The sequence below is a fragment of the Pinus tabuliformis genome, chromosome 4_2, assembly GCF_031772625.1.
Source record: "Pinus tabuliformis cultivar Carrire ecotype Pingquan chromosome 4_2, CPIR1, whole genome shotgun sequence".
Classification (NCBI taxonomy): domain Eukaryota; kingdom Viridiplantae; phylum Streptophyta; class Pinopsida; order Pinales; family Pinaceae; genus Pinus; species Pinus tabuliformis.
Window position 1 is genome coordinate 757,499,474 of NC_142304.1, and position 72,089 is coordinate 757,571,562.

Consider the following 72,089-nt stretch of genomic DNA (forward strand, 5'->3'; position numbering starts at 1 on the left):
TTAGTTTTTTGCTACGCGTCTCCTTTTCCCTTCCGAGACTTGCAGTATTTCTTCAGGTGTCCTTTCTTCCCGCATTTCCAGCACACTATCCCTGATCTGGACTTGGATCTGCCTTTTTTTGACTTACTGCGATATCCTGGGCTCTTTCCTCTTTCCCTTTTTGTTCCCCTAGTCTCTGTAGTCAAAGCATTACCTGATGTCTCACCGGAGCTTTTCCATCGCATTTTCTCACTAAGGATTGCACCGACAACATCATCAAACTTTAAAGTACTAGATCTAGAGACAGAGTTACTAATGGCCATAACTAAACCATTCCAACTCTCTGGAAATGAGCATAGAAATAATAGAGCCCTAAATTCATCATCAAAATTTACCCCTACAGAACTTAATTGACTTGTAACTGTATTAAAATCATTTAAATGGTTTGCAACAGATCCACCTTCTGACATCTTCATATTAAATAAATGCTTCATAAGAAATACCTTATTTGAGGCTGAGGGTTTTTCATATAGTTTGGCCAATGCTGACATTAAACCCTTTGTTGTCGTTTCCTTTGAAATATTAAACGCTACCAACGTCGTTAGGCACAGCCATATTGTTCCAAGTGCCTTTCTATCGAGAATATCCCATTCTGTGTCTATCATACTCGTCGGCTTCTTTGTCTTTCCGCTCAATGGTAGGTACAGATCTCTTTGATACATATAATCTTCCATCTGCATCTTCCACAGTTGGTAGTTTTGGCCGTTGAATTTTTTTACCCTAAACCTACCATCTTCCACCATTGCTAGCACTCGAATCAGGAACCCTTCTCTCTTGCGAGTTTATCAGCCAAATAGACGTTCAGCTCTGATACCAATTGTTATAAAATTATATATTACAGAGCAATGGAACACATAAAATATTGTAGAAATATAAACACAAAAAATGTATAAAATAAGAGAGACACAGATATACGTGGTTCACCCAGTTTGGGCTATGTCCACGAAGAAACAACCAGTCCTTCTTTTATTATATTATCCAGCAAACTGAAGATATACAACCTACAACAAATCCGCTGTAACTCCCTCTTCACTCTCAATCTCCTCCCTTTTCCTCACTTAGAATACAGATATACATATACACAGTACAATTCCCTCATATATAGTGAGGGGTTGCCTTCTAGGGCAAAAAACCCTAAATTAAACATAACTTCTACCATCAGATCATCTGCCTAATGAAAGGCTCATATTGACTAGAAATTACTAGAATTTTACAAGGCAATTTTACATCTATTTTTAGCTTTGGGGGTGTTGCCCTCGAACCACCACTGGCCCCCGGACCCCCCAGCCAAGGGGGGATCAGCCCCCACGAACCCCCGCGGGGAGGGGTGTACAGTCTTCTTGGGGTATACATCTGGCTGAGACCTTTGAATACAAAAGATAATCAGGCTCCACACCCAACACATGTCAGTGGCCCAATCAATCTCATGGAGTGAAGGGTAGGGATTGCTATCATCCACAATCTCTATTACTTCAAAATCCACTAGTACACTCGCGCCTTCGATGTCAATTGTTACCCCTTGTAGCCTCCCCATTGGTATGATTTTTTGTTGATTCTCCATCCTTAACTGGATCAGAGACCACTGGAGCGCAGGTCTCCCCATTATTTTCCATGTTTGTTTTGGCCAAACAGTCGTGTCAAACTCCAGATCCAAGATAACTTGGTCCATTTTGTATTCCCCTATCTGCGCGGTGAGCCTCATCTCACGTCCAGTCCTCGCCTTATGCTTACCAAGCTTTCTGACTATACGTGGTTCGCCAGTAGCGTTGTCCTTGCCAATGCACCAGTTTATTAGTTCCCGCAGTCCCTTGAAAGCCTTACTCTCATGGAGTAGTTTCATGCAGGTCTCTAAGAACGTGGTAATCATTGATAGGTCCATTTCTTCAACAGGTTTCTCCTGACTTCCTGAGGTAGAGACCTCAAAGAAGCTTTTCTTAGCTTCCATAAATGTTTCTTTCACGCGTTCCATATCAAACCTAGTCTCCTTTTCTGGTGCTTTGCACACCCACTTACCTTCTGCAGGCTGCTTCCCTTTATCCTCACCAGTCATTGTTCCACTCCGTAGCATAATGTTTACCTAAGAGTCTTCCTCGCGAGGCTCAGCCCTCATCATTTGTAGGTTCTGAGTCGGCTGCGGAGGCTGTGCCCCATTCTCGCGAATCTTATCTAATAATATAGGGCAATCCTTAGTCGCATCATCAAACTAAGTACAGTAGCGGCATGTCAATAGCATCGAATTTAGGAAGTCTCTCGCGTAGTGTCCTGGTCCTCCACAATTGTAACAAATAAGTTGCCCTCGGCTTCTACTAGGCCCTCCTCCACCTCAGCCTCGGTCGCGCCCCTGATACTCACCTCACGCTCCTCCAGCGCCTTGGTCTGGAGGTCGTGTTTCTGCCTTCACCCTGTATGCAGGTGTCCTATCCATCATTAATTCATAACTATGGCAATTGCATTCGTCATGACCTACTGATTGACAAAAATTGCAGAAGAGCTGTTGTGATGTCTATACGAATTTCTGCAGCAAATGGCAATTGTCGGTCGCATGTTTCCTAGCGACGTATTGATTCCTTGCGCTAGATGTATTGATTTCAATGTAGATGATTTCTAATACTATTTGATTGTTTTCACTAAATGCATTTATTTTAGTGTAGATGGTGATTTCTAATCCTATTTGATTGATTACACTAGATGCATTGATTTTAGTGTAGATGGTGATTTCTAATCTTATTTGATTGCTTGCACTAGATGCATTGATTTCAGTGTAGATGTTGGTTTCTAATCCTTTTTGCTTACTACATTAGATGCATTGATTTGAGTGTAGATGTTGATTTCTAATCCTATTTGATTTCTTGCATTAGATGCATTGATTTCAATGTAGATGTTGTTTTATAATCTTATTTAACTGCTTGCATTAGATGCATTGATTTCAATGTAGATGTTGATTTATGATTTGATGTAATTGGATGTATGATGATACATTAATTTTAAAGTGATTGGATTAACATAGTGCATTGATTTCAATGTAAGCAAAACAAATTATTAACAATGTACATTGATTTTTGTGCTATAATAATTCAGTCTATTAATATTGGAGAGCAAGAGAAACAAGGTATGATGTTCACTACAACAACTCAAAACATAGTTACAAGAACTATTGTCTCAAAACAGGAACTCTATCCCAAAAATCCAAAAAATACATGGAAACACAACCCAAAAATGAAAATTGTGTATGCCAGAACGATGTTTTTTTTAGGGTAAATTTTCAACATTTTTTTAAGTGGAAGTAAAAACCATTTTTTTTTGCAAAATGTATGAAAAAAACACCCTTAAAAAAATAAGTGTTGATTTTCGAATAACAAAAAAAAAACGGGTAACAATTTTGAAATTTTTAGCAATGGAATTAAAGATAAAATATTCAGACTTTGAAAAACTGTAAGATTCCAACAATTCTCGGACATAATGTTAAAGACAAAATATCATGTCTCAAATCTTCATAATTCCAAAAATTTCCATCCATGTTGTTAAAGATAAAATAACTTGACTCTAAAAAACCCTCAAATTGTAATTGTTTTCAACCATAGATTAAAGATAAAATATCATGATATAGAAAAACATTAAAATCTTGACAATTTTTCAACAATGCAATTAAAACCAAAGATTATAACTACAAAAAAACTCAAGTTTTCAAAATATTTCAAGCATGACATTATGGAAAAATTTTATAACAAAAAACTTAAAAAATGAACATGTGAATGAAAGAGTTATTATACCAAGAGTAATTTATTCTTTAAATGCTAAATATATAGCGATTGTAAAATCTTAGCCTAAGACAACCTGATACATTGCAACAAAAATTTAAAAATCAACCATTCAATTGACATGCAGTGTAGGTGAACTCGACCAATTGTAATGAAAACTTAAAAACCAATCATGAAATTAATACATTGTGCGGGCTGACTTGATTCATTATAACAAAAAATTTAAAATCAACTATCAAATTGCACATAATGGGATCAAATTGCTAGACGAGCATTGACACGGACCTTATAGAAAAAAACAAAAATAAAAACCAAAATAAAAAAATGTATAAAGAAATAAAAATGAAAAGTACAAAAAAATAATAATAATAATACAAAAGAAAACAAAAATTAAAATGTTGATAAAAAAAACAATGAAAAAAACACAAAAAATAATACAAAAGAAAAAAATAAACTAAATATTGAAAAATAAATAAAACAAATAAAAAAACACAAAAGATAATACAAAAAAAATCAAATATTGAAAAAAAACAATAAAAAAGAATACAAAAGAAAACAAAAATTCAAATATGGTAAAAAATTAAAAACAATGAAAAAACACAAAAAAATAATACCAAAGATAACAAAATTTATAGAAAAAAATAAAAACAATAGAAAAACACAAAGTTTAAAAAAAATAATAACAAGAAATAAAACACACACACACACACATATATATATTTATATTTATAAATATGACAAAAAAAAATCAATTATATAAAAAAAAAGACAAAACAACTATAAAAATGTCAAAAATAAAATAAAATTAACTTATAACTATAAAAAACTAAACAAAAAAAATTAAATAAATAAAATGATAAAAAAAACACATAATTAAAAAAAAAATCAACAAAATAAAAATAAAAAAAAAAAAAGACATTTTTTTAAATAAAAAAAAAAATACATTACTAAAAGAAATCAAACAACAAAATACAAATAAAAAATGATTTAAAAAAAACAATTAAAAGAAAGATAGAAAAAAAAAACCATTAGAAAAAAAATCCCCACCACCCCTGGACCTGGTTGGTCATGGGCGCAGTCGGGGAGGTGACTATGTGCAACCTGCCTCCCTAAATGCGCTCGCGGCCAACCCCACCCAGGGGTGGCAAGGATATTTTTATTTTTTATTTTTAATTGTTTTGTTTTGATTTTATTTTTTTTAATTTAAATTTTGTAATTTTTTAAAATGTTTTTTAGTAATTTTTTGTTTTAATTATTTTTATTTTATAATTTTTATGATTTTAATATGGTTGTATTTTTATTTTTATTTATTATTTTTTTTCCGCTTAAAATTATCATTATAGATGTGTGTGTGTGTGTTTATTAAATTATATTTATTTTTGAAATATTTTCATTTTTTTAATTATTTATTTTTTGATATTTTTATTTATTTGTAATTTGTAATTTTTTGTTTAATTTTTTTTTAGCAATTTATTTTATTTTTTATTTTTTTTATTTATATTTTATGGGTGCTTTTTTTTTTATATATTTTTTTATTATTCAGTTTTTTGTCATGTTTTTTAATTTTGTTTTATGTTTTATTGCTAACATGAAAATCACAAACATTTAAGAAAAATCCTCACTTAATAAATTAGAAAATTTAAAGTGTAAAAGATAAGCCTTATAAACAAAAAGGGTTGATGTTGCATTAACACTTTTCAAAATCAAGATAAAAATCACGAACATTTAAAAAAAATGTTTATACTTGATACATAAAAAAATTTAAAGTCTCAAAAATAAACTCTTTACAAAAATGTGTTCATGCTCTATCAACACTTTTTAAAATCAGCATGAAAATCACTAACGTTTTTAAAAAAAAAATCATACTTGATACATAAGTAAATTTAAAGTTCCAAAAATATGCTAAAAAAGTATATTCTGAATCAACAATTTTCAAAATTAGGTGAATTTTTGCAACCTCAAAGAAATGGGTGCTAAGTAGTTTTCTCATTTGATCGGTAACTATGTTTCAAGCTAAAGATTTAAATAGTTTACGATTTCAATTGTCCTTTTTATATAATCAATATGAAAAGATGACAAAATTAACGAGGGTGACAATAAAAATAGTAGAAGAAAATAATTTGAGATTGATCACAATGAAGACTATTTGTAATTGACTACATTCTTATTATTCACATTTTCTATCATTCAACACTATTACATTGTCACTTTGCATTCAAAAATTTTATTTCATCATCTTTCATCATTAAAGTTATTACCAATATTTATCATCTCAACAAACTAAGGTAACTAAACAAATTTAAAATTAAAAAGACCAGATTAATCTCAGACATATTTAGCATATTTGAAATCATTATATTAATATTAGATGTATTTACATATTATTGATAAAATTAATCATATCTTCAATAGATTTTCCTTGGGCGTGCATGACTGAAACCAACCTAGATTCATCCTAACTTTGGATCCATCAAGCACCTCAAGAGATCAAATCTCTTGAGGTGCAAACCTTTCCTTAAGCTTTTCACTCAAAAAAGAGGTTTGCACCTCGAGAGATTTGTTTCCTCTCGACGCTTGATAGATCTGGAGTTAAGATGGATCTAGGATGGTATTTATAATTAATTGATTTCCCCGAGAGGCGATTTACAACCTAGTATGAGGGTATATCTCAAGCGTAAACATGTAAGCATTTAACATATCATGTTTAACATTTAACTTTTTTAATATAATGTCCACCTTAATTAATTAATTTAATGTTTGTCTTCTTTAAAAATCAATCTAGTTATTATTATGTTTAAACGCAATATAAATTTAAAATATAAAGAGGTTTAAGAACACTAAAAAATGAGGTATGGTAAATAAATAAAAGTATGAGTAAACGAGAGATATGGTAAATAAATAAAATATAAATAAACTAGAGGCATGGTAAATAAATAAAACTTTTTTTATATTTACACCATAAACCTCTTTATATTTCTGAAAACTATAAAAAAATGTTTTATTTCAGTGAAACTTATAGGCCAAATACAATGGGACAAATTATTATTAATACCATGGGTAAAATACCATATTTATAAAAGAGGTAAGATAAATTAATAAATATAAAAGAGGTATGGTAAATAAATAAAAGCTCTTTTTATATTTACTCCATAAACCTCTTTATATTTAAAGAACACTAAAAATAGAGGTTTTATTTAGGTGAAGCCCATGGGCCAAATTATTATTAATAGCATGCAAAAAAAAACATTATTAACCCTAATAGTAATATTAAAAGATTATTATTATTATTATTATTATTATTAACTTTAGATTAATACAATATTAAATTTGCTATATTATAATATATTATGATATATATTAACTCTAGATATATATGGGAGGGAAGAACACAGACATAGAGTGATAGAGGTGGAGAGATAGGGGGAGTGACAAGGGAGAGATGTAGATAAACTGAAGGAGAGGGGAGATGAGGAATCAAGAGAGAGAGGGGGAGGAGTGAGAGAGGTAGAAAAGGGTAAGAGAGGGAGAGGCGGACACAAAAATGGAGACGGGAGAGAGAGGAGAGAGGGAGGGAGTTAGTGAGAGGATTGGAGGGGAGAGAGAGAGGGAGGTAGGAGAAAAAGGGAGAGAGAGGACTTGAGAGAGAGGAGGAGAGAGGGAGGGATAGAGAGACAGAGTTGGAGGGGGAGAGAGGGAGGCCAGAAGAAACACATAGAGAGTGAGAAGTAGAGAGAGAGGGAGATACAAGGGAGGGAGAGAGAGAGGGTGAATAATGGGGGAAGAGAGAGTGAGGTAGGAGAGAAAGGGAAAGAGAGGAAGGATGAGATATAGGACTTGAGAGAGAGGAGGAGAGAGGGAATGATAGAGAGATGGAGTTAGAGAGAGAGGGAAGAAGAAAGACATAGAGTGAGAAGTGGAGAGAGAGAGGGAGTGACAAGGGAGAGATGGAGGTAGAGTGTGTATGTTTGGGGGTGAGATAAAGAGACAAATAAGGGGAGATGGAAATAATGGGGGAGAGGGAGGGATATATTAACAAAGTTGGAGGGTAAAGACAGAGAGAGAGAGAGAGAGAGGTGGGAGAGAAAGGGAGAGAGAGGAATAAAGAGAGGAAGGATGTGAGAAAGTGGAGAGAGGGACGGAAAGAGATATGGAGTTTGAGGGGGGGAGAGATGGAGGTAAAAAGAAAGACAGAGAGAGAAAGGTGGAGAGAGAGAGAGAGAGTGATAAAGAAGATGGAGAGAAAGGGAGAGAGGATAACAAGAGGGAAGAGAGATAGAAGTGGGGGAGAGGAAGAGAAGGGGAAGAGAGAGAGAGGGAGAGGAGGAGGGAGGGATAGATAGATAGATTGGAGAAAGAGAGTGTATGTTTTAGGGGTGATATAAAGAGACAAAGGGAGAAAGAGATATAAATGGAAGGTGAAGAGAGGGAAGAAGAGAGAGATGGAGAGAGGGACAAAGAGATTGAGAGATATGGAGTGAGAGAGCATGTGTGTTTCGGTGGGTGAGATAGAGAAACAAAGAAGGAGAGATGGAAGGAGGTATAGATATAGATGGAGGGAGGAGAGGGGGAAGAAGATTTCTTGCACTAGGTGTATTAGTTTCAGTGTAGATGGTGATTTCTAATCCTCTTTGATTGCTTGCACTAGATGCATTGATTTAGTGTAGATGTTGATTCTAATGATATTTGATTACTTGCAATAGATGTATTGATTTCAATGTAGATTATTTCTAATTCTATTTGATTGCTTGCACTAAATGCATTGATTTCAGTGTAGATGGTGATTTCTAATCCTATTTGATTGCTTGCACTAGATGCATTGATTTCAGTGTAAATGTTGGTTTTTAATCCTATTTGCTTACTTGCACTAGATGCATTGATTTGAGTGTAGATGTTGATTGCTAATCCTTTTTGATTGCTTGCATTAGATGCATTGATTTCAATGTAGATGTTGTTTTCTAAACTTATTTGATTGCTTGCATTAGATGCACTGATTTCAATGTAGATGTTGATCTCTGATATGATGTAATTGGATGTATGATGGTACATTATTTTTGAAGTGATTGGATTAACAATGTGGATTGATTCCAATGTGAGCACACAAAATTATTGACAATATACATTGATTTTTTTGTTATAGTAATTCAACCTATTAATATTGGAGAGCAAGAGAGACAATATATGATGTCTACTACAATAGCTTGAGCTAAATATTTAAATGGTTTGCGATTTCAATTGCCCTTTTCATATAATCGATATGAAAAGATGACAAAACTAACAACATTGACAATAAGAATAGTAAAAGAAAATAATAAGAATAGTCGAAGAAAATAGTTTGAGATTGATCACAATGAACTATTTGTAATTGACTACATTCTTATTATTCACATTTTCTATCATTCAACACTATTACATTGTCACTTTGCATTCAAAATTTATATTTCATCATTTTTCATGATTAAAGTTATTAACAATATTTATCATGTCAACAAATTGAGGTAATTAAGCAAATTTTAGACATATTTAAAATGATTATATTAATATTAGATGTATTTATTAATCATATCTTCGAAAGGTTTTATTTGGCAGCACACTAGCCTAGATCCATGTTAACTCCAGATATATCAAGCCCCGAGAGAGATCAAATTTCTTCGGTGCAAATCTTTCCTCAAGTTTTGCACTCAAAAAAGAGGTCTGCACCTTGATAACTCCAAATTTATCAAGTTCGGGAGTCTCCAGTGCAAACTTTTCCTCAAGTTTTGCACTCAAAAAAGAGGTTTACATCTTGATAAATTGATTCCTCTCAACATCGAAAATTAAAATAGATCTAAACTGCTTATAATTAACAATTAAAAAAATATTAATATAATTGAAAACCAAAATTAAATAAATAAATAAAAAAATTATAAAATAATTTTATAAATAACTTAAAATAATTAATTACAAATAAAAAATTATTTTAAAAATAAACATACTTGATATTAAATTATGAACATTATAATTTTCAAAATGAATTTGACTACACATTATAGTCATCTACTTTTCCTAATTTTAGTCGGAGTTTAACGAGGTGGAAGAATTGCCCAGACCATCAAAAGTGGCTGGAATCCAGGGAAAAAGATTTCAAAAAATTTAGAGGCAGTTTTGAAGAATTGTCCAGACATCAAAGTGGCTGGAATCTAGGCAAAAAGATTTCAAAAATCCAAAGACAATTTTGAATCGTGACTGGAATCCAGGCAAAAAGATTTCAAAAATCTAGAGACAATTTTGAATCGTGTTATCCGCCTCGTTAGACTAGGCGATTTTAATCAACCGTAATGTTTCATATTTGGTTTTTTCATATCTAAGGAAATACTTTCCGAAAACCTAAAAACGTACTTGGGGCCGGCAAATTCAGGCGTGCTTGCATAATTATTGTTGATGCTGGCTTCTCACGTCACCGCCAAATTCAACCGGCAATATGCATTCAGTGATCGCCGCGGAGGTGGTCCACAGAAAACGCAGCCAATAAAAACCCACCACGCGTAAGTTAGAGTGTGCTGCTTGTCTTTAAAGTTGCAGTGTCTTTCCTCATTCCGAATTCTTTGTCGGGGAAACTTCCATCCTCGCGGTACGTTTTCACTTGTCTCGGAAATTTTAGAGTTGCTGAGATTTTGAATGTACCAGTTCACTTTATTTTTCCCAAAAATGGAGGCATTCATTAGAAGCGCAGGAATATGGTAATATTTATTATAAACATAGTTTAATTAGCAGGAGGAATGGGTCGGAAAAATGTTTTTGTAAATTTTAAAATTTTAGGTATATTAGATATTTTTGTACTGAATCTATTTCCACCGTTTTATATTTCTGCAAAATTTTTGGAAATTTTTACTCGAAATCCAGCAACTTTTGACAGTTCGGTAGACGACTCCTTTATTATATGTTCATATTTCTGATTAAATGTGAAAATATGCAGCTACGGTGTTATATGTATGCAGTGGTATTAGGTTATTATATATAACGTACTGACAGGTACTAACCAGAGATATAATATCCGATGTTAAAGTACCTCACACTCTACAGTATAGATTCTAGTCTATACAACATTCATGCAAGCTGTTTATAACATATTTATTCTTCAATCTGTTTCCACCAACATTAAAAATCGTTTACAATTGCTTTGAATCATGAGGAACATTATAAGCATCATTCAAACGTTTTTCGAGAATAAAGAAATTAGAGTTCACTGTATTCAATTTTTGCGTTTTTCGATTGAGAGACTTGATTTGAATAAGAGACCGTCAAGATCTCTACCTAGAAATTTGATTTAAAGTACGTATGACACCAATCAAAATTTCTGTTAAAGCTATACCGGAATCATTGGCCTCCAAAGACGCTGTTTTTTATTATTTTAACCCTGTGCCGGCCTGAATTTGGCCAGCGCTTGCCTGCATCAGTCCTATGAGAATTCTAGAGTTTTCTGAAAAGAATAAGTTCAAATGTGAAGCAATTACAAAATTTGCGATTCTGCGAAGTATATGTACACTGCCTTCTTACAGACAATTAACAAAATATGTTGAGAGTAACTGTAAAGCGTTTAGCCTTTGCCTGCGTAAATCAAGCTATACAATATTTCGGGACTTTTCAAAAGCAAAACTTTAAATGCAGGAAAATTAGCAAAATATGCAGAGTATAGCGTCTGCCTCCATAAATCAAGATAGTCTCGGGGTTTATTTAAAAGAAAAGAGTCTAATACTTAGCAAATTATTATTTAAACGAAAAGACTCTAAAGAGTCTAACAATTAGCAAATTATTAGAAGTATGCAATTAAAGTGTTTATATTCTTTGTTTTTCCCCTGACCGCATCTGGAACTTTCTGCGCAAATTCGATGTGAAAGATTCTCCATGATAACCTTACGGTGGAAATGGAAGGAATCGTGTGCACATTTATCGTAAAAATTAAGGCTGAAAAAGGCATCCTGAGTAGATGCAATATTCGTTGCATTTTTGTCTGTCAGAGTTCAAGCTGCGAGCCGCGGACGCTTCTGACAAGGAAAGCTGGAGGCTGGAGCTGATGCAGAATAAAAAGGTTATTTATTTTTCTTCGTTTCGATGACTTAAAATGGCAGAAGTGCTCTATTTTCGTTGAAGAAGCCCAGATTTTCGTTATATTAGCCGTATGTTTTCAGTTTTATCTTATCTTACACGTTTCTATTTTATATTATTTTGTACAGTATTGATGAGTTTGAGGATTTTCGTTGATATTTTTCTTAGTTCTTAAACATTTCCATTGTAAATTTTCGGTTGACGTGCAAAGAAAATGAGTCGCTATAAATTTTCGGTCGACGTGCAAAGAAAATGAGTCGCTGATTTAAAAAAATGAATATATGTGCAAAAATAGTCTCCGTGGCAGTTGTCTGTCGCTCGCCTCAATCTTTTATGATCGATAATAATTTTCCCGCGATTCCCTCTCTGTGCGCCCTTCCTGTGTAACTATTAATCACGGCCCTTTCAACCTTGTGCAATGTCGATCAAAGAGCGATTATTTTCCAACATTACATGTAAAGCTTGTTGGAACTACTACACACCTACATGCAGACTCTTAGTGAACTACTACACACCTACATGCAGACTCTTAGTTAGAGCATGTGATTGCATGCAAGATTCCTTTTGCATGTTGGAACTACTACACATCTACATGCGGACTTTTAGTTAGAGCATGGGATTGCATGCAAAATTCCTTTTGCATGATTTACTCCTTGATTTGCTCTTTCTTTAACTCCGCAACTGACTAGTTATCTCCGGAACTTGTTGTAGGTGTTGAGTCTTCTCATTGATCACCACTATAGTCATTACCTTGGGATCTTCACCCAGTAATGCTATATCATGAGCATTGTAACATAATTTTCAATTGAATCATTATTTTCTTCTTTCGATTTTCTTTTAGTGTTTTTGCTCTGCAAAGCTGTGTGTTCAACCTTTACTAGCTAGATTCATCTGTGCAGGTTTTCTAACACATTTACATGGTATCAGAGCTTGGACCCAGGTTAGATTCCCCCAAGTTGCGTTTGACGGGGGTGTTGGAAGAATCACCGCACCTCTATAGAATCTGTAATTTCCACCCTGGGGATCCTAGTTACTGGATTGTAATGTTTACCAACACCTGCGGGTTTTGGTGTAACGGCAAACCTCCACATGGTATCAGAACTTGGACCCAGGTTCGAGTTATGAAATTTACTGTTTTTACTTTTAGTCTTTACTCGCATCTGAAAAGGATTGAAAATCCTCATCAAATCTCTAGCGCAACTGCATTTTCATCAATTGCTTCTTTCAATAATTTGATCGAATTCAAGTTTTAGCTTGAATGAAATGGTCGAGATGGATACATATAATGAAAGCTTCCACTTGTTTCAACGCTGATCTGCAACCGTTTCTACCATGACTGATTGAATCTAATCCCAGGTAATTTCTCAAGAAGTATGTTTGAGATTCTCAACTATAATCCGTGCAAAACTAGATGCAGAGATTCATAAATGACATCTCCGCATGCCTGAAAATTCCTTGAGCCCTCATCTAAAATTCCATTTTTTTTCTTTTTTTTCATGAAAATTACTTAAGCGCTCGTCTAAAATTCCATTCTGCTCAAATGATGTGAGAAATTTTCTAATCGTGTTTTCTTTCTGTAGGGGGTTGAATGAGAGATTTTGGTTTTCGGAGGTGCCAGAATTCAAAATCACAGGAAAATTGCCAGAAAGGTCGGACATAGGCGAGGTCCGTGCCTGACGTCTCAGCACTTCAAAAGCCTCACAGGAAGGTTCTTGCTTGATGCCATATGTCAAATAAAAGGGAAAAACCGGAACAAAATAATGCCAATAGTACAGGATCGTCGAATTTTGAAGCAGGTTCCAGCTCAGGTTTCAACAGGGCTGCAAAGGAAAAAGTAGATATAAACATGGAAAATTCGGAAGATACGAAGAATAATGTTTCGTTTTATAAATTATTTAGCTTAGCAGACACCTTGGATATTACATTGATGAGTATTGGTACTAGTGCATCCGTTGCCACTGGGCTTACACTTCCAGTTATGACCATCTTGGCTGGGAGTCTTCTGAATGCGTTCGGACAGAATACAGGCAACCACAGTTTGGTACACGAAGTATCCAAGGTAAAGCTTATTCCACTTCAGACTTAAAATAACAAAATTGTTTTTTACTTGTTGTTAGACTTTGAGCGTCATAATGCCCGTCGATATCTAGTTCGGCCAAGAAAGAACACAACAAATCTGGAATTGACAGCATTTAAAGAGTGTTAAAAATTGAAGTGTACTTTTATCAGGCTTGGATTTTCATGGTGAAAATGCCGATTATTGTTCACAATGGCCTTACAATGCAACTTAAACTGTTATGTGAAATTAATATTTACTATTTTTTTGACACAGAAGAGCAGTGTACTTGCAACATTGAAGTTAGACAAGTTAGTTAAAAGTATTGCCCAGAAGAACATGGCCCAAGATTGTAACTAGGAAAATGAAATTTGACAATTTAGAAAGCTCCATGTGAACCTCACAATGTCCAAATTGGAATTTTGCCAGTTGCTGTAATGTCAATATCACGTAAAAATCAAACGATTGGCTTGTTCAATGAAAGGCATAGATTTTAGTTTGTTACATGCCACCTGAGTTATAGTGAGTTTGATCTTGTGGCTTAACATCTATAGATGTAAAAACTTAGTTTTGCTCTCAGACACATCATCCATGAGATGATTGATATTTAAGCATCTTGCACTGATTTGGCATGCTTTAATTAGGTGACATTTCGTACTTTCAAAGGCACTTGAAGATCTTGATTAAGAAGTAGCAAATATGGTGCATGGAAATAACTGTTGGCATGTAGTTTTGTTTCAGAGTTTTGCTTTTATTCCACAGTTTTTGCGGGTTGGCGATTCTATTGTACTGGAAAGAACAACATTGGCTTTCGAAAGAAACAACCAAACACTTTATCTGGAAATAAAACCTCCTCAAAGCAGGCCAGGTATTGGTGCAATCCTCTACCAGCTGCTTGTATTAGAGGAAGAATATTGATTCTTTCTAAGTTTTCAAAGGAGTCCAGTTAGCTAAAGAATTGTCTATGGTTGACAGTCAAATGTCATTATTCACACAAACTTTAGGACTGCTATTTAGAGCAAAACTTGTTTGTCGGTCTGAGGATGCCCCTTGTAGAGAGTAAGGTCAGTAGGTCTCATTGCTCTTTTTCAAACATAAAATTGCAAATATTACGTCATGAAATAAGACCAGAGACAGAGATTTTACAATATCGGTCAAGTAACATGAGCAACTAACAATTAAGAATCGAGAATGTTTATAGAGGATACAACTTACAAAATATTTGTTGGCTGCTAAGGTCAATGGATCTAGTCTCTGTATAAAGGAGTGAACTTACATGTCAATTTTCCCTTTGTACTTCTTTCAAATGGTAATTGAAGCTTGAAGGTGTCATGGGCTGAGATCAAAACTGAAGTTTATAATAAAAACTTAAGATGGTAGGTAAGGTCAATCATCAAATTCTAAGTGTGACAGCATAACATGTGTGCTCATAAATTTAATATTAACTTTAATATTGACTGTATAGCATGTCTCCTCATAATTCAATATTTAATTAAATTTTAATGAGAGGAATTGCAGCCAATACATTATACATTAACATAACCACTACGGAACTCCACTCTTGTGACCTTTCTAGCGTCTTGTTTTAAAGATGTTTCTTTTCCTATTTTTATCACAGTCCAAATACTGACAGTCATAAGAAACATTAAATCAATCTGTTTATGCAGTATTGCATATTAAATATGCTATATTGAGCTTGATAAAAACATTTTAAAGATTTTAAATTAGGATATGGGTACTCCGGGTACTGCATAATTTAATTTACTTTATTACATCTACTTCACAGGATGCAATACAAGGCCACTTCATCTCTCATCTTAATTGAATCACCTCTGTAAAGTGGTCATAAGAATGCTTTTTCACAGATTGTAATGACTAAAATGTGCCAAATGATTTATGGGTTTTTGACTGCATTTATTTTGATTTTCTCATCTTGAATGCAAAATTTATTAGTTTAATTCTAATGTTACATTTATTCTTTTTGTTGCTTTGGGTGCTTCAGGTAGCTTTGAATTTTGTGTATCTAGGTGCTTGTACAGCCGTTGCATCCTTCTTTCGTAAGATATTACCTCCTGCCTTAACTTGATTCTTTGGCTTTTTAAGAACATGATTCTAGTTTCAATCCCCAATGTTTGATTCTTGTTATTTTCATTATGTAGTCCTGTTATAACAAATCAGTTAAATGAGTGTGAAAATAAATTTTGCTTTTTTTGGGGGGACTGTGGGCGGATCATGATATTTCATGATCTAACTTAGTACTTTCTGTGTGGCAGAGGTGGCTTTTTGGATGTACACAGGGGAAAGGCAGGCTGCTCGTATTAGGAGTTTCTACTTAAAAACTATTTTAAGGCAGGATATTGCATTTTTCGATTGTGAGACGTCAACAGGAGAGGTTATTGGAAGGATGTCAGGAGACACTGTCCTTATTCAAGAAGCTATGGGTGAAAAGGTAAATTGTAATTGTTATTACATCACTTCTTTTTAAGCAACCCAACTTAAGTAACAATGCACAAGGTTCATGGCTAAAAAATACATTAGACTGATATCCAAATGAAAACAACAGAACTGAGACACACTTATAGTCAAGATACATTTCTCCATCTAGCCATCTATTGCTCAGCGTCTTCACCCTATAAATTACATTACTAGGGCACATTTGGTAAATGCAACCCTGCTAGCCTACATGCTTTTGCTTCATCAATGGATTGTCTTACATAACAAGATTAATCACTTTCTACTTCCTACCCCATGTAATACATAGCTTTTATTTCACATATTGACAACATACTCCATGGAAGGGATATGATGGATAGCGCATCAGATTTCGAAAAATTAAGATTGTCCAGAGCTAAACTCACCCTAAACCCAGCTCATGGATACATCATTGTTTGAAGATTATCTATTGTCGCGTCCCCTGATGATGGACTCACTTGGTAGTCCGAAACGTTGGGTTCACAAAACTCTTCAACAGGTTATTCCTCCTCTATCTAAAACCATCTTCACCTGTATGGATTCCCTATTTAACAACATCAAATCCTACCATGGAAGGGATATGATGGATAGCGCATCAGATTTCGAAAAATTAAGATTGTCCAGAGCTAAACTCACCCTAAACCCAGCTCATGGATACATCATTGTTTGAAGATTATCTATTGTCGCGTCCCCTGATGATGGACTCACTTGGTAGTCCGAAACGTTGGGTTCACAAAACTCTTCAACAAGTTATTCCTCCTCCATCTAAAACCATCTTCACCTGTATGGATTCCCTATTTAACAACATACTCCATTCTGTATAGCAACAATACTATGGTCCATAACTGCCGTCTGGGAAAATTCATCATCCTAATTGCTTAGGGTTAGAAATCTAGATCACAAACTATAATTATGTCCCAACTAATTCATCTCGTCTTGCAAGTTGGTTACAAAGAATTAATTATAACTTTTGAAGGTTAATTGACACGTGGACACATTCAAAGGGTTTGTAAGGATAGACATGCTGACTTGGTACTATGCCACTTAAAAAACTCTATAGGATGCTTAACGAACTATACATATTACAGGCAAAAACAAAATGTATCTATCATGGAAAAACTATAGGACCTTTTTTATGCAATAAAATTGGAGATATAGTATTCATGAGGTTAGCCAAAAAATTTCAAACATTATTCGTCAAAAATATTTAAGAAATTCTATTTTAAATTTTTATGATGGGCATGATGATATGTTCTTTTTTGTTGTTGTCTTTTTTGCTTTTGTTTCGGGTGGGGGAGGGGGTTATGGTATAAACCATTATCATATTTAAGGATGGAATGTTGAAATGGCTTTATTTTTTTATGCTTATAGGTCACATGAGGTGGATTGTAAGATGTTGTCGTTGCTACAACACCCTCCAAAATTTTGCCTACCTTCAAATTTTGGAGCCTCTTCACGATCATGCCATCTTTCATTTCAAATCATCAAGGTCATGCTCGGTCATGTTGTTTAAGTGTTCAAGTCCTCCTTTATGAATCAAGAGTGTTGAGCTACTTGCTTTCACATGCCCATCTCTTGATGTCTTCACAAGTAGACATCTCAAGACAAACTAACCTACTTAACAATGAAAACGTTGCACACTCTTTGTCAGCAGTGATTGCGTAGCTCTTGGTGCCAGTGACTACGTAGTTCCTAGTGATAGTGAGTGATTGTGCAGCTCTTAACCACAGTGATTGCACAGTCCTTAATGATAGTGATTGCACAATTCCTAGAGACCGCGCAATCCTTATGGACAATGCTTGCACATTTCTTCATGATAGTGTTTGTGTAGTTCCTAGAGATAGAGACTGACAATCCTTATGGACAATCATAGTATGAGGGCATCCTCTATAGATAGTGATTGCACACTCTATGTCGATCTTGAGATTGTACTTCTTCAAGTGAGTCAATTCACCCTTGGCTCCTAGTTTCCCGACATGCACTAAGTGCACTCACCAACATTAACTCTAATCACATGTTTGCTCTCCCTGTATAAAGAGTTTAGTCCGAAGCTCATTTTCTTTTGAGCTCTGTGCACTGTTCGAGTATAAGGAGCATTCTCTCACTTGTGGTCGCAAATACCCCATCTTCTGGGTGAGTTTCTCAATTGTCGCATTTGCTTTTGCAAGTGTCAATTTTTCTTTATTTTCCTCTTACATGTGTGGTTTTTGCTTGCTCTATCTTCTGCAAGCGTCTCTTTTGCTTGCTTTCATTCCTACATGTGTCGCTTGTGTTTTCTTTGCGTTTGTTTGCGTCGCTTTCACTCTTACATGTGCTGCTTTCGCTCGTTTTCACACATCTTAAGAGCACCATGGCACACCTTCTAAAGATACCTCCATCGCACTCTCTTGCACTAGTTGGTGCTATTTATCATTAGAACATGTGTTGGACACTTTCTTATGGCATAACGCACCTTTTGGTCACAGTTGATGCTTGTGTCGTAAAGGTACATCTTAAGTGTCACACTTGGAGATAAGTGTCATTTTACTGTCATTTTGTTGTATGCATGTTGGTTTTGGGTATTGTGTATCTTCTTTCTATGTGCACCAATATATATATGTGTGTGATCATGTTCAAGACTTGTTACATGCTCTTACTCTCTTGCTCCACTGATCCCACACTTAGCCAATTTTGGAGTTCCCTTTGTCCTCACAACATGTGCAATCAATGACCAATCCATCAACCATTGGCCACCTTACACTGTGCATTCCTAAGCCACATTGATGAAGTCTTACCTCTTGGAACTATGCACTGCTCAATCATAAAGGACAACCTCCTTCAACTATGCATTAAGCAACCTTAGAGTTCAGTCTTTTCATCTTGCTGCCTACACTTGTCCACTGCATAGTCCTTGATCCATCCTGCCTTGTATTGCACATTGCGTAGTTGCAATGGATAGTGGGATCATCTCTGGACTCCTGCAGTGCTCAACTGTGCAATCCCTTGAGCCTCCCCTTCAAGCGTTACACACTGCGTATAGTCCCCAAGCCTGTCATTCTTGTCTCTTGCAGAGCATAATTGCGCAATGCCTTGATCAAATCTTGCCTCCACTGTGCACTGCGCATTTCTAGTTGATGGTGGGGTCATCCCTCAGTCCCTGCATTTCTCAATTGCGCAATCCCTAGTTTCCCTTCCTTGAGCATTGCGCACTGCGCATTCTTAGTGAGCAAGCCTGTAAATCTTATCCTCTACACTTGCCCATTGTGCAATGTCTTGATGAACCTTCCCTTTATTGCACATTGCACAATCCTAGTGGACAACAAGGTCATTCCTTGGCTCCCTGTAGTGGAAACCTGTGAAATTCCTAGGCCCCTCCTCTCAGTCCTTGTGCAATATCCCATCATAGTTAGCACCTTACATGAACAAGATAGAACAAATGATTTCATGACTGATATTGTCTTGTCATGAGTGAACTTTGTCTATAGGTTCTATCATTCTATCATGGCAGGATGATGCTCAAGGAGGTCATCAAGTGAAGGTTACAAGGACACTTGTGGAGATAAGACCCAAAGGTTCCATCATGCAAGAGTAAAGGAATCTTGGACCATCACAAAGAGATGACAACTCATGTTGACTTAGAAGGTTCCAACACTTATTCAGATCCTTTGGGGGTGAAGATGAAGTACAAACAAGACCTATCATGAAGAAGTTGATGTCATAACAACAAAGATAAGAGTTTGGCATTGATACAATGAAGTCTTATGTCATAGTTGCCAAATTATGGCGTCTGAAAGTGTCATTACAAAAATCTTAATGTTGTCCATGTATTTTGCCACAATTTGTGGAATGTAATTTTGTATTTTCAAAAATGAGAAAATGTAAAATGTGTGGAAGCCCAAGGGTCACACATGGAATTTGAAAAGTCACTAGAAAGTCCTAGAGTCATGTAGAAGCTCAAAGGTCACATAGAAGTTTGAAAAGTCACATGGAAGCTCAAGAGCCATGAGGGAGGTCAAAAGTCACAAGGGTGGAGAGTCACCTCATTTGTTATAAATACACCCTCATAGCTCAAGCAAAAGGACTTGTCACCTGGGCTTCTCAAGCTTAGCATAAGAGAGAAGATCATTCTTTGGAGGAGCAAGTAGTGGCTTAATGTTCCACCAATGTTACTTGGGAGCGGGAGCGGGAGCGGGGAGCGAGAGCGACCATTTTCAGAAGCTCCCGGTTTGGGAGCGAATCCAGGAGCGATTTTTTAAAAATATATATATTTTTTATATTTTTAAATTTTTGATACATATATGTCAACAAAAACATGTAGAATGATGAATTAGACATAAAAAACATAAAAAAACATAGATTGATCATTGAACCATATCACATCAATCATCTAGAAATTATAATCGTCATCAACCATGTCCACAAGTTAGTAAAATACATATTACAACTGCAACATATTGAGTCTTATAAATCATGATTCATCAAATTCAATCTTAAAGTTTCAACTTCAAGCTTTCAGAATTAAAAATTCAATAACATTTATCATCATTGATCACCAAAGTTGTACTTGTAAGCTAAGTTTAACCATTACAAGAAGTAATATTGAAGATATTTCTAAGTCCTAACTTCTAACTGTTAACATGATATGAAATGTTAAAAATTTATAAAATGAAACATGAATAATGAGATGAAATGAAACAACTTTAGTCTTTCACAAAGCATCATATTCATAATTCACAATCATTACCAATGAGTTATAATTGCCAAGGCCCAACTTCAAACTTCAAATTTTCATTGTCACAGTGATATAATGTTTACAAAAAATATCATTATGATATGAAAGAGTCAAGAGTCAAGGACTCAAAACTCAACAGTTATGAAAACTAAAGTCTAATAGAAACTAAAAAAGACAAGTAAACTGTAAATCTACATGTGGCCCTTGCCACGAGAGTCTCCAGGAGTATAAGCAGGTCGTGGTGGTCTTCTAGGAGTCTCCCGCACAGATCGATGACCAGAACTAGAACCTCCACGCGAGGGTGTAGATGGAGGCGGTGACAGCAAAGGAACAAGACTCGGACCTCGAGCACTGCTACTGGATGGTGGAGGTGGAGGTGGAGGTGGCATGGCTGCTGCAGCTGCTTCATTTTCATCCCTTACAAGTTCCTCTTCTAGTTCTTCAATATGTACAATGCCATCCTCCAAATTGTCATCCTCTGGGTGATTGTCCCAAATTTTATATGTGGGATCCTCATTAGCCCGATCACAGTAATGACTCAACAACCTCAAGTTGTAGTGCACATAAACCAAGATTTCTGCTCGGTTTTCATTGAGTCTGTTTCTTTTCACATTATGTATATAGCTGTAGGTGCTCCAACACCTCTTTGCAGAAGAAGAATTTACAACCTGTGAAAGAACTTTTTTTGCCAATTTTGGCAAAAGTCCGTGGCCGCCATATGTTTCCCACCATGTGAGAGATTCAAATTTATCTTTGTCGTCCATTGCATGGAAGTTACCATACAAACCAGTGCCACTGAAGTATCTGCCTATTTCAAGGCACACAGCTGCACATTCCTCCCTGTCAGGTACCAACTTTTCTAATGCTTCCAAATATCCTTTAGTTACCTCTGGATCTAAATGGGGTTTGGTCCTAACCCCACCCCTTGTTGCAGGTTGGCCCAACCAAGATGTAGAGTAGTATTTTGGCGTAAGGATATACGCCAAGCAATGTAGTGGAAGGTTAAGCCTATTCCATCGTTCACACACACAATCATGAATCAGTTTGTACAAGTTGGGATCTCTATTATGAACAATGTCTTTTATTTCCCCCAACATGGTATCCATTTGCTCATACACCTCGCCAATCACTGGTTTGTCTGTATCTGCAAACCGAATCATGTGATAAATTGGCTTGGTGAAATCCAATACCTGCCTCACACTTGTCCAAAACTACCCATCAAGAGCGGCCTCCTCCACCATTTCAAAACCTGCCATGTCAGCTACATTTGTAGCCCTTTCCTTTAACACCTGCCAATGTGGACTTGATACCATGCTAGCTAATGCCTCTCTTACCTTCAAAAGGCGCCTGAAGGTGAGGTAATAGCAACCAAATCTAGTCTTCGCAATCTTCAGCAACTCCAATCTCGAGTGACTGCGGAAAAGGCCATGGGTATTGCTATGATTTGTAATAAATTTTATCATTTGTTTGCCTTTCTTGTACAAATTACCAATCCATTGGTATTGTTCATTTTTGTTTTTGACAATATCATGCAACAGAAGGTTCAATGTGTGAACCAAACATCCATACCAAAATATGTTGGGGTATTTATCCTCAATAATTGCTCCCGCTGCCTTAGAATTAGGAGCATTATCAGTGATGACTTGGATGACATTGTATGGGCCAATACGCTCAATTGTTTCAAGTAATGCTTCTGCAATGTTGATGGCGGTCTTGAACTTGTCTGAGTAATCATGTGCAGCTAGAAAGATGGGACCACTAACAGACACATCAAGAACACTTATCAATGGCTTGCCTTTTACATTTGTCCATCCATCAGATACAATGGACACCCCATGGTCAGTCCAAGAACTTGTCATTTTATTCAAAGAATGTGATATTTTTGCTTTTTCATGATCAAGGCCAACAGTTCTTGCCTTGTCATACCCAGGGCTCTTGTATCCTTTAGGGGCATCATTTATGGCAGAAACCATTTCGTGCCAATAAGATGAGCGAAGAACATTGAATGGTATCCCACATGCATAGAGAAACCTGTAAACTTTTGAATCCACATCATTCCTACACCCCTCATCAAGGAAATCTGATATGGTTCTACGCCTTAAAGATGATGACCCTGTGCCTCCATGTCCATATCCACTGCCTTGGGAGGATGCTGAAGGAGTTCTTTGTGATTGTGAGCTTGGTTCAAAGAAACCCCTTGATTTTTTTGTTCTGTATTGGGCTTCCTCCTCTTCCCTTATGTATTTGGCTCTCTCCGCTGTTGACACCGCTGTACAAGTTTTGATTCCTATTTGTTTCTCTCCATCCCATGGCCTTTTCCCACAGAGGTGTCTTCTAGCACGGGTGTATGAACCTGTGTAATCAGTGTTACAATGGGGGCAATGAAATTTAGTGGTTCAACCCCCTCTCTCTGTTTCAGCCCTGTTGACATATTTCCACAATGGAGTTTGGTCTTGTTTAGTTTTTTGAGGGTCATGTTCACCCTCCTCCAGCTCCTCCTCACCGGGGTTTTCACCCATTTGACTTTCTCCGGCTTCTTCATCCCCCTCTTCAGTTTGAGGCTGGCCCCTCCGTTTCCTACTCTCCAGCACCATAATAACCATAAAAGGGACCAGGAAGAGGAAAATGCCAAGAAATATAGCCAGGTCCATGGTATTTGATGTTTGTAGGGTTTTGATTCTTGAATCTGCAAGTTAATTTAATTTATTGGGATTAATTAATTTAATTTATTAATTTAATTTAAATACATGATTTTTAAACTCAATAAGCTAAATTAAATTAACTAAATTACTACCTAACCAGCTAAACTAACTAAATTACTAAGTTACTTACCTTTGCAGGCTTGCTCCTCGCTCCTTGGCACTTGCTCCTCGCTCCTCAGCACTTGCTCCTCGCTCCTTTGCTCTTGCTCCAGCTCCAAACTCAAGCTCAATGAAGTAACAATGAATATTTTTTTGGTCCATTGGCCTTTTAAAACCAATTATTATTTTTTTTTTTTTTTTTTTTTAAATTTAATTTTTTGGGTCTGCGGAATTTTTTTCCGCCGACCCGCTCCTGGCCCCGCGCGAATCGCTCCCAGAGCGAATTTTTAATGCCCGGGAGCGATCGCTCCCCGATCGTTCCCGGGCGTTAAAAATCGCTCCGGGAGCGCCGGAGCGATCACTCCCTAAATCGCTTCCGAACAGACCAGGGAGCGCAAATTTTTTTGAGGGAGCGCGCTCCCGCCCGCGCACGATTCGGGAGCGGGTTCGGGGGGGGGGGCGCTCTCCCGCAACATAGTGTTCCACTATTGGAGCTAGTGTTGCATCATTGTAATTGTGTATCTTGGAACTTTCACTTAATATTTGAAGCTCTCATAGCTGGCGCAGTTTCATGCATGTATCGTGGATGTTATAAGACTATTCTTTTAACATTTGCGATATATGTTTGTGTTCATACATACTAAAGCTGATGAACTATTTTGTTGCCTTTGGTATACGTCTTGTTGAATGTGCATTGTTACTTGCTTTCGTGATTGTTGTTACTATGTGAACTATTTCGCATGTTAACTAATGATTCTTTCTATGCTTCCATGTGTCTTTACTAGAATAGTACTGTTTCTTTTCTCTTAAAGGCTCACTCTTTCTACTTTGTTCGTGGAAGAACCTTATTTACATTGCAATTGAATGTTTCACAGTGTCAACTTACTTGCTTATCTCAAAGTTTGTGTATAATCTCTTATTTTGATAACTGTAGCCAAGGCAAATCTCTATGAATAATGGTGGTCGGGCTGAATTCCTAGATGGGCCCACTTCTATCCCAAACAGTGTGAGGTCTAGTTGGACTTCATACTAAGGAGACCCCCTACTATTGGCGGCATCCAACACTGTCAACAGATTTGGCACTAGAAGGAGGGCCAGATGACAAGCTGAGCCCATTGAGTCTATTTTGAATCTTCATCTTGAAATGGCTCGTTCCTAAATCATAATCCCGAGACGCTTTTCTAATAGAGCAAATCTTACAATTCCCACAACTAATTTATAACTTGTCTCAATTTATGTTTGATGGTAAGGGTGAACTAACTGTCCTTGGACATGCGATTCAATTTCTTCATTTTTGTCTTTCTAATGGAATACATTGTAAGGATGTCATGGACAAGTTGTTCACCCTCACCCTTGAAGGTCGTGTCAAACTATGGTGTCATACATTACCAACTGCTTCTATTCTTTCATTCAAACAACTTGTTAAGGAGCTTCGTGAAGCTTTTGATAGGTACGATTATCAAGATACATGTAAGAGGATCAATCAACTTAGAATGAAATCCGATGAATCATTAGAAGATTTTGTTGATAGATTTCTTCATCTTTGTTATGAATTTCCCGAAGAGGATGTGGATTGGGATTTTATGGGTGAAAAGTTTCGAGATTTGGTTCAAATCTCTTTGAAGTTGAATTCCCTATTGATGGTGGATCATCTTATAATGATAGTAATATTCAAAACACAAATCAAGCAATTCTGATCCCAAATTTGATTTTGCCAACTTTTCTCAATCACGAGACATGTCAATTCTTATAGGAGGAATTTGCTACCCCTTTTGTTCCTTCTCCTCCTCCTGTTTCATTACCAAATAAAGTGGTCTCTTGTGTCGATGTTGGAGTTGGGAAATCTGAAAATCAAATCGTTGATCCTCTAATCCCACCTTCATTTTCCTCCCATGGTCAAGATCTTATCTCGGAAAACTTTGAATGTTCTAATAGATCCATGGAGCTTGAGGTGAAGACTGATCCCTTGATTCATCCAGGTAATGTTAATGCGCATAATTCAAATCTTGAATCCGATCTGATCGAAAATATTGCTTCTTCTATAGATATATTTCATCCTCTATCATTTACACCTCATGGCCCTTTGTACCTTGATTCACTCAATCAATTTGCTCCACCCGTAATTGCTCCAGATACTTTTGATTCTCAATTTGATGGTTCACATGGTAATCAAGTACAAGGTGGTCACATTTCATAGGTAGAGGAGCAAAAGGATGAAGACACTTTTAATCTCAGTTCTCTTTTTCAATCTCCTCTATGTCAAAATGATGCTACTACATTCCTAGTTGATCAAGAATCTCAAGAACTCGGTAATTAGTCAAGTGAGATCAAATCCCTTAACCAAAATGAAGTCTTAGGAAACCATCACCCCAATGATGATGACTCCATTACTATATAAAGTGATGAATTCCCAAGTACATTGGATGATCTCTTGTTTTCACAAGAAGATTTGGATTCACAAGGTTTTGATCTGGAATCTGATCTAATCATATAAGAGTTTCTCACAGGAATTTCTTCCTTAGATCACCAACCCTTGTGTCGAGATGTATGTAAAGAATCCATTGATATATCAAGTTCTTCCAATTCACATTCTAATGAGTTAGATCTCAACTCCACATAAGGTGGTAAAGTTTCCCACGATGAAGAAGATGATGTGGTGATCATTAAACATCTTTCTTACAATTTGGGTAGTCTATTTGGTGATGTTGACACATTCGATGAAATTGCTGATTCCAACGACTTCCATCTGGTTTATAGTGATCTAACTGAAATAATTGGTGATAGATATCTTCACACAAATGTTGATCTAACAATACTCTCAAAATTTAATCATTCAACATTTGAAAGTTCAAAGACTCATCAAAAAGTCGAGGCACTTCAGTTCCCACTGATGGTTATGCTAGGTTCTCGCAACCCCGATGAGGTCCCCGAACTAGTTTAGATTCAGATCTTCTTGCATAATTCTTTCCTCATTATTGTATCGATGGATGTAAGCTCACTCTTGAATGATTTTAAATGTTTTCCAGTCAATTCTCTTTATCCTCAAGATAGAGTCTCTAATTTGATATAATATTTTTATTTGTTTAATTCTTCTTCATGCAAATCCCTTGTATCTAACCCAGGATTGGAATGCATATCTTTCTCGAATGTACATAGCTTTGAAATCTTCCATCTTGATTGTCGAGATAGAGATCATTATTCACCGAAAGATATATCTCCTGTCAATCCTTTCCATCCTTCTTGTCTATGCTTTAGAGCTAATCATTTTTGCTTTGGTACAATCAATCCTTTTTGAAGTTAGCAAATGTTTGAGTCGTTCGGTAGATCAAAACCCTCATGCTGACATGAATATTGGATTTGATTTGACATATATTTCTAATCTTTCGTCAACCTAGTATCCTAATTGGTTTCCCGAATTTACGATGCCAACAATTGTTCTTAATCCCCAAAGCTCTCATATTGTTGGTCTAGTATGTAATCAAATACAAAGGGAACCAATGGAGAATCGAGAATCTTATATGCCGATTCATCAATTTGATCATAACACTGGTTCTAATGACTGTCGCTCGATTAATGATTTTCCCACTAGTACATCTAATGATAGTTGTTTTACCTCCGTAGATCTTTACGATTCATCATTTCACTGTTTAGATACTTGTCGGATAGTTGAGGCACTTCAACTTTTATTGATGGTTATGTCAGGTCCTCACTATCTTGAAAAGGTTTCTGAACAAGATCAGATTATGTTTTCTTTGAAAAACTCTCTCTATAATTCGATTGCGTTTATTGAAAGCTCATCTTTGCAAGAATTTTGGGTTTTTCAAATTGGTTGTTTTGAATATCGTGATTCAATTGTTGAATAGTTAGAGGAATCTTACTTGGAAAGCTCCGTTGTTAATAATAAGTTTCAATCTTTCTTAATGTTTGCTAAGACTAAAAATATGGACGAATGTACATTCACGAGCAACCTTCAAGGTTTGTATGATCATTGCTCTAATTGACAAGGTAAAGTTGTAGATTGGTTAAAGCACGCTGTTGCATCACACTTTTATGCCTGCAGATGTGACCTTCATCCTTATGTGCAAGTGATTTAGGCAAGTATTTTTATTGTTGCACATTATTTTATATTGTTGTTGATCGCTTATATCCTTCTGCTTGCAGGTCGGTAGCAAATCTCATGGCTTCACTGGGACTTGATTTTACATGATCCTAACCTTCTAGTTTAGATAGATTAGGATTTAGGTTTAGTTCTATTCATTTCTTAGTTACATTCTAGTTATGTTTGAATTACAACACTTCCTACATTCCCTTCCTTGTTTCGGTTTTTTTTTTTCCGCATCTTCTTTACTAATTTTTAATTTGCTTTCGTATTTTTTGTCTTTTATTTCATATCATCTTTTTTTTTCATGTCTTTGTTCGTGTTTCTTTTAGATAACACCATGTATGAAAGCCATCCTTCTTGGCTATATGGTAATGTGGCAAAAGTTGAAAGAGAAATTGTGACAATTGGCAACACTTGGCTTATCTTTGGTCTACTGCTTTATTTGGGCCTAAATATCTTTTAAGGTCAATGACGCACCTAAGAAAAAATAGTTTCATTGTGAACGAAAACTCAAGCAGATCTACGATGCCCGTATCTAGCATAGGATCTTCATTCTTTGAATCAACCATTTGTATTACTTGGTTTCTAACGTGTTAGCTCATTCAAGTAGAGAAGGGAAAGGAGGAAAAACTTAATTGAGCATATTAATTTTAGAGGTGTTATTATGAATCATTGCAAAACTAGGAACAACCTCTCTTGCTCGATAAATAAGTCAGGATCCCTTTTCCGCCCTTGGAAAAATAAATGCCGGTAAAATGCTAATGTGCATAAAGTAATAAAATAAACAAAGGGTGAAAGAAGATAAATGCTTCCTGCGTAGAGAGGTGAAGCAAGCAACTTTGTCGGGGTACTGAACAAGTTCGCTGATAGTGAAACAATGCTTGTGATTTCTTGAATTGACTCGCTGGATTATTGAACAAGCTTGTTGGTAGCGAAGCAACACCAAAGACGATATTAAAACAATGAACATCTTAAACTCACGAAATTTACATACTCCTACCTGCTAATTGAAATCACTGAAGTTTTACAAGTCTTGTAAAACATGTTAAGCCGACAGAAGGAATAGAAGATACTACATCTGTAATCGGGCTAAGGAAGCTAGGATGATCAATAGGATGAGACAATACTTCTAGAAGGATACAACTCATGCTTAATGTTAGACTTAAACAGAGAAGATGGAGTTCTTTTAGTGTGTCGAAAAGTGTTGTCGCTGCTACAACACCCTCCAAAATTTTGCCTACCTTCGTTTTGGAGCCTCCTCATGATCATGCCATCTTTTGTTTCAATTCATCAAGGTCATGCTCAGTAATTTTGTTTAAGTGTTCAAGTCTTCCTTTAGGAATCTTGAGTGTTGAGCTACTTGCTTTCACATGCCCAACTCTTGATGTCTTCACAAGCACACATCTCAAGACAGGCTAAGCATACTTAACAATGACAGTGTTGCACACTCTCTGTCAGCAGTGATTGCACAACTCTTGGTGCCAGTGATTGCGTAGTTCCTAGTGATAGTGACTGCGCAACTCTTAGACACAATGATTGTGCAGTCCTTAATGATAGTGATTGCGCAGTCCCTAGAGACAAAGACTGCACAATCCTTATGGACAATTCCTGCACAGTTCTTGATGACAGTGTTTGTGCAGTTCCTAGAGATAGAAATTGTGCAATCCTTATGGATAGTGACAGTGTGAGGACATCCTCCGCAGATAGTAATTGCATACTCTTTGTCGATAGTGAGAGTGTACTTCTTCAAGTCAGTGAATTCACTCTTGGCTCCAAGTTTCCCGACATGCACTAAGCGCACTCACCAATCTTAACCCTAATCTCATGTCTTCTCTCCATGTATAAAGAGTCCAGTCCAAAGCTCATCTTTATATTCATCTTTCACTTTTGACCTCTGTGCACTGTTGGAGTATAAGGAGCATTCTCTCACTTGTGGTGGTGAGTACCTTATCTTCTAGGTGAGTTTCTCAAATGTTGCTCTTGCTTTTGCTTTCTTTTCCTCTTACATGTATCATTTTTGCTTGCTCTATCTTTTGTAAGTGTTGCTTTTGTTTGATTTCATTCTTACATGTGTCACTTGAGTTTTGTTTGCGTTTGCATGCGTCACTTTCACTCTTGCATGTGTTGCTTTTGCTCATTTTCACGCATCTTAAGAACACTATGGCACACCTTCTACAGGTAGCTCCAGCGCTCTCTCTTGCACTAGTTGATGTTATTTATCATTAGAACATGTGTTGGATACTTTCTTATGGCATACCGCACCTTTTGGTTGTAGTCGGTACTTGTGTCGTGTTGTCAACCAAATTGTACAGGTGAATGCGACAACAACTTAGGGCAGGGGTTGTCACTCTGATCCCCACCCTCTCTATCCTAGTTGTCTCCCTATAGCAGGCTAAGGGGGCTAGTCCCTATGAAATGTGATTATTGAAGACGTATTGGGTATTGACAAGCTTAGGAGACAGAACTAAATGGCCTAGCAACTTGGTTAACTATGATTAGAAAGCTTAATTATTATCACTATTTAATTAGATTATTGAGATACTAGTGCCTTATATAGTCAAATCACTTGCACAATATAAATTATTTCACCAAGTTTTTGGATGAACAGTTGTTGCTTAGGATGCACCAGTGTTGCAGGGGAGCGCCCCCCGATCTCGCTCCCAATTCGCACTCTGGGCGAGAGCGACTTGGGAGCATGTCGGGAGCGCGCTCCCGAAAAGGGAGTGATTTTGGGAGCATGCTCCCTAAAAAAAAACATGCTTCCTACGTTTTTGGGAGCGTTTTGCCTTTTTTGCAAATTTTTTTTTGCAATGATCTTCCAAATGCAATTTTTTTTCAAAGAAACAAATAAGTTTTGAGTGGGGCAACTTAATGATCAAGTTTATGGCCCTAGTATTGATATGCGATTCATGGTAATGTTGAGAGTTGTTTCGACCTCATTGGATTTCATATGGAGAAAGTAGAATTTTAGATTTCTTTCAAAATCCAACAAACTTATCAGTTTTTTAGGATTTCAGGATTGCAATATTTCCATTGAATTTTGTCATGTATTAGGGTATGGAACTCGTATTTAATCAAGAGCACCAATCCCTCTATGCACCTTGATGTTAGTGACATTGGTTATCGAATTCCTCTATCATGACCCTCCTAAAAATGTACGCATCACTCAAACAAAATCTTGACTTGACATGCTATGCTTTTTCTATCTTATGTTAATTCTTAGAGGGTGATATTAATGACAAAGATCCCTATATATATACAAAGGTAATGACAAAGATACCTCTGGATATTAATGCTTAGAGGGTGACATTAATGACAAAGATCTTGATTGCCAACAAGACTAAAAAATTAGACATTTCTCGTGGTGGCAAGAGGCCCAAGCATAAGCAATAGATAATAGATTTACTTGTCTTTTCTAGTTTCTAGTAGTTTTTATAACTATTGACTCTTTCATATTTACTATGATATTTTTTAAACAATATATGACAATTTAAGTTTGAAGTTGGCAATTATAACTCATTAGTAATGAATTATGAATATGATGCTTCATGAAAGTTGAAAGTTGTTTCATTTCATTTTATAACATTTCATTTCATGTTAGATATTATTTGTTGTAATGGTTACACTTAGCTTACAAGTACAACTTTGGTGATCAATGATGATAAATGTTATATATTGAATTTTGAAAGCTTGAAACTTTAAGATTGATGAATCATGAGACTTAATATGTTGTATGTTACTATGTTACTAACTTGTGGACGTGGTTGATGAAGATTATAACTTCTAGATGATTGTTGTTATATGGTTCAATCTATCTTTTCTTTTTTTTTCAAATTTATTTGTGTTTGTTTTATTTTTAGTTGTTTATATTTATATCTAATTCATCATTCTACATGTTTTTGTTGACATGTATGTATCAAAATATAAAAATATATATATATTATATAAAAAACGCTCCCGGACTCGCTCCCAAACTGGGAGCTTCTAAAAATGTCGCTCCTACACCCGTTTTCGCTCCCGCTCCCAAGTAACACTAGGATGCACACTATCCCATATGAAATGCGACACCTAAAACTAAGTGGAATGCAAACTCTTGGTTAATTTTAGATTAGATGACTATCTAAGTGAGTCCTATCTCTCAACTGTTTTGAAGTTAGTCTCAAGTGTAGGTTGTGGAGAGAAACCCAGGGGAAGATAGCAAAGGCTATATTAATGATACCTCCCCTGGAGTTCTAAACACCCAAATGCCTCCAACGCTGCAGAGATTGTGACTCTCACGACTACAAGGTCACCGTGTTAACCACAAGTGAGGATCTAAACTTAGCAAGCTGGGAGAGAAAGGTGGTCCTAACGTCTTTCAACGAAGCTTATTCCTGGAGATAAATTAATTAATGCACTATTAATCCTAGAATGTAAGTGCAGGATGAGTGATTAGCTTTAGGTGAAATTGTTAAATGATTTAAGTACATTATGACAAATTATCTAAATATTCAATTTAGAGTAATGAAGGAAAGTACTTAACAATTTGTAAAGACAATAATCGCCAAAAGCAATGCTTAATGAACTCTTTGAAAAAATTATTCAATGACAAGTAGAGAGCTCAGTCACCAGATTCGGCGAATTTCAACGATTAAATTCGAAATTCGGCGAATTTTAAGCAGAAACGAATATATTCGTTCGAGTTCGCCGAATTTTATGGCGAACTCGAATTTCAAGGCGAATTCGAATTTTTCCCGAACAAAATCGTTTGAAGTTCGATTAAATTCGCCTGATGTTCGATGAAATTCGTTTTTTTTTTCGCGCGTTTTAGGCTTTAGCGCGCGGGTTTTATTGCTCGCCGGTTTCATTGTTGCATTGTTTGGATCCCTAGTTTCCTTCTTTACCTTTCATGTCTAGGGTTCGATTCCTGGTTTTGTACGAGCTCCGATATGAGGAGATCAAGCTACTACATTATATCTTGATATTACCTCACGATCTTGATATTATTTTGTACTTTCCGTTGGATTTCGATTTTTTGAGAGGTAATTCTTTCCCCTTGCCTTTTGATTAGAGTTTTAAGGGGGCCTGGACTTTGGAACCTGCCCTTCTGTTCTAACTCTATTTCGAAATTGTGAGATTTGACAGGCACAATTGGAAATACAACGGTTTTATTGTTTATTTTCTTATGGTGTTTTGGTGCCAACAGTTTCATCTTCCACAGTTTGTGTTGCCTTATGGCCTTTTGTTTTTCATCTCGTGTTTCCTATGTCTTGAAACACTTTCAATTCATGTTCTGCGAAAGCTGGATGATTTATTTGTCGGGCGCTCAATCTGCATGCCTTAATTGATGATTTATTCGTCAATAAAATCTAATTTGTGATAACGATCGTCCCTATTGGGCCACTCGACACTAGTTTAGGCTCATTTTCAGTAGATCAGCAGATTCACGAGTAACCTATTAATTCCCATGTATTCGGGACGCCAAACTGCTTATTTTTTTTTTCTTTTAGAACACAGCTGAGCGGTGTCTGGATGTTCGAGAGCATTTGTAAAAACCGTTTGCTTGGTTTTGATAGTCTAATGGTTTCTTAGTGAAAGAATTTCGTCTTCATGCGAACTCTAATAATTTTCATGATTTTGATTTTCTCATTATTAGGCCTTTTATTAGTTTTCGTTTTCGACTGACAGTATGCAGGCAGTTGGTTTTACTTTGCATATTATTTTGACTGATCACATCAATCCAATTTTTTTAGCCAGGAATAGGTTTGATGGGAAGTTTGGTATTTTTTCAATGGAGCAGGATAAAGTGCGAACATTTTGCCCTTTTCCGATTTGCTCTCACCAAAATCTGGTCACCAAAAATTTATTTGAATTTGACTTTAAATTGATTTTTTATATATATATGTACATTTTTTTTCGAATTTCTATATGTCGAATTTTATCAACAAAATTTTAGTTGCCGAACTTTATTCGAATTTCATGGTCGCTGAACTCGAACTCGAACTCGAACCTGGTGACTAAGGTAGAGAGTGTAAAGCAATTCAAGATTAGCAATCTCACAATGGACAATTGACAATAAATGTAAAATGCACAAGTCCAATGTTCCTCTTAACAATGTCAATGTGCCAATTAGAAAAATGCTAATTCTTCAATAAGATGTCACAAAATTAGCAATTCTTAAGATTACTTGGATGACTTAAAAAAATTTCTTATCAAAATATAGAGATCAATCAAGTGCTTTAAGAGTGAGTTACAGTATTGCAAGATTACAGTTCTTAGATATGATGTTGACTTGCAAAACAATATGTTAGTGCACTTATTACAAAGGTAAATTTACAAGAAATGCTTATTCCACTATGACAATGAAAAGCAATGTAAGCACTTATCCAATAGCCAATTTATTTAGGAAATGATAGCAATGACAAGCAAAAATATTCCTTTAAAGACCAATGTCACAAAAATGCTAGCAATCCTTTATACAATATACTAATGCCTTTCAATGTCAATGAACAAAACTAACTTGACATGTAAGGATGCTTGCAATTAGAAACACTTGGCAACTTATACTCAATGATATTATCCTTTACTTTATGCTTATGCAATTAAAAGAGAAAGAACAGACTTATGAGATCAGCAAGCTTATCTTATGTTAAGAATGCCAATTCAGTCCAAGGATATCAATAATGAGTGCACATTTATCTTGGTAATTAGATGAGATTGCTAACAGTGAAAATTTATGAATACAAGAGTGCAATAGATGGGTGCAAAAGCTAACAATGAAAATGCAGGAGACTAATGATCACAGCAGTAAGAGAAACAACCCAATTTACAACAAGACAATTACCAAGGATGCAATGGATGCAAATAGTGATCGCCCAATGAAATAAAATGACTGTTAATTACCTTTTATGCCACTGTTATGTTTGTGATCAGACATTATAGTGCTTATATCAGACCTCTAATTAGTATAGCGGTCCTCCAAAAAAATCACAAGAGAGGCCAAGTAATGCAAGCCCAACCATGCAAATGATTTCTCAATGAGATAAGATTATTGTTAACTACGTTTATCCCACTGAAAAAATGTAATTTGAGGCTGCAATGAAATAGTGATTAGAAGAGAGGGTAAGGAGGTAAACCACTAGGCCATATGGCCTTGTTGGTGACTAGCTTGACTGCTAGGGATCTTCCACCTGCAACCATCAAAGTTAACTCCTCCACCTGCAACCATCAAAGTTAACTCCACAAAAGACTAGGAAACACTTGCAAACAAAGTGTTGGGAAAAAATACCAATGCTTATGACCGAGATACGACTGTATGAGGGCTAGAAGAGATAGATAAGGGCTAGGATAGGGCAGCAATGAGGTCTTCAAGGCTTGACAAGGCCACGGATGAGGGGATGAAGACCTGCGACAACAAGGAAATGAGGCCTAAAGGCCTGCAACACTCAAAGATGAGCCTCCTAGAGCCTGTCGCAAGTGAATGAGGCCCTCTAGGTCTCACAGCAAGAGGAACTAAGCCTTGGTTCAAGGAATCAAGGCCCAAATGGGCTTGTGGCTGTTAGGAAGAGGATAAATAAGGGTTGTCGAGAGGGTTTAAGGGTTGCGGCTCAAGGAGGAGAAGAGGAAAGGCCACAACAATGGTAAAAGAGGCTTCAGCTAGGCCTTGTAGGCCTCAAAATAATTTCGGTCCCCTGCAAAACAACACAACGTGTTAATAAATGTAAAAATTTTACCATGGACACCTCAAAACTCACCTTGTAGGGCTTGCGACCCTCCTTCTTGGCTGAGCATTGAGATTTTAGGGCCTTAGAAGGCTATATTTAGGCCTTTAGGGCTTGATTCACCTTTCTAACTTGATCAAATTTCACAAATAGGTTGGACGACTCTTCTTAGGGGTGAGAAACCCCTGAAACCATAGCCTTAGGGCTAACTTCTTCAACCAATTCAAATTTCCTTTGATGGCTTGAGAATTCACTTGTACAAATGAAAGAAATAATTCCCAAAAGCCCAATATATACAAAAATCACAAAAATCTGAAAACTCCAAATGCTACAAAAACAAAACTAGGGTTAGATTTAAAATTAATTTGTAAATATTCACGATATTCACAAAATTTAAATATTTGCTCTTATTAGCTGATTAAATCTTTATAGCACAAAATTGTAATTTTTTTTTAGATTTGTAGAATACATAACATGGATGGATAACTTCAAAAAATTACCGGCCAAAACCCTCTTGCAAAATAATTCGTCAAAATGAATGTCCAGAGCTCAAACAAGGTCGGTCCTTCCCCACAGTGTGTGAACTTGGAGTCTAAGGGCTAGTGTACTTGTAGATCTCTATTTAATCTTGAAAATAATTGTTAGATCATGGGGTCAATTAGATCACCTAAGGTAAGGATAATTGTAACAATAGAATGTTCTTATCACTGGAAACTTAAATAAAAATCATGAAATTTTAGCACAATGTAGAGCATGAAAAAATAAAATACTAGAACATACCATAGATCAACAGATGGAAGAACACCATGAACTAAAACTCCAAAGTCTTTCTATTATGAGAAAAATAATTCCAGTAGAGCAAGGCTTAGCACAAGCATTAAAAAGTTACATCATCCAGAGATTACCCAAAGATCAGATGTAAAATAGGAGCTCAATAGTTTCCTTATATAGAGAAAATCCCTCCAAGTGGAAAATAACTGCTAGTTGGTTTGATCCTCATCAAAATAATCTCGTTCGTTGAAAATAACTTGATCTTCTTTTAATCTCCACTATTGATTTTTTATTTTTGAGGAAATGATTGAATTTATACAAAAATTTTTTTTTTTTTGTCTCACAAATATTTTATTATTTTCCATTTGGAGAGAATTTAATTATTTTCTAATTATTTTTGACTCAAAATTAATTAATTTTCTAGCTTAGGATTTTTATTTAATTTTTCCAGAAAAATTAATTAATTGACTCTAGAGGGGATTAATTATTTTTCCACCCTCAAATATTTCAGCCGTGGTGTCTAATTATGATTACCCATGCACTAGAATATTTTTACATCATGATGTTACAATTGAATTCAACCCTTAGAAGGGGAAATACACATTTAGACTAGACCCTCAAAATATTACCCAATTTTACGACACAATATGATTTAGTATGAAACCAAGTGTGCTTATAATAAAATAATTTAACCATGGTGTCTAATTATGAGGGACCATGCACTAGAATTATTCCTAAACACACTTTTACATAGACTCGATAAACACTAGGACTCACCTAAGATATTGCCAACGAATTCCACCCTAGCTTTGGGGTTATAGCTGGAAGAAGCTGGAAGAAGAACTCTGCCGATTATCTGTGTTTACAAACACACATAATTTGGGGAGGTTAAAAAACATCCTAGGATGAAATCCTTTGACAAAAATCATGGGCTTACGTAGGTGCAATTACATGACTCAATGGCCATACTAGCATCATTTACCATAAACTTTGAAAAAATTGGATTTACAATGATATAATCTCAAGCTGAATGATGACATTGATTTGAAATTTTTTTTACTAGCTGCCTTGTACTCCGCTTCTTGGATTGTTGACAAAGTGTGGTCAACATGTCGTAAAGGTACATCTTAAGTGTTGCACTTGGAGATAAGTGTTGCTTTACTATCATTTTGCAGTATGCATGTTGGTTTTGGGTATTGTGTATCTTCTTGCTATGTGCATGGGTGTATATATGTGTGTGATCATGTTCAAGACCCGTTACATGCTCTTACTCTCTTGCTCCATTGATCCCACACTAAGTCAATCTTGGAGTTGCCTCTATCCTCAGAACTTGTGCAACCAATGACCAATCCTTCATCCCTTGGCCACTACGCATTGCGTATTCCTAAGCCACATTAATGAAGTCTTACCTCTTGGAATTGCGCACTGTGCAATCATAGAGGAAAACCTCCTTCAACTATGCATTGAGCAACCTTAGAGTTCAGTGGCTTCATCTGGTTGTCTACTCTTGTCCACTGCACAATCCTTGATCGATCCTGCCTTGTAATGCACATTACACAGTTACAGTGGATAGTGGGATCATCTTTGGACTATTATAGTGCTCAACTGCGCAATTTCCTAAGCCTCCCCTTTAAGCACTGTGCATTATGCAGTTACAGTCCCCAAGCCTGTCATTCTTGTCTCCTGTCATTCTTAGTCCCTACATTGCTCAACTACGCTGTTATCACTCAGGGAAAACCTTGGTTGTAGGGAAAAACCCTAAGGTAACCTCATAAATGCTTTTATGTTGAAGCTGGCCCCTCAACCTAGAGAGGGATTTCTCTGTAAAACTCAACTACCCTATGGTCATTGTAGTAGAAGGTTTTGTGCAATTGAGTTTAGGTGGCCAGATTTAGATCTAGGGATGAAATTGGTTGGGTGATCTTCAAAACCATTGGGCATGGAGTCCAACTATTAAACAAATGAGATCACAACTCCAATGAGCAGGTTGTACAAAGCATGAAAGTTCACAAGTCCTTTGACTGTTTGGGAGATTTAGAAGAAAGATGACTGAAGGAAAACAAAGTTTATAAATGGCTAGAATAACAAATATTAATGACTGATAATTTAAGATAGGAGTGTTACCACTCAGACTAGAAAGGGACCTAAAAGGGGTTCCTAAGAGGGCAACTACTAGGTCAAGGGCAATGGTGGAGGCTTAGCCCACTGTCACCACAACTAAATTTCCATGCTCTTTACGGACTTTCACTGATGGGAGGAGTCTCGGTAGTGTAGAGATCACTTTTTAAAGTAGATGTCAATGGACAGGTGAGAAGTGACCCTGAAAACCCTTTCCCAAGGATGGAGTGATGAATGGAACTTGCTTTCTCTTTAAGTAAGGGACTTGGTCCACCGGGGGTAAGGGGTGAGGATTGGAGGGTTGAGGGAGAAAGAGTAGGCTTATATAGGAGTTTCTCAATCCCTATAATCTGTGGAAACTTGGACTACCAAATGGTCTCTGACAAATAGTCTTTATTAAGAAGTGGGACCACACGGGGCCAAGTGGACCCAACCTAGTTTTGGGGATAGAATGTAACAACCAATGATGTTCCTATCCTGGACAAGGTGAGGGGAAAGGACCAAACAATAATATTTACTTTAAAAGGTTGAATTGATCCTATTAGTGTCTAGCCTTGGGGATGCTTGGGCAAGATTCGGTTCTAGAGCTAGGGCTTGGGATTCCCAGAGATTCCACCGTCAAAATGGCATCAAATTTGGAGGAGATGGAAGGGACCCACCAACGCAGTAGCCGAGAGGAGATCAATTTTTTTCCTTGGGCCAATTGCTAGGAAATTGATGCCCTAGGTGACCCAATGGGGCTAGACTTGGGAAAAGGGGGAAAATTGTAAAAAAGAAGGTTAATATGATCACCCTTTTATGGAACCAGTGCCTAAATCACTTGGGGATATGGAGTCAAGGATGGTAATGAGTAAGAACTTGGATTCTTGATTAAGGAGGCCCAAAAAGTCAACTTCATCCAATGTAGATAGTAAGAAAAGAAAAATGACTTTCAAGCATTTATACTTTAAAACAAATGATGCAAGCTTCTTGAGATAAATAATCTCTAGGAAATTTCATTCATATAACATTGGCCCATACATTTAATAAATAAAACATTGCTCAATTCCACATTACAATAATGCAACAATTGGCCCTAATTTTAGCAGTATGCAGCAAAAAGAACAACAACGATAAAAAGAACTTACAACGTTATAGAGTATATCCAACCAGAAATTCATTTGCATAACAAAGATCCAAGATAAGAGAAATACCCAAATCCATACATCAAAATTCATCCATCTCCAAAAATATCTTCCAAGGAAAAAGTGCGAAAATTCTCTAAGACTAGAGAGATCCCAAGTCAAGTGATGATATGAATGAATGTATATAACATTCGTATATAGCCTCTTAAGGAGTTTGAATTAACCTATGGGCCCCTAATGATAAAATAATGTGCAAATAATAACACCTAATGGTGACAAGCCCACCATACTAGCTCATAATGTAAAAACAAGTCTCACAAGGGGCCAAATAATGATGTATGCATGTCATAGGGCCATCCAAAAGCTCAATAACCTTCTGAAGTGTCATATTGAGGAATAAATTCCTCGGAACATGATCGATAAGGGGGTGGCCCCTTGTTCTCCAAGTAGTAGACTTGTGGTGCTCTTAGTGGGTCTGAGGGCACATAAATGACCCCATGGGTCTCCATATGAATCAGAGATGTCTGTAGATCCTTTGCAATGATCCAGGTGGTAGAATGAATGCTACCATGAGATTGTACAAGTGCTAGGACACTTTCCAAGAGTGTGGGGCTCCTGTGGGGACCTATTGGGCATAGTGTGCCAATCATGTCACCATCATCCCAAAAGCAGATTGCTAGTAGTCTCTGAACATCCATGAAGATCTGTGGAGTGTTGTTTGCTGCTGTGGAGACCCATGGCTATCTATGCACACCCTGCATGTGCCAATGTGGACCTTTGGAGGTCAGGATCCTATATAGGGAAGCCAAACCCCAATGGAAACCACCTGCAATCCTACATAAGATCCAATGTGTCCCCTAGGCTTCCTGTACAATCAGTCATTAGAATAATCAGGTAAACGAGCTAGTAGGAGGCATCAAGGGGTTGCCGGCTGAGGCTCGCCATGGAGAAAAATCTCTCATGGGGATATCACCCACAAGGTGGTGGGTAACAAGGAGCATCATGAAATCCAATCTGATAAACTAAGATTCTCAGACATGGAAGAAAAGAATTATATAACAGAGAAAATACTGACAGGGAGAAGTAACACATGAATTTCGTACTAACTTCTCATTAAACACTGTGAATACATTCAAGATTTGCTCAAATATATTTGGGCCAATGTTGCACGAAGCGGGGATGAAGTGGGGATGTGGAAGCATCATTTTCCAAAAATCTAGGAAGCGAAGCGTCTGCTATATATATATATATTTTTACATTTATACTCAAAACAAACATCCCAAATACCAAATTAGTTGTAGAAGACATGAAAACGTGCATATTTTTGCATAAATCAAGATAGATACAACATCCATTGTACATTAATGATTAATTATTCAAGCATCAACCATTTAGATGCATCAACCATCTAGAATCTAGATTCTTCTCCTCTTGTCTAGCCTTTGCCTCTACCTCGATTGTCTAGGGATATTAGTCAACATTGCCCAATTTTGATCAAACTACCTAATTCAAGACTTAAAATATGGTAGAAAAAGCTTAACATGCTTGATCGATGATTTTGACTTGATTGAAAGGTAATTTTTTGCTAAGGGCGTGCCGCGTGACAAAGGAGTTCAACAATTAACACCACCAACACTAGGGTACATATAGGGCTTGGTGCTCTTGATTAAATGCTAATCGCATACCTTCATATGTGATATAATCTAATGAAATGCCACAATCCCATTGATCCTGAATTCCTGAAAACTGTTAAGTCTGCTGAATTTTGAATAGGATATGAAATTCTATTTTCTCCATATGAAGTCCAATGAGGCTGGAACCACTCTCAAACATCCTGAGTCATTTCATGGTAATGTAAAAAATTTAAGTAAAAGGATGAAAATGAAAAATAAAGGAGAATGTCACTTTTAATTTAAGAAATTAACATTACCATGAGGGAGCATCTGCTATATTTATATTTTTTTTGCCTTCATTCCTCACCCTAACCCAAGGTGGACCCACCCCCAACAAGCAAATTCACCTAAAATTAAAAAAAAAATTGAAAAAAAAAACGATTTTCTAAACGCTTTTCAGGAAGCGTACGGGAAGTGTATGCTTCCTCCTTCGAAGCACCACACTTTCGACGCCCGAAGCGCCGTACGAAGCGCGCTTCCGAAAATTCCAGGAAGCGGCAAAAAAAATCAGAAGCGCGCTTTCGGCGAAGCTTCCTAGGCGCTTCCGGCAAAGCTTCCTAGACGCTTCCACACGGGACGCGCTTCCGGGCTTGGAACCGGGGGGGCGCTTCGTGCAACATTGATTTGGGCTACAAGTTTTTTTCCAGTAAAAGCCAATCTCGTTTCAATATTCATAAACTGTTTATATAGTGTTTACATAACAGTTTCCAAAATAATAGTCATCACATAATTACAGAAATTAAGATATTTTAAATATCTTTCAAGTTCATGTATGCAAAGATAAACTTCAAAATATTCTGTCTTTCCTAGAATAACTTTAGGAAAATATGCTTGTATTTAGGCAAAAATAAATATCTGGTCAACTGCCTCCCTTGAAAGTAGAACATGTCCCTAAACTGTAGTTTAGCATGTCTGCTAGCATAACAGGTCCCTTTGCAATAATCCATAAAAACTGCTCCTTTGTTTTTCTCGTTCTTCTTCAATTCTGTTGGTAAATCTTTAGCCTTAAAATCTGGAAATTGGTTCATTAATGGTGATCCTATACCTTGAAATTTGGAGTAGCTGAAGAGTTTTTCACAAAAATATTTTGACTATCCATTCAAATTACCAACCCCTCCTTTATTGTGATTCAACAGCTGCCGACTCATATGCCTTCAACTCTCTATATGGTCTTATTGGAGAAGTTTCAACCTTATTGCTTCACCGATACTCCTCAGCCCCTTGCGCTTTGCTCCTTTGGCATTTGTTTTGTTATATGACTAGGCCAGTGATTATCAGCTTAATGCCATATCAGAGCCCCTTTATAACGTAACTTAATGCGAAGTTCTGATTTTGTCCTTGCTCCTTTTGCTTTAGCCGTTCTCGCATGTCTTCACCATAGGACTGAGGGCTGTGACCTACTGCTTAGCCTTGAGGTGCTAGGGCATTTTGTTCGCTGTCAGAGCCCCCTTATCGGAAGTTTTTCAAGTGCTAATTGTTACAAAGTGCTGATATGCTCTGGACCTCCGATATGCGATCTTCGATATGATGTCATCACTCCATGTGGCACCTCATGAGTGATGCCATATGTCACCCTGATTTGTCCCCTTAGGCCCCCTCAAAACGCCAAAATTCCCTGCCATGTGTCCTTCCATACTGACACATCATGTTAGTTAGATGGCACTATAGCTTTATCAAAACCAATCATATGCTGCCATGTGTCCCGCTATAGGAGAGAAGAAAAAGGCCCGTCCACCTTTGGTTTTGCGATGAAATACTTTGATACCCTTTTTTTGCATTCCCTGGCGGTTTTAACACTGTCGACACATTTGCATATCGTAACTTCTTAAGGTTATCATCTTAAGAAGTTCTGATTCGTTGATTCGCCGATGTGCCAATGTGCCCTGGACCTCCGATATGCGATCGTCGATATGCTTTGGACCTCCAATATGTGATCGTCGATGTGCCCCGGACCTCCGATATGCGATCGCCGATGTGCCCTGGACCTTCGATATTTTTTCCTTTCAAAGGATTGAAACCCTTAAACTTCAATAGACCATATCTTTTGATCCAAGAGTCCATTTTTGGGCTTCCACATACTGTTGGAAAGCTTGTTCAGAGCACTTTCCAATCGAAAGAGTTTGATGTAGGCTTTGAGTCCTTCTGATGTTTGGAAGATGACTGCAAACTTCTCTGCTTATTTACTTGGATTTCCAAAAAATGTTGACAACCCTGCTATCAAGAAATTTTCTCTATTTATTACAATTTTAAATACTGACACTACAACTGACAGCATTTTCCAAAAAAATATTTAAAAATGTGAATTTTTTATTGTGATAACATGCACAATCCCTGGTTTCCCTTCCTTAAGCACCATGCACTGCACATTCTCAATGAGCAAGCCTGTCAATCTTATCCTTTGCACTTGCCCATTGCACAATGTCTTGATGAACCTTCCCTTTATTGTGCATTTCACAATTCCAGTGGGCAACAGGGTCATTCCTTGGATCCATGCAGTGGCAAGCTGCGCAATTCCTAGGCGCTTCCTCTCAGTCCTTGCACAATATCCCATCATAGTCAGCACCTTGCATGAATAGGATAGAACAGTCGATTTCAGGGCTGATATTTTCTTATCATGAGTGAACTTCGTTTGTAGGTGCTATCATTTTATCATGCCAAGATGATGTTAAAGGAGGTCATCAAGTGAAGATTATGAGAAGGACACTTGTGGAGATGAGACCCAAAGGTGCTATTCCACTGGAGTAAAGAAATCTTGGCCCAAGACAAAGAGATGGAAACTCATGTTGACTTAGAAGGTTCCAACACTTATCCAGACCCTTTGGGGGGTGAAGATGAGGTACAAGCAAGACCTTTCATGAAGAAGTTGAAGTCATAGCAACAAAGAGAAGAGCTTAGCATTTCTACAATGAAGTCTTATGTCATAGTCGCCAAATTATGGCTTCTCAAAGTGTCATTACAAAAGTCTTATGTTGTCCATGTATTTTGCCACAATTTATGGAATGTAATATTGTATTTTCAAAAATGAGAAAATGTAAAATGTGTGGAAGCCCAAGCGTCACACAATGACACTTAATGCTGACGACTGATGATCTGATCCTTTGAAGAAAAAATAGGTACATTTGCTTCCTCGGAACTTTGACAGAAAGTGTACAACAAGAGGGAAACCTCATGAAAACCCTTTTATATTATACAACTTTGCAAATAATACTACAGTACAAAACTACTAGTTTCAACCAAGCGTTTATTGCCCAATACAACATTCAAAAGAGTTGTGCCATAGCCCAAAGCTTTCCCGCACGATACAATAGACCCGCAGCTCATACATAGACTACTTATTACTGCTCAATCTAGTAGGGGTCCTAGGAGGGGTTCCAAAGGGACTACTACTAGACCAACTGACAACAAAGGGACAAAGACCCACTGTCACCTTAGTCAATGCTCCCTGCAATTTACAAACTTTCACCAATGGGAGGAGTCTCGGTATGAAGGAAATCACAAGAAGGGATAAGTCAATGATAGGATATGTAGTGATTCCCAAGGGCCATTCACAGGAGAGGCTCAAATAAGGGCTTTCTTATTTTAGAAGCAAGGTAAAGGGCTCTCTTAGAAAGGCTAATTTGGGAAAGTCAAGACCTAAGTAAAGATTGATCAATATGATGGCTATGCCTAAATCAAGGCTTCCGAAGGAGAGGAGAATGATCTCTATTGTAGCTTTGTAAGATATTTTGTCATATAAAGAATGGGACCACAAATAGGCCAAGGATATCTGTACAAGACCTAGGGTTTAGGGTGATCTGCGACCAAATGCCAAGGTGAAATAAGGGGAAGAGGAGGAACCAATAATAGATGAACTTCTTTCGCGTTTTCAAGAACAATAGATCCCTTGAAATGCCGCTAACCTAAGGACACCTAGACCAAAACAATATTGGAACTAGGGCTTGATGTTTCTCTAAAACCAACTGTGGGATTCTCTTCAAAATTGGAGGGCTATTAGAGGAGACAACAATGTAGTTCTCCACTAAATCACACCTCAAATGGATGGTTCTAAAGAAAATTGATTGATGCCCTAGCTAGGCTGTCTAGGGTTAGGGAAAAAGTCGTGGAAAGGAAAAGAGGAATTTAAGGCGATCATCAAGGATTGAGACCAGTGCCTAGCCAATTGTAGAGAATGGAGTCAAAGTGAATTTGATCTTGGGATTTTTGCTCTATCAAGGAGTCCTCCTATAACTTCGCTAGCCTTAGAGAGGCAACAATTAGGTCACAAGAGGAATCTATACTTCACTTTCACAAAATTGATGGAGTTTCAAGGTGAAAGGTATACAACCCACCCCTAGGAATAATTTGTTCTTCTTTCCAAGATGAGTAACATATGCAACGAGCCAAGATTACAAGTATTTGATGATTTCACATTTATTATTAGGGCACAAGTAAAATCAAAGCATAACGTTCCATACACTAGACGTCAATCATCAATAAACTCGAATGAAAAGAGCACTTACATGAAAAGAAGAGTATATCCATCCATCACATTTGCAAACATGAATGTCCAAGACAAGATAACAATTATCCAAACATCAAAATGCATCAATAGAGCTCCATTTCACCCATCAATTGCAGGTCCAAAATCTTGTAGAGAGAAGAAACCCAATCCAAGTGATGATGAATGAATGAGAGTGCTTCTCTCATATTTATACAATCCTCTAAGGAGTTTGAATGAACTAATTTAGCCTAATGATGCCCCTAGAATAGTATAATGTGCAAAATAATAATAATAATTACTGACAAGCCCACTAAATTTCTCGAACAATGAATTATAAGCCTCTAAAGGGGGCTGAAATGATAGAATAATAGCTAATGAGGCCGTTGGAAGGCCTAATCAAGCCCCTCATGTGCCATGATGAATAGGAGGGCTCCAACAATAGTGATAATGGTGGTGGCCCATTAATCTCCAAGCAAATGACCTGTGGTGCTCCCATGTGGTTGTGTGGGGTTACAAAAAAATGTCCTCATGGGTCTCCAATTAAATTGAACAAACCTGTGCTCCATCTATAAGGGCAAGAATGATGATGCAAGCCCTCCCTTGTCTCCCTAGAAGAGACACAACCTCATCTGGGACCCTAGATCAACAATCGAATGTGTGGTGCAAGTACGTAGTCGACTAGGCAAGGTGGTCCAGGTGCATCATCATCATCAAACAACTAGGACATGATCAAGAAATAGGTGGTGCTGAAGGATCTCATGGTGTGGCTATTTTCTCTCTGTTGTGGTGGAGGTCCATGTCTCTCAATGCTCACCTTACAAGTGCCATCAAGACCCGTTGGAGGGCTTAAATCCCGTATAGGGATACCAAACTCCAAGACAAAGACCAATATGCAATCCTGTATCAGATCCAATGTGTCTCCTCACCTTTTAGTACAACAATTCATCAGTGCAATTGAGCAAATGAGCTTACAAATTATGGAACCAAGTGGGCAATTCATAGTGGCATGGCCTTCCATAATGGGCTTTAGAATATACAAGTCTCTCTAGGCTCAAGAAGGAGGTTAATGATGTTGGGTGTGGAGCCTAATTATCTTCTTGATAGTTCAAAGGTTTTTTGTTTTAGTCGTGTTGGATCCTTGTTCCTAATAGGGTGGCAATGCCACTTGTTAAATCACCATTAGGGGGGGTAATGATGACTTTTATGAGCCCCCCCCAGCTGGGGTTCGGGGGCAGTGCCCTCGAAGCTAAAAATAGATGAAAAATTGCCTTGTAAAATATTGTAATTTCGTAGTCAATCTGGGCCGTTCATTAGGCAGATAATCTGATGGTAGAAACTATGTTTATTTAGAGTTTTTTCCCCTAGAAGGCAACCCTCAGTTTATATGAGGGAATTGTATTGCGACTGTGCATTGTGATTTTTAGCGAGAAAGAAAGAGTAGATTGTGTGAGAGCGAAGAGTATTTTACAACGAATCTGCTGTAGGTTGTATCTCTTCATTTTGTTGGATGATATAAAAGGAAGGGCTAGTTGTTTCTCCATGGACTTTGCCCAAATTGGATGAACCACGTATATCTGTCTCTCTTGTTTTCTGCGTTTATGTTTTTGTGTTTCCACAATATTTTATGTGTTTCATTGCTCCGTTAATTAATTTCTAACAAATCAAGGACCATATTAGGTGGTTCCAACATCTAAGGGAGTGAAAGGTCAATGGTACATCCGTAAGATGACAAGTGTCATATGAAATAATGATGGAACAGATTGGGGTAGCAGGGGAAGGCTCCAAGCCACATGCCTTGGTACAAGGGTAGCTATAATGAGGAAGCCCACACATGGGGTTATAGATGTAGGAGGGAGAAATCGTTGTACATGAGTTACCCCAACCTTTGTTTTTCCACCTTTCTTTATATGCCTTTTGCTTTTTATTTATTTTTTTCCTTTTTATAATTGCTTGGGGCTCTAGGGAATGAGAGCATGATGTGAATGATATAGCAAGGGATACCCCCTTAAGGTTGGGAAGTTCATCGCCCACTAAGGGTTGGGACAATCATGGGTTTCTTAATGATGCATGGGGTTCACATAAGGGGCCCAAGGAACCAGGGTTATGGCCATAATGATGGGGTAGAGATAATGTTTGGCACAATGTTGCACGAAGCGGGGACGTTTTTTGGAAGCGGGGCACGGAAGCGTCATTTTCCAAAAATCTAGGAAGCGAAGCGTCTGCTATATATATATATATATATTTATATATTTTTTTACATTTATACTCAAAACAAACATCCCAAATACCAAATTAGTTGTAGAAGACATGAAAACATGCATATTTTTGCATAAATCAAGATAGATATAACATCCATTGCACATTAATGATTAATTATTCGAGCATCAACCATTTAGATGCATCAACCATCTAGAATCTAGATTCTTCTCCTCTTGTCTAGCCTTTGCCTCTACCTCGATTGTCTAGGGATATTCGTCAACATTGCCCAATTTTGATCAAACTACCTAATTCAAGACTTAAACTATGGTAGAAAAAGCTTAACATGCTTGATCAATGATTTTGACTTGATTGAAAGGTAATTTTTTGCTAAGGGCGTGCCGCGTGACAAAGGAGTTCAACAATTAACACCACCAACACTAGGGTACATATAGGGCTTGGTGCTCTTGATTAAATGCTAATCGCATACCTTCATACTTGATATAGTCTAATGAAATGCCACAATCCCATTGATTCTGAATTCCTGAAAAATGTTAAGTCTGCTGAATTTTGAATAGGATATGAAATTCTATTTTCTCCATATGAAGTCCAATGAGGCTGGAACCACTCTCAAACATCTTGAGTCATTTCATGGTAATGTTAAAAATTTAAGTAAAAGGATGAAAATGAAAAATAAAGGAGAATGTCACTTTTACTTTAAGAATTTAACATTACCATGATGGAGCATCTGCTATATTTATATTTTTTTTTGCCTTCATTCCTCACCCTAACCCAAGGTGGACCCACCCCCAACAATCAAATTCACCTAAAATTAAAAAAAATTGAAAAAAAAACGATTTTCTAAACGCTTTTCCGGAAGCGTACGCTTCCTCCTCCGAAGCGCCACGCTTCCGATGCCCGAAGCACCGTACGAACAACGCTTCAGAGGTCTGGAAGCAAGCTTCCCAGCCATGCTTCCGAAAAGTCCAGGAAGCGGCAAAAAAAATCGGAAGCGCTCTTCCGAATTTGGAAGCGCGCTTCCGGTGAAGCTTCCTAGGCGCTTCCGCACGGGACGTGCTTTCGGGCTTGGAACCGGGGGGGCGGGCGCTTCGTGCAACATTGGTTTGGCATATGCGCACGTTTTAAATTTTTATGTCCTGACCACCTTTTGCATTTTATGGTACATTTCTTGTTGTAAGTGGAAAAATTATGCTTTTAACTTTTGTTTTAGCTGCATCAACCTTCGGGGCATTATTCTAGGCCCGACCCAAATTGTGGATAAGGGGAGGGGGATGCTAACTCTTTGTCGACCCAATGGACAAATGTGGACCTAGATGGGAAATATGTGAAAATGGGTTAGAATGAGCAGAGGGGAGTGATGTATGTGGTGTCGAAAAGTGAGACCACGCAACCAAATTTGGGATTTCCCATGTAGTGCCCCTCTTAAAGCTAGTGGCCAATAAAAGAGATCCCACGGGACTAGGATATAAGGTTAACCACCAAGTTGGACAAGGGGACAAGAGTACAAACCAAGCCCATTCTTTCCGCTGAATCCCCCCACTAATTCATGCCGAGAGGTGTCTATGATAAGTAAGCAAAAGTACCCAATTACATAATGAAAATTCATACCTTCGAGGTTGGAAGGCCCACCTTCAATAATAGGAACATAACAAATGGGTGAGGGCACATAATGGTTGGCTCAAGTGTCGGAGATGGTGGCACATCGAGCTATCTGGTGGTTGCAAGGGGTTGTTGGCTGAAGATAATCTAGGACTATGGGTTTCACCCGCTGGTAGTGGGTAATGTCTGGCTCCAACTAGGACATGATCTTTCAGTAGATTGCACAAACGTACTCGAACGGGGAGGTCATGAGATCACCAACAATCTCTTGGGATTGTAGACCTACTATTTGCACATCAAAGACCAAGTACACGGGGCAACATGTTTTTGTGACGTCTTATGCTCACCCTTGCTTTTGTTAGGCCGTAAAAATCAGTAGGAAATTGAATCTAAGTGCAAGTTTAACCTAAATTCCCCTAATCTAGCATGATAACATAATATGATGTTAGTTCTAATGCGAAAATTAATATGCAATGCATCCTACCCTAACATGCATATTACCTCAGACAAATACTAAGTGTAATCATAGAGCCAATGCAACCAACATATCATTAGATCAATATAAAAATGTTTTCCTATATGATAACTCATGAGATAGATCCAAAATTCAACATAGAAACGATCACATGGATGATGCGGGTGGGAGATGGGAAAATACAATATCCATATGATGTAGAAAGAAGTCTTGGATGAGGGGAAAGATACCAATTTAGAGGTTCAAAGCCTCTCCTGCAAACACAAAATGGACAATTGAATGACCAAGCTCAAGAACTCCATATCACAATCATTGTTCATAATGATATGCTTTATGGATGATGCAAGGTCATGACGAGATGGAAAGTGGACTGCGGAGAAGGAGGGGCACAACAAACAAGTTGCTCAATGTGATGGTCATGTTAGAGAGGGGCAATGATTATGTGCTCATAATCTTAAGGGTATGTTTGGGAAGAGGGGATACATCTAATGAGTGGCTCTCAATCAACATCATATTCAAGAGGGGGAAAGGGTTTATCAATATTAGTGATGGTATGAGAAAGGGCGAGGTAAGGGCTCATGGATAATGTAGCTATGTCTTTGGGATCTTGGAGAAGGAAAGGGAAAGAAAGGCTCTTGTCAGTGTCACCATAGGTATCATAAATGGGGCCAACTACTTCCAACAAATCTTCTTCATGTATGGAAAAACAATCATCCTCCCTCTCAAGGGTGTGAATAGGTATGTCACTACGAGACTATGAGTAGTGCCTTGAAGAAAGCGACAATCAATTTCAACCTCGTCGTTAATATCATAAATAGTGTCATTGCTAAAACAATGGTTGCCAACTTCCCATTTTCCCTTGTTGATGCATAAGAAATCAGAAATGTCAATCTCATAGGTTGCTACAATACCCAAATTTTTAGGATTTTCATCAACCACCCTTTCTTGAATGAATGGCCCCACTTCACCATGCTCATCTCTGTGGATTTCAATGGGGTTTTCACTCATACCATATTTGTACCCAATTCCCAAATCTAGAGTTCAAGGATCTTTCATGGATTCCTCATTTGTTTGGTCATCATGATTTTCTTGAAAATCATCTTCATTGCTAGGTAGGGAGGACTCGTCCTCTTTCTTCTTTTCTTAAAGGACACTATCTAAGGTCTCCACTACATGATCTTGGTAAAACACTTCCAGGAAGAGATAATTGTGTGATTTTTATTATATTCACATTTCATAATATAGAGCCTCTCTAGTTGCTTGTATAAATGGGAGGAAACATCCTTGGTGTTACGTCATGTCATAAGATGCTTTCAAGACTCTTCATATTCCACCATCCTTTCTTGCAACACATGGAGGTTTTTAGGATCAAAATCCCCACCTTCTTCATCGGGGGAGATGCTTTCAAGTTTATTATTGTTAATTTCCAAATTTGCAATTGACAACTCCTCCGCATCATCCTCTCTCTCTTGGTCATCTTGGTTATCCAAATCTTCTATGATCTCATCGAGCAAGGTGCCATGCTTTTATTTAATTGCATGGCACAAGGATTTGATTGCACTAGTGTAATATACGAGCTCAGAGAAGAGATAATCTATAGGATTTTCTTCATACTCATGTTGTACACTATAGAGGTCTATCCTACACTTATTATAGAGATTGAGTAAGAATTCCTCATCTTTATGTTCTACTACATGCTCACATCTTTCCTTCAACAAATCAAGTCTTTCCCACAACTTATGGAGGCTTTTGGGGTCAAGGTCATGGAGAATTTATTTCTCACAATTAGCCATTTTTCATGATTTTTGCATATAAAATGGAGTTTCCGGGGTGAATCTAAATGCCTTGATAGATGCTTGCTTCACTCTGCAAGCATTAACCTTGAAGTTCGATGAAGAACTAGGGCTTCGTTCTTCTAGTGAAGTTTCCAAAAGTGATATGTCAATATTGTGGTGTAGGGAACATGACACACGTTTCGTGTCCCCAACAATGACGCCAAAAATGTTACCGCTCAATCTAGTTGGGGTCCTAGGAGGGGTTCCAAAGGGACCACTACTAGACCAAGTGAAAACAATGGGACAAAGACCCACTGTCACCTCAGTTGAATTTCCCTGCACTTTGCAAATTTTCACCGATGGGAGGAGTCCTGATATGAAGGAAATCACACGAAGGCATAAGTCAATGATAGGATATGTAGTGATTCCAAAGATCCATTCATAGGAGAGGCTCAGATAAGTGCTTGCTTTCTTTAGAAGAAAGGTAAAGGGCTCTCCTAGAAAGGATAATTTGGGAAAGTCAAGACCTAAGTAAGGAGTCTTAACTGTGGTGACAGTGGGCTAAGTCTCCATATTTTCCCTTGATCTAGCAGTTGTCCCCATAGGAACCCCTTTCGGTCCCCTGCTAGTTTGTGCGGTAATAGGGACAACGCCGATGCCCAAAGCGCTTGGCTGAGATGGAATTTCATCTTGTGGAGGTGGACGTGCTTAGAACTGCCTAGGGGTGTTACAACCAACAACCCAAACTTGGCAAGAAAATGTTCACAAATTTCTAAGCGTAGACACATCTTTTGTGATGGCCTTCTATTTTCGCAAGAATGCGGATCTAACAATCAATATGGCATATTTGAGTGGTCTACAATCTCAGTGCCATTCAAATGGTGACGGATCAAAGAGCTCCACAAAATTCAATTTGAATTTCTTCAACAACTTGAGAGTTGGAAACACTGCCCTCAAATCAGATCAGAGGCTTTTCTTCTTCAACATGTGCTGCAATGGCAGTTTTATTCTCCTAAACTTTTGTCCAAAATATGATGTCCTCTTGCTGCAAACACTTGATCCTCTTGTTCACACAAATATTACAACTTGCCTCACGTTGGGTCTTCTTTTCTTTACTGCGGCCTCTTCCTTAGCTGGTCTGCCTGCTTCAAATGGAACTTAGGTATAATGTTTTGGAAACATTCTTCATAAAGCAGCGGTGACATATGGCAACAACTCCCCTATTCTGCACTTTCATACACTGGACACACACGAAGACAGATCATGTCCTCTCTGGCTCATATATCAATATATGGATATGTTAATCGGAGACAATGGCTATGGCTACACCGACAAAGAATTGCACAATAACAAAATGAAGTGCAAATTGATACTTGACTTCCCACAGCATCAACCTGTCTTGTATATTCTTAATTGGTATAACTGATCATTAACTATCTAGCTACTGAAAATTGTAATTGAAGAGGAAATTAAGTAACAGTGTAATTACATGACTCAACGGAAGATTGTACAATAACCTTTATCATATGTTTGTATTTCTGTTTTGCATTTTCCACATAAGATTTGTATAATAATATTTGCCGTTGTTTGTTCAGGTTGGGAAATTCATCCAGCTCATGTCCACATTCTTTGGAGGTTTTGTTGTCGCCTTCATCAAAGGATGGAAGCTTACCCTAGTATTGCTATGTATTATTCCGCTTCTTGCACTGGCTGGCGGTGCTATGGCTATGATAATCTCAAAGATGACCAGCCAAGGCCAAAAAGCATATGCAGAAGCAGGAAATGTTGTGGAGCAGACAATTGGCGCAATCAGGATGGTAAGCATGTGATGAACAGAGCAAACCACACCTTGTCTTGGCACAAGGTTACAGGTTTCTTTATTTTTGAAGTCGACGTTACAGGTTACAGGTTTCTTTATTTTTGAACTTGAGGTTATAGGTTACTATGTCTTCATATTAGCAAGAGCTGTATTGTATATAATCTATTCAGATTAGTAACATGGATTAGTTACATTTAGGTTGCGTCTTTTACTGGGGAGAAGAATGCTGTGACTGACTATGAAAAGTCCCTTACGATTGCTTACAAGGCTGCTACTCACCAAGGGTTGGCAGCGGGTTTTGGTGTTGGGTTTCTCCTATTTATTGTGTTCTGCAGCTATGCATTGGCTTTTTGGTATGGATCACGGTTAGTTATTAATGGAGGGTATTCTGGCGGCAGTGTGATAAATATCATCTTTGCAGTTCTGACTGGAGGCATGTAAGTTGAAAGTACATTGTGAAATGCATTATTGTCACTTGATCAGGAAATTTGATTATATGGTTTTTCACTTATTCAAACTACATAAATTCATGTTAATTAATGAGAACAAGAGGATAAATATTTTTCTGGATTTCAGGTCTTTGGGCCAGGCATCACCATGTTTAAATGCCTTTGGAGCTGGACAAGCTGCAGCTTACAAAATGTTTGAGACAATTGATAGAAAGCCAGAGATTGATGTATATGATTCAAATGGATTGGTACTTGAGGATATTCAGGGTGATATTGAGCTTAAAGATGTATACTTCAGCTATCCAGCGCGGCCTGATGTTCAAATATTCTCTGGGTTCTCACTGGAAATACCCAGAGGTGCCACTGCAGCTTTAGTTGGAGAGAGTGGAAGTGGGAAGTCCACAGTTATAAGTCTTATAGAGAGATTTTATGATCCACAAGCTGGTGAAGTGCTTATAGATAGTGTCAGTATCAAACAATTTCAACTTAAATGGATAAGGCAAAAAATTGGACTTGTAAGCCAGGAACCTGCTCTCTTTGCAACCACTATTAAGGAGAATATTGCCTATGGTAAAGATGGGGCAACACCAGAGGAAATAGAGGCTGCTGCAGAGCTTGCTAATGCGGCAAAATTTATTAATAACATGCCTCAGGTTTGTAGAAATAGATTTTCATTATTGGTGATTGGTAGTGTTCGTCCTTGTGGAAATGCATTTTTTTTGCATATGGATTTTGTGTATGCTGACGGTCATGGCCCCTTTTTCCAGGGGTTTGATACAATGGTCGGAGAAAATGGTACCCAATTATCTGGAGGCCAAAAGCAAAGGATTGCAATTGCAAGGGCTATTTTAAAAGATCCCCGAATTCTCCTCCTCGATGAAGCTACTAGTGCCTTGGACACAGAATCTGAAAGAGTGGTTCAAGAAGCTCTTGATAGAGTTATGATAAATAGAACAACAGTTATTGTTGCACATCGTCTGACTACTGTCAGAAATGCTGATATGATCGCTGTGGTCCAGCGTGGCTGTATAGTTGAAAAGGGTAACTTTTTACAATGCTAAAGTTTTTAATCGACAATCTAAAATCCACATGCTTATAACTAAAACATTTTATCTCCGTTCCTTGTGCCAGTCTAGCTATGGGCTTTCTAAAATATTCGTGAAGTGTCTCTTCTTCATTATTAATGAATCTGAGAAATGGTATTTTCAGGTTCACACTCCCAGCTCATCATGAACCCATTTGGGCCATTCTCTCGGCTTATACGTCTGCAGGAAACACATCCATCAAAAGAACAATATGAAAATGATTCTGAGCAGAAGCAAATACGTTTGCATGATTCCAGGACCATTAGTAGTCGAAAGTCATCTCTTAGACGGTCCATAAGCAGTGGGTCATCGGGAGTCGGTGGTAGTCATAACTCTCTTTCATTTTCATTTTCTTTGCCTGGTGTAGTTGGTCTCCAGGATGATGTTCAAGTAGATCAAAACGAACCAAAGAAGAGCTTTATGAATTGGTTTTCGTCCAAAAGGCAGGAAGATGTGGAAGATGGCCAGTCAAAATTTTTAAAAGATATTCCTCTTTTACGCCTAGCATCTCTCAACAAGCCAGAGGCTCCAGTGTTCATTTTGGGATCCATAGCCGCAGCCGTTAATGGGGTTATATTTCCTATTTTTGGTCTCTTGCTTTCGAATGCTATGACCAGTTTCTACGAACCTCCGCATAAGCTTCGGAAAGATGCCAGTTTCTGGGCACTAATGTATTTAGTTTTGGCAGCTACATGCATCCTCGTGGGTCCAACACAGATGTACTGTTTCGCGGTTGCTGGTGGCAGACTTGTGCAACGTATTCGATCATTGACGTTTAACAAAGTTGTTTACCAGGAGATTGGATGGTTTGATAATAGTGAAAATTCAAGGTCAGTGGATGGACAAACGTCTTACTTGTTTAAGTAATAGGAGTAAAACACTCCAAAAGCAAGTACCAAATTTGTAGTTTCCTTCTGTATACATTAGATATATCATATAGGTGATCATTATCGTCCTAACTGTAAACTTCTATTCAGTGGTGCAATAAGTGCAAGATTATCAACAGATGCTGCAACTGTGCGTAGCATGGTGGGAGATGCTTTGTCTCTTGTTGTTCAGAATATTTCAACGATCATTACTGGTATTGTTATAGCTTTTTCAGCGAACTGGAAGTTGGCCCTTTTGATATTAGCTCTCCTGCCTCTGCTAGGTCTGCAAGGCTGGATCGAAGTAAAGTTCTTAGTGGGTTTTGCTCCAGATGCAAAGGTTAGGAATATCATTGACTCGTTGAAGAGTGTATAGAATGCATATTGCTAGACATGGTTAACAATCATATCAGAATATATATAATAAGACAATTTCTTTAATTGAGATTCATTGTTTAATACAAGTCAGGCTCTCAATTGTGGACCAGGAGAATTCTGCCTTTCCTAAATGCTTTAATCATTTTGCAATATTATTAGTAATTGAAAGGAGTCAAATTTCAGGTGATGTATGAGGAAGCTAGTCAGGTTGCAAATGATGCTGTTAGAAGCATTCGGACTGTTGCCTCCTTTTCTGCAGAGGACAAGGTGATGAGCCTCTACAATGAAAAGTGTTCTGCTCCTTTGAAAATAGGAGTTCGACAGGGAATTATAAGCGGACTTGGACTTGGGATTGCAAATTTCCTATTGTATGCAATATATGCACTCAACTATTGGGTAGGGTCTCGAATGGTGGAAAATGGGGAAACAACTTTCGGTAATGTTTTCAAGGTAAATACTCAATAATAGTTTGTTTATTTGGAAAATTGTGAAAATTTGATGAATGAGGAAGAAATTATTTATTGGGTAATACTGGAATTACTAGAGTTATTAGGTTTGTAAAAAATTGTGTAGTTATTTGAAACTCAATTGAAGCATTTGCAGTCAACTGCAAAGATGCATTTCTCTAAGAAATGTATTTTCTATTGGGTTTCAAATACTTTATGTATCTTGGTCTCATTTTCCTAACCACATAGAGTGTTTGTCACAGGTTTTTTTGGCTCTCACAATGGCTGCCTTGGGGGTTTCTCAGTCAATAGGCATGGCCCCTAACATTGCAAATGTCAAGTCGTCCGTCAATTCAATCTTCAAAATTCTTGATCGAAACTCCAAAATTGATGCAAGTGATGTCTCGGGGACTACATTAGAAAATGTCAAAGGTGACATTGAGTTTCAGCATGTTAGTTTTAAATATCCTACTCGCCCAGACATACAAATATTCAGAGATTTAAGCGTCATCGTCAATTCTGGAAAGGTGATTTGTTGATTTGATAATCAAATATTTTGTTGCAATTATACGTCATGGCAGGTGTATTTGAATTAGGCTAGCTGAAGAATACTTAATTTTCAAGTCTTACTAATGGCTTTGCTCTTTGGGTGTTGATCATGATAGACGATTGCTCTTGTGGGAGAAAGTGGAAGTGGTAAATCAACTGTCATTTCACTTTTGGAGCGATTCTACGATCCTGACTCAGGTCGCATATTACTTGATGGAGTTGAAATCCAAAAACTGCAAATTAAATGGTTGAGGCAACAAATGGGCTTGGTTAGCCAAGAGCCTATTTTGTTTAATGACTCAATTCGTGCCAATATTGCTTATGGAAAGGACAACCTTGTTTCTGATGAGCAGATTGTAATAGCTGCTGAGACTTCAAATGCTCATAAGTTTATCTCGGATCTTCCCCAAGGATATAACACATGTGTGGGGGAGCGTGGGGTGCAGTTATCTGGAGGTCAAAAGCAACGCATAGCAATTGCAAGAGCAATAATTAAAGACCCTATGATATTGTTGTTAGATGAAGCTACAAGTGCATTGGATGCTGAATCTGAGCGCATAGTTCAAGATGCATTGGATCGTGTAATGGTAAACAGGACCACTATTGTTGTTGCTCATCGTCTTTCTACAATTAAAGATGCAGATCTCATAGCTGTGGTAAAGAATGGAGTTATTACAGAACAGGGAAAACATGATGAATTGCTCGCCATTAGAAATGGAGCCTATGCATCCTTGGTGCAATTGCATATGGCTTCCTCATCACTATTGTAAACTTTGAAAAAAAGTACAAAGAAGAGTACGAGAAAGGTCTCTTGGGTGCATTTCATTCACATGGCTTACTCATGCATTGATAAGGTGCAAAAGTGTAATTGTATTGTCATGAATCATCATAACATGTAATGATAAAAAATGACAAAAACCTAAATCTTTATGATGCCTAATTGATTATCATTTATGAACAAAGTTGAGCAAATAAATAATCACCAACTTATTTTCGTATTTGAACTACCTACTTGAAGTGTGCTATTGGCTTCTTCAGAAAAATGAAGCTTCCTTCAAAAAATGGACTTTACTTCCTGAAGTTCGTACAAAACTATTTTTTTTTTTTTTTTCATTTAAACACCAGAATTATATTGGATGGAAAAGTCCCTTCAAACCTCAATTTTAACTTGCTTTACAATAGCCTATTGTATAAGAACTCGAGAATTAGTTGTATTTTCAATTCCATGCTCATATTGCTTGCCTCAATTTTTTAAGGTAAATATTTGGTTGTTTTGCTCTCTCATCTCTCTTAGATGTATTGATAAACAATCTTTTTGTCCTTGGAACTATCAAGGTGAAGAGAAGAGAAACATGAGGATGTAAAAATAAAGTTTTTATTCAGTATATAATTAAGTAGTTAACACATTATAAATTATTAATTCAGCATGATATAAAAATGATCACCAAAAAATTTAAATTTATATTCAATCATAAGCATATTACAAGTGAAAATGTGTTTGTCATAAGATTAAAACAACAATCAAGGAACTGCAAATGAGTAAACTAAATTCTAAGAATGATCTTGTTTTAAACTAAATTCTAAGAATGATCTTGTTTTAAACTAAATTGTAAGAATGATCTCGTTTCTACAAATATGGTGTCCACAACATGGTAAAAATAAGTTCTCTAAAGAAAAAAAGAAAAAGAAATAAGTTCTCTAAAGAAAAAAAGAAATTGGTAGAAAGAAAAAGTTCTTAACATAACAACAAATGAGATTACCAACAAAAAAAACACTTAAACTACAATCAAGGAACTACAAAATGAGTAAACCAGATTCTAAGAATGATCTTGTTTTAAACTAATTTCTAAGAATGATTTGGTTTCCACAAATATGGTGTCCACAACATGGTAAAAATAAGTTCTATAAAGAAAATAAAAGAAATTAGTAGAAATAAGAACTTCAAGACATATCAACAATGAGATTACCAACAATAAACACTTAACTAGTTTAGTATTCACGGTGATGCTTTAATAATAAACAAAGAATTCAAGGACCATTTGTTGAAAATAGCAACAAGAAATGTTAAAAATAGCATTGCTATAGATAGCATTTCAAGATATATTCCAATTTTAATTTGTCCTTGAATTAAACTTCGAATTTAGTCTCACCAATTGTTCGAAAAATAATTAATTAATTCATCTTGAGTTAATTAGTTGGTGAAATTCAAACATGAAGTCCTGGTGAAGACATGCAACAGTTATCCCTTTGATTGAGGAAGTTATCCCTTAATTAAGGAGATAAGGATGAGTTGTAATTAGTTAGTTCAGTTAATTGAGTTAAGTCCAGTTAAATTAGTTCCAAACAGTTTGTGGAACTAAGTGTGAGTTCAGTCAGTTAATGCATGCATGCATGTAACTAGTGTTCTTCAGATAACTGAATATTCTGTCATAAATAACTAATACATGTCAGTTCAGACAAAGACCCAGTTGAGATTGAAGGCAGGGACAGTGTACTATCAGTTGCTAGAATATTCCTATGAGAATATCTCTTGCATGTAGAAGGAATTCATTGCTTGAGGATTGCGCAGTTACTACAAAGGTCAGAGTAGTGTGTGAGGTGAGAATCACACAGGTGGTAGTTGGAGGACCCAGGAGAAATTGCGCAAGGAAATAGGAGGCTTGCAGGACTGAAGGAAGGCATATGTGTTGTCTATTATGTCTATGAGCAGTAGTGAGGGATTGCACTGAGAGCTGGATAGCTTGAGAGCTAAAGCTTTGTGTAATCCTGAGATATTTCCACTTGTATGATAATTCAGATAGAGGGGTTTTTAGCTGAGGCTTTTTCCAGAGTATTCTTCTTTGTTTCATGTGTGATTGAATCTTCTTCTTTGTTATATGTGTTTTGTTTGATCTTTCTCAAAATTGATTAAGCTTCCGCAAGTTTGATTGTAGAAGTAGATTAAGTATTTTGCTTTAGTACATTGCATAATCAGTTTAATCTACAGTGAGAATTTTTACATGGTATCGAAGAAAGGTGGTCAAAGTGGAGAACAATATACAAAGAAGGGAGAAGTTCGAAGTTTGAATTTCTTGATTGTAGGTACAAAATCGATTTCTTATCACATCTCAAAGTTCACCAATGGCGTTCAATGGCTTGAGACTCGAGTATGCCCTGGATGGCAGCTCGAATTACATAGCATGGAAGGATCGCATGGAAGCGGTATTAGAGGACAATGGTTTGAAGGAATTCATTGATTAAGAAGCCCCCAAGCCAAGACAATGGTTTGAAGGACTTCATTAATCAAGAAGTCCCCAAGCCAGCAGCAGCTAATGCCCAAGAATTGGCGAAATGGAAGAAATGTGTGGGGAGAGCGAGGAGGATTCTTCTGGAGGGAGTTCGAGACCATATTGTTTCGAGTCTCCATGGGAAGGAGACTCCTTTTTCAATGTGGAAGACATTGAAGGATCTATATCAGAACAACAACGACCAGAGGAAGTTGGCGCTGAAGGACAAGCTTCGGAAAATCAAGTGTGAAAAGGGCGACATAATCTCTACATATCTGAACAAGCTCACCACCTGTAGAGATGAGCTTGGAAGTATAGGAATCACGACAGCTGATGATGACATGGTGAATCTTACTCTCCTCGGTCTTCCTAAGAGTTGGCATAGCTACCAAGACTCGGTGAATGGAAGAGAGAAACTGCCAGATTGGGAACGACTGTGGTCGGATCTGATGTAGGAGGAGACCAGGAGAAGCACCAGAGATGGTTCTTCATCTAAGTATGATGATGAAGAAAATCTAGCCTTAGCGAGTAAGGCGAGGAAAGGGAAGGAGAAGGATTCTCATTCCAAATCGAATTCTTCTCATGGAGGGAAGAAGGTTGACAAATCTAAAGTGAGATGCTTTAATTGTCATGAGGTGGGCCATTATGCAAATAATTGTCCATTGAAGAAGTCCAAGAAGGGATCCTTGAAAGGATCTAAAGGTGAGGCATTGGCCTCTCAGTTCGAATTGGATTTTACCCTCATCGCATGCATGGTTTCATCGATGATGGGTAGTGGTTGGTTTCTTGACAGTGGAGCCTCATTTCACATGATCGACAATAAGAGTTTGTTCAGTACCTTAGAGGAGAAAGACCTCCAGATGTGCATAGAGATGGGTAATGATGAAAGGTATAGTGTTTCAGGAGTGGGCACAATTGATTTTTAGAGGGAGCATGGAGCTCTCATTACCTTGACAGATGTGAAGTATGTGTCTGCACTAAAGAAGAACTTGGTATCAATCATGATGTTGGAGGACAAAGGCTATGATGTTCTCTTCAGTAAGGGAAATGTTTTCCTTAAACACATCACCACGAGACAGGTTAAGCAGATCGGTTCATAAGTCAAGAACCTGTATGCTCTTGAGGTTCAAGATGCATGCAAAGCCTTGAGGAGCAAGGAAAATGTTGGAGACTTGGTGGTTGAGAGGGAGAGTAAATTACCTCTCAATATGCAGCCCCAGAAGAAGTCCCAGACAATTGTGGAGGAGCCACAATTGGAGATGCTGAGAGGATATCGAGTGGAGGCATCGACTCATCCAAAGACCTCCAATAAGGGGAAATTTCGAGCCAAGTGGGCAGAAGGATCACATGCAGCCATACCTCCAGGTGTGAGGTGGGGAAATGTGAAGTGATAGCCCCAAGCAGGTTGAAATAGGGGCAGAATACTTGAGGTAACCAGCCTTTTTGATTAGACCTTGCTACGAGAGCCTCGACGAGGAGTAGCAGGACTGGCTGAATGGGTAGAGATAGATGCGGATGGAGCGGCAGAGGGAGCTCTAGCATCAAAGGGTGTTTCTATCCCAACAGAGAGGTCAATTGGGAGATCAGTTACTTATTTCTCAGTAATTGAGTTGCAGCGCAGCATTGGGTAGCACGATTCAACATGATGAGAGGAGTTGCAGTGCGGATGCAGTGTTGGGAGATAGAACCAGCACCAGCACGGATGCAGCAGGAGGAATCTGTTAGCGCTTGGAATTCACCTAGGTTGAGATAGACAAACTCTCAAGGCTACATCAAACCATTTCACCTCGTAGCTAGCCCTACGAGGTATGAGAAGGCTCTCTCGGGTCAGATTCGATAGATCTTTCAATATGATTAGGCTGACCAATTGATAAGGGGGTTGATTTAAAGATTTTTGGTTTTTTGGTGGCAATTGGAGGGAGTGCAATTTAGGGTGCGGGGATTGAGCACAGTTTTTGCAGGGGGATCTTTGGGGCAAGGTAGGAACTTATGCTGATGCCTTTGGCTTGGATGAGTGATCAGGGAAGAAAGAGAGGAGGTTAAAGAGGGCAAACAAGGACTTTGAATCCTCTTTAAACAGTGGAAAACATAGATATTGAACAGAATTAAAAGCTGAGCATGGCATGCATGAATTCAAACTTTATCACTTTATCTTGTTCAATTAGCAGTAAAGAAAGAGAGATGTAACACATAAACAAACTTACAGTAACAATTAGAAGACACACCATCAACACAATGATCCACAAGAATCCACAATGAAGTCTGCAAAACCCTGGCCTTCATTTCCTTAAATTGCAGAAGTAGATGTACAATATACAATAATGCTTTCTCCCACAAGAGTCCAACCATGAAAATGAGAAGGAGAGAGCATAATATAGACCATCTAGACCATCTAACTTCTTTCCCCACCTCTAGGGGTCGAGCTCAGCTTCCTAGGAGCAGTTTGAACTAATTCTAAACTAAGAACTAGAAAATAGGCAGCCCAACAACTTGCCTCTATTACTTAGCTAACTCATCCATGCATTAATTTTTCACGTTTTACATCATGGAAGCTTCTAGAAGGGTAAAGAAAGATAAAATCTACCAAAGTGCCATGAAAATATTACATTTATCCTTCATCTACAAGTAAAAATAGTCAACCATAGTCAAAACAGTGTTTTTTGACCAAAAATGTGAATTCTGGCAAATCTGGAAGTTCTGGTCGCGCCCCTGGAAGTTCTGGTCGCGCCCCTTCACAGCTGTTTTTGAGTGGGTTCCACTGGTCCAAATCAGGTGCAAGATGGCTCATTGGAAAGCTTGGCCTGTCTACTTTCCATCCAAAGTGGAATTTATGAATTTGGTGTTGATTTGACCCCTCAAAAACCATTTCTCCCAAGGTCACTTTCTGCAACTCAAAAAGTGGGCAGAAAGTCATTTTTTTGATGTATTTTGAGCTTTTGGAGGCTCAAAACTCAAAACCAGACTTCTCCCAAGCATTGGTAATTTTTATTTTTGCATGCCCTTTCCAAAAATGCCAAGTTTGCAAAATTCCGAGCAGCCCTTCACACTGGTCTCACCCGGGGTGAGACCAGTTCTTGGGAAAAACCTGTGATTTTCACAAAAAATTCACAAATGACAAAATTTTCTCCAAATTTCTTGAAATTTGGGCTGGGAGACCCCAATCAAGTACCATGCTCAGTCAAAGAGGCTTTGACCAAAATTTGGAGTGGATCGGGCGTTTTCCTTCGTTTTTGTACTTTGGCCAACTATCCTTGGAACACCTTCGTTCTCGCCGGTATTTTTGACATTTTTCTCAAACCATGACACCTGTGTAAAAAGTGAAGGAGGTTTTTCTTCCTTGGCATGTTGTGGACAAAAACCTCTCTCAGTTTTGAAAAATTCATCTTTGATTGCTCCGAAACAGCTTTTGAGTGCAACTTGTCCCGATGTGTGAAGCAAGGAATTTTGTCGAAATGGAGCGAGATGAAGGGGATAGGGGTCTTCTAAATTCTTGGGGAAATTTTGGGGAGTAGGGAGGGATGTTAGGAAGCAGGGGAAAGTGGAATCTCAGAGATTGAGTGAGGGGAAGGGGTTGAAAAGGACAAAACACAGGCCAAACCTAGAAAATTGCCAGGTTGTAGCTAGAAACTAGGGTTTGTGCAAAAATGAGGAATTTGGGGGATCTGAGTGTTGGGAAGTGTTTGATAAGGTACATTAAGGATAGGGGAAGGTGTATGAACATCAGGAAACAAGTTTTGCCGATGATTTGGCCGCCCAAGAGAAATTAGCTTTCAAAACCCTAGGAGAGGGAAATGAGCTTTCCTAGGCACAACTGAAGCATGAACATGGTGTAAAATGACCCATTAGACACTGACATGACGATGACAAACCTCTGAATGATGATAGGCTCAACTGAATGATGACATGGACTGACATTTGGGCAAACCCTAGACCTAATGGCTAGTGACCAAATTTTGCTTGAAGACTCACTGAAATGACAAAATTTGACCTTGACACTTCAAAATCACTATGTAAGAGCACATTTGATCACTGGAGGAAGGCTGTAAAGACTGACACTAACATTGGCTCCAATGGGGATGGTAGCTCCTTGGAGGTGCCAAGAACCTCAGACCTCTGGGAGAGCAGACCAGTGCTTGCAACCATTGGGCGATGGAGTCATTATTTCGGCAAACAACACAAGACTTTGACTCATTTATTGAATGAAAACTTGACTGAAAACTAACTGAAACTGACTCGATGGCAAACTGAAAGAACTTGAAAAACTCACTCAACAAACCAAACACAAATGACTCATGACAAAACAAGACTTTACAAAGCTTTTTGAAGGGCAGCAGTCCATCAAGATTTGAAATCATGATGACAACCACCTGTGTTTCTTACAAGACAATATACATCAAACTATATCATAATGCCAATGCAACCAATCAAGAAGATGGCTTCTTGACTGATTCTTTCTATGAGATCTCATGATCAACAATACAAACCTATCACTGGGCATCCAAAGACATAGTTGACCATGATCTCCTTCATCAATGAACACTGCAATAAACACTATCACTGCTGGCTGCAACAAACTTGCTAGAGGATCGTGAAAAACATAAAGATTTGCCACTGCCACCTCCTGCTGAAAGAACAAGGTGTCTTTTGTTTCAAATTCTGATCTGCTTTCCTCATGTGCTACGGTGAAAGTATGCTCATGGGCTTCAAAAAACTCCGAACAAATGGATGAGCAGATCTCTTCTTGGAATAACATTTCAACACATGAGACATATGAAGAATCTGAATGGAAATCCTGCATGCTATGATCTTCTATGGTGTGAATGTGTTGTAGGTCATCTTCATATGATATCACAACCAAATTATCTAGTTCCTTATTACATCCTTCAATCATAAGGAAAGAAACTTCAGCTGATTCTTGAAGTGCACAAATGACATTTCTATCATCTACCACAAATTCATCCAAAGGAACTGTTTCACTTACTTGAATGAAGATGTCATCTTGCTTTTCATGAACTGACTGAATTACCTCCTCATGCAGGCTTTACATGCTGTCTTCTTCTGTGGGCAGATCTGAAATGAGCTCTTCTCTTTCACCATCTTCAGCCATATGGCCATCTTCAACCTGCTGATCTTGACAAGTATCCTCTAAGATTTCTATATGCTGCTGAAATGGATTCTCATACAAAGCCTCCATGATCTCTTCATCCATGAAATTATCATCTTCATAAAACTTCTCAAGGCTTTCAATAAAACTATAGGCATGCTTGCAACAGTCTTGAACTAAATTCAATGATAGATAAGAGTCCTTATATCTTTCAATGAACATAGCATGAAAATCCTTTAAACAATAAATACAAGCAGGCGGCAAACTTTCATACCATGATTGGGCTTTACCTTCTAGAGTGGCCAAGAATATCTTCATCAAGCAATCTTCAGGAAAATCGACCTTCAACTTGCGAATATGCATATGAAATCTGACTAGATGTAAAGCAGCATCCTTCTTACCATCATCACTAAATGTAGGCAAATTCCTTGACCAATCTACCTTTGGAATTTTATTTGGAAAGCCGGGAATGTGATCTCGGCTCAAGGGAGCATATCTTCTTGCAATCCGATCCATCTTGAAAAGCTCAAAGCTACTGATCTCTCTGCAGTGAAGTCACCATGAAGCACTGATCGCTGGATTCTTCAGTGAAAGGAGTCGCCAAGTGAATGATTCAGCCTTTCAAGTGTCTGATCGTTGTTCACTATCAACAATCAGATCTGAACTTGATATATGTACTGGGGTAAAAAGCAAATGAAGTGATGTATTCACAAGCTCACGGAGATTGACTGAAGCAACGTTTATCTACTAACGCTGATGTAAAACAAGAGCGTTTTCGAAGGCTTCTGGCGTAACTTCAGGCTTCGTCTAAGACTTATGAAACAAACACATCAACACACAAACAAGTTTGTTCTCCCCAGTATGGTCGCCAATATGTTAGCGCTTGGAATTCACCTAGGCTGAGATAGACAAACTCTCAAGGCTACATCAAACCATTTCACCTCGTAGCTAGCCCTACGAGGTATGAGAAGGCTCTCTCGGGTCAGATTCGATAGATCTTTCAATATGATTAGGCTGACCAATTAATAATAAAGATTTTAGGCTAGTAAATTGATAAGGGGGTTGATTTAAAGATTTTTGGTTTTTTGGTGGCAATTGGAGGGAGTGCAATTTAGGGTGCGGGGATTGAGCACAGTTTTTGCAGGGGGATCTTTGGGGCAAGGTAGGAACTTATGCTGATGCCTTTGGCTTGGATGAGTGATCAGGGAAGAAAGAGAGGAGGTTAAAGAGGGCAAACAAGGACTTTGAATCCTCTTTAAACAGTGGAAAACATAGATATTGAACAGAATTAAAAGCTGAGCATGGCATGCATGAATTCAAACTTTATCACTTTATCTTGTTCAATTAGCAGTAAAGAAAGAGAGATGTAACACATAAACAAACTTACAGTAACAATTAGAAGACACACCATCAACACAATGATCCACAAGAATCCACAATGAAGTCTGCAAAACCCTGGCCTTCATTTCCTTAAATTGCAGAAGTAGATGTACAATATACAATAATGCTTTCTCCCACAAGAGTCCAACCATGAAAATGAGAAGGAGAGAGCATAATATAGACCATCTAGACCATCTAACTTCTTTCCCCACCTCTAGGGGTCGAGCTCAGCTTCCTAGGAGCAGTTTGAACTAATTCTAAACTAAGAACTAGAAAATAGGCAGCCCAACAACTTGCCTCTATTACTTAGCTAACTCATCCATGCATTAATTTTTCACGTTTTACATCATGGAAGCTTCTAGAAGGGTAAAGAAAGATAAAATCTACCAAAATGCCATGAAAATATTACATTTATCCTTCATCTACAAGTAAAAATAGTCAACCATAGTCAAAACAATGTTTTTTGACCAAAAATGTGAATTCTGGCAAATCTGGAAGTTCTGGTCGCGCCCCTTCACAGCTGTTTTTGAGTGGGTTCCACTGGTCCAAATCAGGTGCAAGATGGCTCATTGGAAAGCTTGGCCTGTCTACTTTCCATCCAAAGTGGAATTTTTGAATTTGGTGTTGATTTGACCCCTCAAAAACCATTTCTCCCAAGGTCACTTTCTGCAACTCAAAAAGTGGGCAGAAAGTCATTTTTTTGATGTATTTTGAGCTTTTGGAGGCTCAAAACTCAAAACCAGGCTTCTCCCAAGCATTGGTAATTTTTATTTTTGCATGCCCTTTCCAAAAATGCCAAGTTTGCAAAATTCCGAGCAGCCCTTCAAACTGGTCTCACCCGGGGTGAGACCAGTTCTTGGGAAAAACCTGTAATTTTCACAAAAAATTCACAAATGACAAAATTTTCTCCAAATTTCTTGAAATTTGGGCTGGGAGACCCCAATCAAGTACCATGCTCAGTCAAAGAGGCTTTGACCAAAATTTGGAGTGGATCGGGCGTTTTCCTTCGTTTTTGTACTTTGGCCAACTATCCTTGGAACACCTTCGTTCTCGCCGGTATTTTTGACATTTTTCTCAAACCATGACACTTGTGTAAAAAGTGAAGGAGGTTTTTCTTCCTTGGCATGTTGTGGACAAAAACCTCTCTCAGTTTTGAAAAATTCATCTTTGATTGCTCAGAAACAGCTTTTGAGTGCAACTTGTCCCGATGTGTGAAGCAAGGAATTTTGTCGAAATGGAGCGAGATGAAGGGGATAGGGGTCTTCTAAATTCTTGGGGAAATTTTGGGGAGTAGGGAGGGATGTTAGGAAGCAGGGGAAAGTGGAATCTCAGAGATTGAGTGAGGGGAAGGGGTCGAAAAGGACAAAACACAGGCCAAACCTAGAAAATTGCCAGGTTGTAGCTAGAAACTAGGGTTTGTGCAAAAATGAGGAATTTGGGGGATCTGAGTGTTGGGAAGTGTTTGATAAGGTACATTAAGGATAGGGGAAGGTGTATGAACATCAGGAAACAAGTTTTTCCGATGATTTGGCCGCCCAAGAGAAATTAGCTTTCAAAACCCTAGGAGAGGGAAATGAGCTTTCCTAGGCACAACTGAAGCATGAACATGGTGTAAAATGACCCATTAGACACTGACATGACGATGACAAACCTCTGAATGATGATAGGCTCAGCTGAATGATGACATGGACTGACATTTGGGCAAACCCTAGACCTAATGGCTAGTGACCAAATTTTGCTTGAAGACTCACTGAAATGACAAAATTTGACCTTGACACTTCAAAATCACTATGTAAGAGCACATTTGATCACTGGAGGAAGGCTGTAAAGACTGACACTAACAGAATCAGTGGGATTGATGCAGTTAGAAATCAAAGTGACAAAGGCTAGAGCAGTCAGATACTGAAGAGCACAGAGGTGAAAAGTTTTCAGTTGACAAAGGCAATAACAGTCAGAGACTTTGATGGCAGAGGCATCATTCTGATTTAGGTTGGTTATTTTTTTTGTTTCTAGAGTTGCTGGAGCAACAACACTTGAGAGAAGTGTTACAGGCAGAACATTCCAAAGGTTCAGGATTGGGTTCGAGTTGAATGCCTTTCTTGTTGAGAGGGAGTGTTGAAAATAGCAACAAGAAATGCTAAAAATAGCATTGCTATAGATAGCATTTCAGGGTATATTCCAATTTTAATTTGTCCTTGAATTAAAATTGAGAATCAAAATTCGAATTCAGTCTCACCAGCTGTTTGAAAAATAATTAATTAATTTATCTTGAGTTAATTAGTTGGTGAAATTCAAACATGAAGTCCTTGTGAAGACATGCAACAATTATCCCTTTGATTGAATCCCATTGATTGAGGAAGTTATCCCTTAAGTAAGGAGATAAGGATGAGTTGTAATTAGTTAGCTCAGTTAACTAAGCTAAGTCCAGTTAAATTAGTTTCAAACAGTTTGTGGAACTAATTGTGAGTTCATTCAGTTAATGCATGCATGCATGCAACTAGTGTTCTTTAGATAACTGGATATTCTCTTATAAATAACCAATGCATGTCAGTTCAGACAAAGACCTAGTTGAGATTGAAGGCAGGGACAATGTACTATCAGTTGCTAGAATATTCCTATGAGAATATCTCTTGCATGCAAAAGGAATTCATTCCTTGAGGATTGCGCAGTTACTACAAAGGTCAGAGTAGTGTGTGAGGTGAGAATCACACAGGTGGCAACTAGAGGAACCAGGAGAAACTACGTAAGGAAATAGGAGGCTTGGAGGACTGAAGGAAGGCATATGTGTTGTCTATTCTGTCTATGAGCAACAGTGAGAGATTGTACTGAGAGCTGGATAGCTTGAGAGCTAAAGCTTTGTGTAATCCTGAGATATTTCCAGTTGTATGATAATACAGATAGCAGGGTTTTTGGCTAAGGCTTTCCCCAGAGTATTCTTCTATGTTTCATGTGTGATTGAATATTCTTCTCTGTTATACGTGTTCTGTTTGATCTTGCTCAAAATCGATTAAGCTTCCGCAAGTTTGATTGTAGAAGTAGATTAAGTATTTTGCTTTAGTACACTGCATAATCAGTTTAATCTACAGTGAGAAGTTCTACACCATTTATGGGAGTTCACTTCAATGTTTTGATAATAAACAAGGAGCTCATGAACCATTTATGTGACAACTCCCAGACTACAAGGTAAGGCAAAACACCAGGTGAAGAAAATGAGCATAGATTTTTGAATTATCAAATGAATGAATCCCTATAATATAACTAAGAAAATCCTCGTGACAAAACTAGTTAATTTCTTTTTTAAACAAAAAGGAGAAAGTATCCATTACCCTACAGTTCTCTCTAGATGTGAGAGTAGACCCAAACCAAATGGCTATGGTCTAGAAATTTTGTAATTGTCACGAATCAATAGCCTTGAATAAAAAGGAGCGAAAAACACATGTAACTACAAAAGTTGGAGAAGAAAAAAACTAGTCAATAATAGTTAGAAACCATAACATTTGAAGTTTACAGTGAATTCTCAACAACCCTACATCTATAAAGATGTTATGATATGTCATGATTACACAAAAAGACATCCTAATTACACAATTGTCAAAGTACAAACTATTTAAACGCATTTTTGGGAAACTTGGTTAGAGATGCTAAATATTGTAGAAAACTACCTTGTAGTGGCTAGAGTCTATTGAGACAAAAACTAAGAGTTCCCATCAATCTTGAACTCTAATTGAATATTTGATAGTCTTGGTCACTCAAAATTGGGAAAATGTTAGTTTTTGTAGCATCAGATGTGTTCTAGCCACGAAATTTGGTGGAGATTCCAGGATACATGAGGTCTTCAAAACCCAGAAATCGTTTATGGAAATTCCACATAGAGATGACTTAATTAAATTAACTTGGAGAATTCACAAAAATTCACTTGGAGAATTTGATTTTCCATAGTAGCAACATGCAGTTTCCAGAGAGTTTGAGCTTCAGTGAGGCAAAAAAGATAGTGAGGGGAAGAAGAAGTCATATGAAGGAAGTTTTCCAGATCCATAGAGGCAACAAAAAGAGGGCCAACTTATTCCCAATGACGTAGTGCAGAGAACAACGGAGTTAGCTTCAGAGGGAAATTCGATTGGGATGGATAGAAATTCGTTTTCAGTTCTAGAGGCCGAGCAAAGATTCCAGAGCATCGGAGAGGCGATTTCCCCAGTAGAGACAGGCATAACGACTTCATTAGAGGTAGTTCAGAGGCTTGAGTTCATACTGTTTGTGCAGAGGGTCTAGAAGGCTGAGTTTTCTCAAGGAAGTTGTGTTGATTTGGGGTAGCATCAGATGTGTTCTAGCCACGAAAATTGGTGGAGAGGCTAAAGCACATGAGATATCCAATACTCACAAAGGGTTTGGGCAGATTCTACACAGTTTGGGAGATATTAAAATAATTAATATTTTTAATGGAGTCCCTATGTCTAAACTTAGGGAAAATAAAATATTAATGTGAATTAATATAAAACTGTGTTAGAATGGTCCAAAAGTCATAGATCAAGCCAGATCTAATCTTAGCTGTTGATTAGGGACTTAATCTCGGCTGTTGATTTGTCAACGAGAAAAGTATAATAGGAGGCTTGAGGGTCACTTGGAGAACACACCAAGAGATCAAGATTTCGACTTTTTGGGGCTGGGTTTGCTAAGAAAGTTGAGAGACTGATTAGAGTTGTAGCTGAAGGGCAGTGAATACAGAAGCAGAGAGGAAGAGATAGCATCGGGAGGATCAACGCAGTAGCTGGAGAGAGAGACGCAGAAGCAGCCAAG

At 37.6% G+C, this 72,089-nt stretch overlaps 1 protein-coding gene across 1 annotated transcript; it reads left to right on the forward strand.

Annotated features, from left to right (window-relative positions):
• The first annotated feature begins 13,791 nt into the window (after positions 1–13,791).
• Positions 13,792–58,523, forward strand: LOC149171812 (ABC transporter B family member 11-like). Its single transcript, XM_089424119.1, has 12 exons — positions 13,792–13,938; positions 15,938–15,992; positions 16,209–16,384; positions 53,549–53,770; positions 53,971–54,209; positions 54,349–54,874; positions 54,989–55,262; positions 55,431–56,136; positions 56,284–56,512; positions 56,734–57,000; positions 57,260–57,523; positions 57,662–58,523. Exons 1-12 carry the CDS (start codon positions 13,807–13,809, stop codon positions 58,313–58,315), a joined length of 3,744 nt encoding a protein of 1,247 aa, XP_089280245.1. The 5' UTR covers positions 13,792–13,806; the 3' UTR covers positions 58,316–58,523.
• The last annotated feature ends 13,566 nt before the right edge of the window (positions 58,524–72,089 follow it).

Bases quoted from the DNA above. Each gene is read 5' to 3' on its own strand.
- LOC149171812 (XM_089424119.1), top strand. From the start codon at position 13,807: ATGAGTATTGGTACTAGTGCATCCGTTGCCACTGGGCTTACACTTCCA. The intron at 15,993-16,208 runs GTAAGATATTAC...TCTGTGTGGCAG, and splicing joins AGCCGTTGCATCCTTCTTTC to AGGTGGCTTTTTGGATGTAC. The intron at 57,524-57,661 runs GTGATTTGTTGA...TGATCATGATAG, and splicing joins TCATCGTCAATTCTGGAAAG to ACGATTGCTCTTGTGGGAGA.